Source organism: Homalodisca vitripennis, chromosome 2, assembly GCF_021130785.1.
Source record: "Homalodisca vitripennis isolate AUS2020 chromosome 2, UT_GWSS_2.1, whole genome shotgun sequence".
In the NCBI taxonomy this organism is placed as follows: Eukaryota; Metazoa; Arthropoda; class Insecta; order Hemiptera; family Cicadellidae; genus Homalodisca; species Homalodisca vitripennis.
In genome coordinates, this window is record NC_060208.1 from 223,807,953 (window position 1) to 223,880,041 (window position 72,089).

The window sequence follows — 72,089 nt, forward strand, 5'->3', positions numbered from 1 at the left end:
GTGTCTCTTATGTCGAAAAGGTGCGGGATGTTCGTTTTGGGCTCCTTCGCTCCTCGTCGCCATCTACTTTTGGATCCGTTCAGACTACCATGACTCCCGATTTCAGGACTCAAGTCCGCAATAGCATTACATTTCAGATGCTCCACGTAAGATGAGTCTAGAGCTAAACTCATCATTATTATTGAATCAGGAATTCCTTCCATAGCTGTGTTATGTAGGATCTTAAGTTTAAAAATATCATACACTGAACCAAGCGTAAACCACTTTGGCTTCGTAGATGGATTCTCCTTGTAAACGTACGACTCTTAGTCGCATGACGTGTTTAATATTTGTATCTTCATGTGTTATACGAAAGTACAGTAGGTTATATACTAATTAACCTTAGCCTTTAGTGCTGGAAATAATAATAATTTATTATAAAAATATGATGTTATGTACTAACACATTTACATAGGTGAAGTCCGGAGACTGAGTTATTTACTATATAAAACAATTTCCTAATACCTTAATACATTGAAAGAATAGTATTTAAATTATCGGTCGAATTATTAAAAATACAACAAAGATGGAGTGGTCTACTCGTTATTTAATAGAGAAAAGAGCTTATGCTCAAATAAAGATGGATTAAAAAAGGAATTAACAGAACATTATACGTAATGAACATCTTTAGCCATAATAATACATAAGTTTAAACGATCCAGCAGAACCATCAACCAGAGTCTTTAAAACTTTCGTTTAAGTCAATACCTTATGTCAATCGGCGAAAATTAGAAGAGGATGTAGAAAATACAACATTTAAACCCCATTTAAAATACACGCCTATTGAAATTTTTAGCAATTTTTATTGAAATTTCAATGGTACATTTTCAACTAAATCCGTCAATGCATAAGTGAGTACGACTACGTTAAAAGTACGCTTGGACAAGCTGAGAGAAGCAAACGTGTCAAACGTCTCATGTGTTTCATCTGACAAACTGTTCAGTTCAATTCCAATAGTACTTTTACAACAAAATCCGTCAAAGGAATAATCGAGCACGTCTAATTTAAAGGTACGCTTGCACGAGTCGGGAGAAACAAATGTTTTAAATATCAGCTGACCTGATACCTTCAACCGGCAAACTGTTCAGTACAATTCCCCTTTTCCTATCTATCTTATAAAACTGTGTTCTAGTTAATTACTGCTTTTAATGATTAAATAAATAACTCTTTTCCTGTTTATATTTTTTGGTATATCTATCAAGAAGGCTGGTTCGGAACTAGAAAATCTTTTATTAAAATTACTTGGATTCATAGGACCTACAAATATTCTGCACCGTTCATTTTTACAACAAAATTTTGAGTATATGGATTTTTTGATTTGTAATCTACTCTATATATATGTAGTAGACCTACAGGGTATATTACAAAAAATTGTGTTGTAATTTTACCTTGATGTCCAAAATATTGATATTGTTTATTTTAGCTTTTCAGTGATTTATAAATAGATCATTTTCAACTAATATAACTAAATAGCATGTTTAACTGTTAGTCAATCTCTCTGTTTGAAGATAAAATTAATTGTTGAAGGAAATTATTTCCGACTCAAAAACTTTACTTAAAGAAACATAATTATTAATCAGGGATAATACATTCCAATTGTGATTCATTATTGACAAAGAATAACTGGAAAGATGACAAACTGTGGGACATATTTCATAGCTAATGTTAATCAACATAATACAAAGTCTTGAGGAGTGTAATTTATCCTCCTCTTCAGGTCTCAGTAATGGAAGTATTTTTTACAGAATTTAAAATTATTATACATACGCTGTTATTTATCACGTATTATATATTTTTATATATTTTTGTGTGTGAACAAATCAAAGTTTCCGAATTTCCATGTTTTTGTCTTGAAAGGCTTCAAAATGTACGGAAGGTTTACGAATATATTAACACGCAAAACACTGAAAGTCTTTAGTGTTTTGCAAATTAAACATTCCTTAACTAATAACGCATTCTATATATTAAATGTTAAGATGATACTGTCATGTGAAATGTACTTTTCTTCCATCTAAGGCGGGATAATTATTTTCAAACTTACACTAATTGAAGCTTCTTACACAAAATTAGTTCACCAACCATTAAAATAATGCTCTCTCGACGACACACAATACTTGATATAGAGAGCCAAAATGATATGAAGACTTGGGCTTAATCTTTCCCTTAAGGTTATTTCACATCTGAAGAAGAATATTAATTCCAATCTTGAAAACGTATTTATTCGTTATATTTTATGGTTGTACCATCAACGAAGGATAATGTCCGAAAATATGATACCATTTTAATAATATATACATATGTTTATTACATTATTTGTTATAATTTAGTAATTAATTAATATAAAACATTTCCTTAATTTCTCACCCTAAACATATTTGTATATAACACTTGTTAACCATTTTATATTTACCTTAGAAATACAGCATTATTTACCATTGGTATTGTTTTAGTTTTTTTATTACAAATAGATTATGTTACATTTATTACAAATATAGAGTGTACAAATGGTATTGACAACTCTGTATATAGCTGCAATTTTAATTCAGGGAATCTAAAGTTAATTAATTAACATTGTGACACGTTGCCTAACCTATTTTGTATTACAACTATCCATAAATGTTTAATGTAGAAATAAGTAAACCTTGCGTGAATTAAGAACTGTAGTAATATATTATGATGCAATGTGAAGACAAAGTGCATTACTGAATATATTATGAAACACGTGTCCCGATTACTGTATAGCAGGAAGCCTATTCAATTTGTAGCACGAAACTTGGTACGACAACTTCCTGAACATAAACAATAGTGAAGGTGCACACGCATGTGTGTGTGTGTGTGTGTGTGTGTGTGTGTGTACGTGTTTTGTTATGTCTAATCCGGATAAATGGTTTTATTACTCATTCAGATAATAAATATATTGTCATGTAAGATATGAATGAGAGATGCAATAGAAAAATATTACTTTAAAGAATAAGGTGACAATATAATAATTTCAAAACTTACATCAATACATAAGTTAAAGTCAAACGTGGACACGATAGAGAATTCTTATTTTAAATTAAATCATATTTTGAAATTATAGAAAAATACTAAAAAATATGGTAGTTTTAGACTATATTAAGTACATAGTATTCTAGTATCCGGGAATTATAAGTTATAGAACTGCAAGAGTATTCAATAAAGCCAAAGAGTATAGACTTAAACAAACATTTTAGTGCAGCAAAAGTATTATTTATAATAAGCTGTCAAGTCCAAAAAAAAAAAAACAAAACAAAAAAAAAACTATGAATGTGATTACATAAGTTATTTGACATTGGTTTACCTGGTATTGTGGTCGTCTATGTTGGAAGTGACTGGAGGCCGTGCAAGAACAGAGGTGGAGGTATTCATTTTGTGTAGCTCAAAGATAAACTAATGGTGCTAATGGAATTGGACAGTATATGTTGAAGAGGGGGGAGGAAATGCAAGAACAGAGCTGGAGGTCTTCATCTTGTGTAGCTCAAAGATACACTAATGGCGCTAAAGGAATTGGACAGTATACGTTGAAAATGGTGGAGTGAATGCAAGAACAGAGCAGGAGGTCATCCTCTTGTGTAGCTCAAAGATAAACTAATGGCGCTAATGGACTTGTGGCAGTGTAAGTTAAAAAGGGTAAGTAAGTTGAGTGAATGCAAGAACAGAGCTGGAGGTCGTCAATATTTTTACCGCAGAGATAAACTAATGGCGCTAAAGGCATTGTACCAGACAAAACTGATTATTCTGAGACTTCAGTGTGATGTACCAACACTAGGGAAAAAGTTTCATGGCTTTAGCATGTTGCATAATAAATTATACACTAGAAAGAAAGTGGAATGTATTATATTTAATTTACTATGAGGGCAGTAAATGTGTGTTAAATGTTAAGAGATGCGGTACTAATCAGATGAAAATTAATATACTTGCTCGACTAACGAGCAAGGAAATAAAATAAGTCGAGTACGATTCTAGACTATACATTAATATATATTTAGAGATATATACGTTTGAGCAAACAATAGTGAAGAGCCAGGGTGATTCCTAAAACAGGTGAGTGAATATTTATGAAAGTTTATCATCACAGTATTTATAGGTGATAGTTTTTTTTTATTATGCTTTTTATAAAATCTTGTTTTATTATAGAAATAACTATAAAGTTTAGTTATATTTAATTTAAAAAAAATTGTTTATTTGTAAAGACTGCTGTATTATTTATAGACAAAATGCATTTATTCACGTTTTAAACACATTAACATAAAACCCCTGTTGGTAAAGTTTTCTATAGAATCCTTCCTCAGGGATAGAATCCACTGGGCTTTATGAAACATTTTAAGAATTATCTCACTTGTTCTTATCCAGCATAATACACCAGAATTCCATACCTACGTTTGGCCAAATCGCAAAATATTTCATATTAATTTTTCAATTTCACCCTAGATGGAACATCATTTTCGCCTTAAATAACTTTGAGGTTGGAAAACAGCTATCCTTGGTTAAATTCCGTTTCATAAAATACATCTCAGTTTGGTTAAGCTTAGCCGTTTTAAGACTCACCCACTCACCAGTTTATCTATAGGATAATTATTCTGTAATGGTTACGAATAACTCCTTTCCAACGCCTATTTAAGTATCAGTAATATTTATACATTATTCGATACGTTTCACTGATTATTAGGCCAAAGAATTTCTAGTTTACTATTTATCCATAGATCGCTAATAACAACTTTCGTTGCATCTAAATAAAAACTTTAGTCCGATTGGTTGCAAACAAACTTATAATTACCACTTATTATTAGAACGGCCATGCCGTCTCATCAATGTACATTATGGAATATGGCAGTAATCTTAAAGATGCGTAAATAGAGAATTCTTTACACGTTTCAACATGTAGGTGGGAAATCTATCTAACGTTTAACATCATCGAAATGTCAACATGAGGTGGTACTGTGCGCAATTTAATGATCTTAAAATATTTCATTTCAAATATGATACAATATACTTGAAATTGTATCAAAATAATAATGTCCAATTAAATATTTAAAATTGGATCACATAAGCTATTAAAAATGCAACATTTAAACAGTTTATTGAACTTACTCAGGCAGAGCTGTTCTTGACACGTTAAAAATTCCATTAGCATTCACAAAATCGGAATATAGTGTATTGAACTTAGATATATAACGCAAAGCTATTATTGAATTGGCAAAAATTTCATTAGCGTACACTAAAAATTTAAATAGCGCTTTATATAAATCCCTCCACGTAACATTCATATTCTTCTAATTCTTAAGCATTCATATTCTATAAAGTTCTAATCTTTATCAAAACTAAAGGAGACTTTTCTTACACTACCTCAATTTTGTCTTTAATAATTTAATCTAACTAATTCTTGATACTTCTGACATCATTGAATTCTAAACATTACTCTTACTAATTGTTTAGGCTTAACTAAAGCGCAATTCCTTAATATATCTTACTCTACTTGTCCATAACATAAAAAATTAAAATGTTAACTAAGTTATTTCGACAGAGTAACAGATAAAGATACCTTAATGTGATGGTGTAGATAAATAACTATTTACATGCACCTACTAACAACCCTGTCTTGATGGAAATAATCAAAGAAAATCTGTTGTCAGGAACATTACTTTAAGGAAGACACTTCCCCAATATGCTAGTAACTTCTAGTTTAACTAATACGAGAAAACAAGATTGAATCAAAATTTTATGACATTTAAAAACAGTTACTATTAGTATATTATAATATTTTAGTACACTTGCGTTATACAAATATTGAAGATTTCCGTCTATCGATGTATATGAATTATCAATCAACTTAAAAGTATAGATGTTCCTATCAATTTTATACATTATTAGGTTAGACTTTTATTGTATTGCATATATGGCATATAAGTACATATGTAAATATAAATTAGGCAAAAAAGAAGCGAATAAAATTTCAATTTTTTGGGTTGTTTAACGGTGTTTAAACGGGATGTAAAACTGTCCCCGATGCATACAATTAAACTAAACACAGTTGTTAAGGAAAACAAACGAAGACTTCCAAGCTAGCACGCTATCTGATATACTACACGCGAAATCTGAAACGTTCTTTTATTTTCTTTTATACTACCATGCAAGAAAAACATATTTACACAACTATTATAAGTTATATAGCCAGGCATCACAACAATTAAGAGAACATACAACAATATATGCAACCTACATTACTAACACATAATTGGTGATAAATAACAAATTCATTGTTAAAGGCGTATTACCGTGTGTCCCTTATACGTTGTTGATTTAAAACCGCTATTTCCGTCTTGAATTAGACGATCAATTACATTAGATAAAGGGATACAAGTTTCAGGTAGCATTATGAATTGCAGCTAACACTTTATGTTTACTATTCTCTACACTCTCCTCTCGAAAGCAATAGCATTGCTAAATATACAGAGTGAGTAGCTCTTGGTGTGACAAAGTTTTTGGGTTATAATGCAATGTAAATTTGATACAATGGCGGTTATAAAGAAGTCTAACTCCAAAAACTAGGTCTGAAATGAATTATTTTCAGTTTTTCTAAAAGAGACCCGTGTTTTTTTTACGTAAATCAGCCACGTATAGACATATGTGAGCTAACTTCATCATTTTTAGATTCTCCGTTAAATTTTAAATTTGAAAAAGTTATTGGTTCAAACGGTAAGAAAAGAAAATTAAGCTTGTTTCAGATTTAAGTACAAAAACACGGATTTTTTTGTAAAACTTAAAAATTCATTTCAGACCTAATTTTTGGAGTTGGACTTTTTTTATAACCGACATTGTATCACATTTACATTGCATTATAACCCAAAAACTTTTGTAACACCAAGAGCCACTCACCCTGTATATAAAATAGCCTAAATGTTTAATTATTTCCAGTATACTTTTGGTACGGCCGGGCAGAGCTTGGTCACAGTTTCTTTTAAATCATAATTTTCTCTACATAGGATAGTGATTTTTGCGAATTAATTTTATAACGGAATTAATCAACAACTTTCCTAAAACTTTCTAAACCCAAAGTTAGAATAAGTGTAGCAAATACTGTATGTCAAAATGTCTGCTTGCTTAAAAAAAATCGCTGAAATAGGAGAATTTGACCTCAATACCTAAAGTTGTTGCGTGTTGTTAAATTATTAAAAAATACGCGTTTATTAAAAAATAATTTATTGAAACATAAACCATGTAAACAATTCGTATGTAGCTATAATATATAGACTTACTTTTATTAAATAGCGGTAGTAGAGTATATTTCGTTATTGAATGAAAACTGCCGGAAGTTAGAATTATACTAAATATTGTTGTTAAATTATTTTCTTCCCACTTATCTAAAGAAATAACTTCATTCTCAAGTATCCTTTCCCCACTGTAACTTTCTAAACTGTTATGTATTTTTTTAAATTCCTAATTATCCCTCCTTCTTATTATTTTTCTCGCGAATATTTCTTGTACATAGTATTATCTCGTTTAACCTTATCGTTAACTCCTTTTCACATTTTTTGTATGCCTCAGTCAACCAGAGTTTGTCTGTATGTAGTATACCAGTTACTGTGGTTTATTTCTGACTGGAATTTTCTGAATGGGTTTGTAACTTTTAAAATAAGATCCCGTTTTTTTTTATTTCATTTGTGCCTCATATTTTATTTAAATTGTAAAAATATTGTAAACCTAAAAATAAAAATAGAAGAAACAAGTAAGGAGACGACGATTTATCATAATCATTCACTATAACAAATAAGTACATGAATAGGAACCAGAAACAGTTCCGACTACATTCTCGTTAGTGATAATGTACATTTTGTTCCGCTTTTATATGTTTAGTTCGTGTAGATAATGATTAATTTACCTATGTAATTATAAATTGTTTACCGACGGCAATAAGTCACTTATATTTCCATCGAAATCACAATGTTTTAGCTATAAACAAATTTTTAACGTAACAGACTTTAGCTGTTAGAACGACAGTTTCAAAATTATTTTCATAGCATTTCTCCAATCTTATCTTTAGTGTAGCCTAGCTGCCAGAATGTATCTAAATAGTACTTAATTGTTGTAATGTGTTACGTAAAAGAAATACATTTTTATACTGCAGAACAACCACCTCAGATATTTATATTATTTTAGCTATATCACGTCCGGCAGTACATTTTCTTAGATCTAGTAAGTTTGTCAATGTATTACTGATGGCGAGAGAAAAGAAGAGACCTGGCCCGTGCCGGCGCACAGCTGTGTACTAGTGTGTTGCCGCGCGGTAATTTCAGGCGCTTCGCCCCACAGCCAACCCTGCGAATTGTTTATCATAGCAATGGAACAGTGAAACAATAATGGAATTACGCAACAAGGCGCGGCAACATACTAGTAGTAGCGCCTGCAAATTTCAGATAGGCCAGAATCCAGGTCTCTTCTTTTCTCTCGCGATCAGTATATAAATGCTATACGTATTATAGTTTTAACATGATGTAAAGTACATTGTAGTATATTGAGTTTATAAAAATCATACCAGCCAGAACAGTGATTCGCTATCAAAGCCACTACGCTTTTATTAAGTATTGCTGTTTATTACGTGATGAATGAATTAAAACTACTTTACAAGTTATTAAAAATTTAGTACTGGACGTAACACGAAACTTCAAAATGGCCATGATGAGATACCACCTGCCCGACTATTATTTTTATATTAGTAATTTAAATAGTTGGATTATCTACTGCTGGAAAAACTAAGTATAAGTTGAGTTTTAAATTGTGTAAATGTCTTCATAGCATTCCTACACGACCAGTGACACGTACACGATCAGGTGCATACATAGGTCGGGTTCAGCTACCGAACTGTAGTGCTGACCTCGAATAGGACATTTTTAAATAACAGGTAGTGGTCTGAGTTGTACTTTTGGTTTAATCGGTAACTATTCAAATTGATAATCAACTGTATATTTTGAACGGAAATATGTATTTCTAGCATCAAAATGTGCCTGGAAATTTATTCAAGTAAATTACATTTATGGCAATCTTGTAAAGTTTTCCTGTGCCAGATAAAACTATCTTATACGTGACTTGGAATATTAATTCCTGGAAAAATTCCTAAACCTCGCAAAATATGTTTTAGGCTATTTTATGCCGAAAATCACCCACTATAGTTTTATCGAATACAAATTGGTAACATGGGAATAATTCATTATCACGTAAATATATAACATATCGTTTTGTATTGAGAAGTTATTAAACACATTTTCTAATTTTTAGAGTGGCAATCCACCAATTACGTTGTATATTAAGCATAGTAATATTCTAATACATCTGAATACCTTGCAACGTTTTGAAATACTGTCTGGTATTACCTATCAACAGCAACGGACAGCTGTGTTATACAGAGTGTTATAAAAGATCGCACAGGCTTTATAGTACCCGAACGATTAAAGGTAAAGGAATAAAGCTTAGTACATAATTACTGCACCTATAACTCTATTTTTAAGCAACTATTATTTAATGTAATTTAAGGGAACGGCCCGCAAGGAGTCAGAAGGAAATCATAAATAAAAGCATAGGTCGAGTAATACATCAAAGTAAAGGTTTGTTAGTGGAGTATTATGCTGTAAATCCGACATCAAAAGATCCACTCTTTAAAAAATTACGCTGGTTTAAAGTTTGAATCATTTACATCGCAGGTCCTGTGGTAGGTGGTTGAATATTCTTGTCTAGGCTCAAGTCGTGAAAGAAAAACATAGTAAATTAATGCAGAACTTAAGAAATGGTTTTTAAGGTAGTTAGTTACGCTTCACGTCAAATGGGAGATAGATTACAAGGAATACAGCAAAAAAAATTAAACGTAAGCAAAGCTCAAAACGTACATCATTATAAAATATTAGCTGAGATGAATAATAAAGGAAAACACCTGGTATTAGTTTTTATAATAGAAAGTTCTTATTTTAGACTTAGGATTTGGACTTTACTTCGTGTCATTTTAAATTACACTTTAAAGCGATGTCAATCTTGAGCTACGCTTACGTTAAACTATCTTCATAAATATGCGTAGCACAGTAAGTAGCAGCACATGCTGCAAACAACGGCGTACATCTTGCACTAGCGTTGTTCCATGTCAGTACTTTGTGTGGATGGAAAAGATTGAAATATCAGCAATAAGCGTCGGTAGCAATGCGAAACATTGTCAGGACCAGTACATGCTGCAAAAAATATTAAACATTATACCCTGTCACTGTTCCAGGCTTCCTTGACAGTACATACTTTGGACCGAAAAGACAGAAATATCAACAACACGTGTCAGTGACAATGCGGAACGTGGTGAGATGCAGCACATGTTGCAAATAACGCGTCACTTTATGCCCTGGCTCTGTTTCAAGAAGCTCTGCTGACAACACTGTCTGCGAAATGGAAAAATTGCTGGATCTGTAAAGATGAAATCAGTTTTACTGAATAAGTTGAGTAAAACTTAATTGCAGGTAAGAAATAACCACTATATTGTTAAATTTTTATTTATAAACGTGTAATAAAAAAAATAATAGGTTTCGTTTTTTTCCACTTTTTTCCACAATAATATTTTTATTAATTTACAGTATTATCGACATAAATAGTTTTTCTATCGCAGAATACACGATAAGTAGTTACACAAGATGTAAAAATTCATGAATAAGTGTAAGACATAATCTGGATTAATAAAATTAAAAAATGGGTCTTTGGTTTTAAAGTTGTTTTGACATCGCAGAAATTAGTACCGTGTTTAACACAAAACAAAAAAAATATGACGGAACAAAATCATAATGCGGAAATCATAACATTAATGTATTAGAGTCATGGTGTAATTATTTAATCTTACCCTAAATAGTTTGTGTGTGTTTCCAATTTTTACCAACATACGACAAATGCAAGATAATAATCATACGGCATCAGCAATACTCCGGACCACTAATATATAGAGCCACAGTTGCTGTTGCTGCTGACTGACAACGTTGTAACATTACCAATGCTCATTTATCCTAAGTAGTCTATCGGTGTCCTGAATATGGTTTTTGAACTCGTATTTCAAGTGGAATATTTTAATAATTGATTCCGAATCATTATAAAATGCTGTTCTTCCGGGTTGTTCCAGTTTCCGGTTAGACCTTCCTGGCTACTATATCTTCTCTTGATTTATAACGTTAAATTATGGTTAAATTAATCAATAATATTATTTGTTCTTTTTCAAAGCTTTGATATCCTTAACACACCGATAGGCATTATTTTTGTATTAATTCTTGGAATTAAGCTAGTAAAGGGTTTTATATATATATATATATATATATATATATATATATATATATATATATCCTAACCTCAAAAGTGGACTAAGAGACCAGTAACTGGAAAGGGACGAATAGTACCTGCCCACACTTGCTGCTTTTTCTCTAGCGCGACTCTTATACGTATCTACCGTCTCCATAGTGACATCGTGAAATCAACCTTCAGGGAGGATTTCTTCATAATAACATAATTTTTTTTGCCACCTGGTTTAAGTCTTCATGTATCGTGAACTCAATCTGTTATGCAGATAATTATATATTCATTTTGATTAATGGTGTTAAATAATTTATTAGCATTTTAATCCTTTAACTGTTATTGTGACTGAGCCGTTTTCACTGGAATTTTCAATTAATATATTATTCTAAATGTATAACTTAATTTATTTTTTTCCCATAAATAGAAACATAAATTATGTAATGGAATTAACTAAATATGGGAAATTCAATATTTTATATAGGTAACAATAGTAAGTACCGAGAAATTTACTCATTGAAAACGGTTGAGGTTTGGCGCTGCCTCGGTAGAAACTGTGAAGACGTGGTTGAACGAACATTACCGCAGTTAAGACCAAACACACGGGTTCCTATCCTGTTGCTATGAAGGCATTGTCATAATCAACCCTACTGAGACTGTTGTAGAGTAGATCCACGGCTGAGACTGCTGGGTCAGCACCGACACCGACTTCACCGTTGCCCGTCAGTAACCGACCTTTCCGTGGAAACTCATCGGACATACCAGCAACATATTCCAATGTTAGGGTCATCGCACCTCAACATCAAAGATGTATACTCCGTCCAATTTGTCAGAGGAGGAAAACCACAAACTGAAATTTGTTTATATGAAAGGTGAGACAGTTAAATTCAGTTAATAACACAGTAATAACAAGTATTACTCACTAGTGATTGTGTGTAGGTTTCATCATTAATACTACAATTACAATAGCATGCCATATATTTAAATTACGAAAAATTCTTAGTATTCGTTATATGTTTCACGAGGTTCGTCGAACACATACAATTACAGTAGTATGAACTTCTTTGTTACGTATTTGTAAATAGATCTAGAAATCTAACTTTTTACTATTAGTCAACACATATGTTAAGTAGTAACCTACCTTATACTGTTACGGACAGGGTACACTGTATGGCAGATTTTGTGTTACTTAGATTCTGGCTCTTAGTTTTACAATAAAAGTTTTTTAAGTAAGTATCAAAATATAATTTTTAAACTTTTATGAGAAATTTTAAAGCATTTTTTATAGTAGGTACCTTCACTGTCGTACATTCAAACTGTGTAAAGAACGCTTAAAATATCCTTGTTAATTCACCCTTTTATAGTATTTCCTCATATACTCCACGGTGTGAGCATTACAATGTGATATTTTTATTAAATATTAATATATATTTCAAAACATTTATTGAATTTATTTCATAGAAAAAAATGAAGCTGTGTAATTTTCATTATTTGAAATTTTAAAACACTTTACATAGAAATTATTGTAATTGGTAAGATTTCATCGTGTCATAGAAATATCATAATAGCAAATTAAATATCCATTTTCTCTGTTTCCAAATATATTCTTGAATCAACAAATTTAAATCCGTTAGATTTACGCCTAATAATTAATATTTATAATGAACAAATTTTGTTACTTCAACTAAAGCAATGTTGGAGTGAACTGGCATAAGACATATATAAGTTGAGATATAAAAAGGGATAATACTATAGAAACAGGAGAAAGTAACAAAGGAATTTGGAATAAAATACAGGTATAAAAATTGGAACCCATCTTCCCATCCAACGACAGTTCAGCTTCCTCTGTATCCGACATTCTGTCATCCTTTCGACCTTTCACTAAATCGCTGTCACAACAGAGGGATGTCCTTATACCGACTGCAGAGCTGTAATTTCCGTCCGTGTATGAACAAGTCCTGCTGTGTATTTTATTTTATGTAACCCGTAACGTAGCGGGCAAAATATATCACACAAATAAAATATAAATAAAAAAACACAATTGAACATCTACTGTGACCTATTTGTCACCGCTAACAATATTGATTCAATTATGAGTTTCTATGTATTGTTTGTTTTGCTTCCTAACCCATTTAAAAATAAAGGCGATGGGGCATTTGGACAAAATAAGTTATGATTTTTACCGTAACAGTACATTGTCGTATTTAAATAATTACTAATCTATTAGCTAAGCTATTAGATTATTTTTAGAAGTAACAAAATAGTGCTTATGTTTTTTATGTTGTAACGTCTTCGTAAGGTTTCTAAATATGCGAATTTATTACGTCACGTCCTATTGTAGTATTGTGCAAATTAAACGCTTAAACTATTTATGTAGGTTTAGTTTAACATTTTAAGATAACTGTCACATGTAAAATCTTAATTTGAAAACTTACGAAATATCATGAACCAACAAACATTCTACATTAGTATTTGTTCCGTATGCTGTTATCTTTTCTAAACCAAAAACTAACATTTAACTATATACGAGTATACATATAGCCAATATTATAGAAATATTGAATCAATTTCAATTCGAAAATGAGGACGACTGATAATTGACACGTCATCTCAGCATCAATCACAGTCTCGTGAAAACTTTAGTGACGGCGTCAAACAACTGGGCGGAAAGTCATTCATCAGCATGGAAATTATAATCAAGAGCATGGCTGCAGTAGGAGAATCTTGCTGGATGATAAAAATTGAAATATGTGTGAAATAAATCCATCTGATCTATATTACCAGATATTTATACGATTAGAAAACTTTATTTTTAACATGACTAAAACCAAAATAGTTAATTACAGACTACTACAGGTTTAATCTGAAGTAGCTGCCCTGCTGAAAATCATCTCCATTATGGATTCTTGGTCTCCATATGACTGCCTTATTTGTAACATGATTATATACTTGTATTTTGTGTTTGCATGATCTGTCTCTTTTTCTATTCTAGGCTCACAGTTGCAATTAAGTCTTTAACATTCACATAAACTGTCGCCAACATGCATTATTTAATCCATGGTGTAGTATTTTAGAACTTATTTAGAACAATTTACGCTTAAAATTAAAGTTTCTTGATGATGCATAATCCCCTTAGATTGTAAGAAATCGAATATTATGTAAGATCAACAGAATCAGTAACAGTTCTTAGGTAAAGTCAAGTACCACAGTTGATCTCCTAACTGTGCTCTAAGCACATCAACAAAGCACCCAGAATCACTTGTTTGACCACATGCATGTTTAAGCTGTCATTGAAAGCAAAGTTTGCGAGCTGTTAAGCACTACTGTCTCCATAATCTGTGGTTTGCCCCAGTTCTGACTTTAGCAGAGATTTTGGTGTTCAACGCTTTAAACCATCGCATTTTTAATAATTTTATTATATATGTTATACAATTTCCATTATATATATATATATATATATATATATATATATATAATATACAAATATAATAGCGTATATTTATACGCTATACGTATAAATATACAGGTTAAATACTTATTTCAAATTTAACTCAAAACACCTGGTATTAAAGACGTTTAAAGAACTATTACTATATTTTTTATTTCATTATACTGTGTATCTTTAGAATACTTTACTTCGATTAATCTTCATAATGGGTTTGTAATGCACGTTTCACTCTTTTTACTTCAAGTGCTGTTATACTACATAATTAACTGTTTTTATAATTTTACTAACTATTTGAAAGTTTTTGTGATTTACGTTTAAAATTGTACATTTTCAATAATAAGAAGAATTAAAAACAATTATAGAATGGGTTATTTAATAAGAAAGGGAAACTGCAAAATGATAAAAATGCAAAAATTATGTTATGAAGGAACAAGATGTATTTTACGGCAGATACAGAACAAACCAATATTGAAATAACGCGAGGAAACTTGGTGGCGAGGACGATTTGAAGCTTTCCTATCTACAATATTTCACCAGAAATAAAATATCTTCCGTCTTCCCAATCTAGCCCGAGACCTTTCAATCACCAGACAACTTATTTTACATGAATGTTACCCAACAACAACGGGTCTAAATGCAGCTGTACCTCCACAATGTTATCTTATTTGTACTTGCTGCTTTGATATTATTGTCATTACTTGTTATTCATTTTTAAAAACGACTTATATAAAAAGTACATTCTAATAAAAAAATATGTTAGTGGGACAAAATTGTATTATTTAGCAGACAATACACTAAAAAACGATCTCACTGATTTCAGATGGATAAAACTCTGATAAGTCATAAATTGTCCTTACTACCAGCCACTTATAAATAACCGTATTAAATTTATTTAATGTAAAACTCTGAGCACTCAAAATAAATTTATTGAAATGGCTCCAAATGAAGTTTGAATTTTAGAAAGTATTGTGAAACGTTTGCTGATCAGGTTAGCTCCCCGGGCATTGTGAATATAAACGTGCTTATTTAGTGTCAGGTTTTGAAAATTATTTTTGACATTGATCAAGCTGTAAAAAGTGTAAAGATTGGTGACCGTTCAAATGGCTTCTTTTTTAAAAAATCGGCTTACAATGCGCTTTGAAATTAGCTTCCACCTGAATTTTTATGGCTTTTTTCTGAGACCATAAAAGTTTATCAATACCAGATGCATTGCCCCACAAGATCAGACCATAACTAACCATGCTATGAAACAGTTGAAAGTAATTGCTTATCTTTGGAAACATAAAGTTTTTTTAGAAATTAATATACCACTCTGTTTACTTTTTTTATTCATATAATCAACAAAGCAGCGTAGGGTCTAGAAAAATTCCTAACAGTTTTATACTCTAAAATAAAAAAGTGTGTCTACAACGGACCCTAGGAATTAAAAAGGGAATTTTCAATACCAATTATTGTATAATACTTCAACTTTTTAACAAAATTCCTAGTTGACGCAGTCAAACGCCCCAGAAATATCTTATAATGTGGCTCCTGTAGGTAAACCTAGCTCAAACTTGGAAAGTATATTTGACATAAGTCCCTCGACCGCGTTCCACACATTCGTCATTCCACACCTAAATCAGAACTGAGTTTTCCTGAAAAGATTGTTAGTTTTTGAAAAAAAGAAATTTTTTAGTTTTTAAGATAGCTGTACTGTATCGAACTGTTTTTCTGTATTATACAACCGAGATTATGGCCGGTTTTTCCAAACCATAAAGGTTTAAGCATGTGCCCAATGGCTAATGTTACTGGTTATATAATCAACCGATAATGTTAGCGCAAAGCGACAATATATGTTTCATACAACAATATTGTATTTGTCAAAACGTTCAGTACTACAGATTTGAATTAAAATTACCTATTTCTTCCTACCTTCCTCTTCCATTCTTAAAATGTATATAACCTATTAATTTATGAAAATACGATTTAATTTCTTTATAACATTCATTTGGTAATAATTACAAGTAAATAAGGTTTTACTATCTATTTTAAGTAGGTTTAAGTATAAATTTTGCAATAGTAATAAAGGATATACTGAAATACTTGAAAGCATTCACAATTCCCAGACAGCCATTTCATTGAGGAGAAGGGAATTTCAACCTGTAATAAACAATAATTTGATGGTCCTTACGTTAGTGTATAACTTTCAGTTTTATAAGATAAATATCATAAGGGTTTCGTATTCATATTCTGTAAACATACTATGCGAGAAGCGTGAATAACGGTAAATATCTCGTGAGCGCAAATATTTATAGGTGTCGGAGTATCATTAAAAGTTTATTCATACATTTAACGAGATTTTGGCAGATTTTCGTACAGGTTTTTATACAGATTGAAATCTATTGCAAATAATCTGCGTTATTGACATCATGTTTTATCAAGTTAAACTGGTATTCAATATTAAAGTAATGTTATAGTACGTGTAAAAGTGTTCTGTGGGTGAACTAAAAAAATCCAACGTGCATTCAAACACAAGCCCAATACAAACTTCCTGGTTGGAAAACAAACAAGCCGATATAATTCTCCTTTATGTATCACAGCACACATCAAACAAAGCAATACTACTGTATACTCCTAGTATTTGTCAGAGCCAATAAATGAAACAAGCCATGTTGATCTGATAGGGCATTCCAAAATGAACCTTTTGGCTGATTGTAATACCGAACAGTATACATATATTTTGCGTGCACAATTTGGTTAAAATTTAAATCAGTAACCTATAAATAGGTAATTATTAGATTATACGTTGTTGAAATCAACTTGTCCACTTAGTACTATGGATGATACGTAATGAGGTAAAGATTTCAGTTACTATTACACACTTTTAAACTAGCTTATGGTTAATTTGTATCTAAAAAGGGAACACTAAAAATTATACTTCGAATAAATTTTAGCTACCGCTGAAACATTTTCTTGAATTGTCATTACAAACATTCTACAATTATATTTTTTATTATATGACATGTAGATATATTTTTACATTTATCGACTATTATATGGAAACAAATGCAATGTTTCATTTGTGCATCAATGTATTTGGTTTTTTTTATTAATATGATTACTCTAGTAATGTGTAGGCGAAGTAAAGTTCAGATCAACAGTATTTTATTTCATTTATTCGCAAAAAATAAAAAAAGACCTGGGATTTTTCTCTCCCATTCATACGATATACTACTACGTGTCTGTATCGTTCATTAAAAACAGCGAGCTAAGATAAACGCAGTTAAAAATGTTCCACGGATTTATAAGGATATTTATTCAGAGAATATTCGTTGGGGATATATTAATTCAGAAAGACGTGACAAACATTTTTCGTATCAGTTATAAATCTGTTCACATTCACGGTAATACCTTAACACTCAGTCAAACCTTTGCATACAAAGTTAAAATTGGAAAACTTTCCTTATTTGTGAAGGCCAATGACTGTGAATAGGTTGGAACATATTTTATATGCTGCAGCATAATCTCAGTTAGAATAAGTAATTTAATATTTTTGAAGCTTTCACCATTACTCTTTCACAATAGCATATTCATTTTTAGGCTGTTTCAAAGCCTATTTTAAACATTTAACGTACTATCACTAGTATAAACAAATTCAAAATTTTCCAATATAAAAATTATGTATTGGAAAAGCACAAAATAAAAATTATATATTGGAAAATGTTGCAAAAAAATAAAAATTATATATTGGAAAATAGCACAAAATAAAAATTACATATTGGAAAATGTTGAATTTGTTTATACTAGTGATAGTACGATAAACCTTTTTTCCAATGCTCCAAGATTCTACATTTAACGTACTATTTTAAGGTTCTGTATTATATCAAAGTGTTTGCATAAATAACTTTCTGCCGCTATTTCTTAGTTTATTAATCCGTATAATTTCATATTTTCAATATTTATTATTTCTCTTTGTCTTTCTCATCATTTACTCTCTCATCAATTAGCGAGTGACCAGTCATATCAGACCGATGTAGAAGTGATTAATACCCAAAGTTGTTCCAATAATGCTTTATGTCTTTTAGAAAGTCTCGCATAACTTGGATTGTAGTTTTGATATTATAAAAAGTTTGTTAAAAACTAGACATTCATGGCTATTATTGATATACCAAGTCTCATTACTTTATCTGTATTGGTAAAAAATATATTAAACCGTTCTGGGACTTTTTTACCATACTGTCTATAGGATAATGTTTTTCATCAGTTTGTAAAATAAATGTATACAATCTGTGGTGTTCTTTGACCATTACATTAATACAACAGTATATATACTTAACTAGCTTTACTCACCATATAAGTCAACGAGAATAATTGAAGGCCTGATAGGTTAAGAACTAGTCCAGATAACAAATTCTAGCCTAACAGAAATTTGCTTGGTTTCCCAAATATAAAATGTCTCCATTAAAACTGCTACTCTAGATTAATACTGCAATCACTATACTACAACGGTACAATAGTAATCGCTACAAAACTAAGACTTGTGCTATATAATAGCACTGTAATATTTGAAACACAGCCTCTTAAGCACGAATATTTCAACGAAACGAATGAGTAGAACACTTGAATGAGAAATGTTTATTTTAATAAAAAAATAAAATAAAAAAAAACAGTGATAATTTTAACATATTTTTCATTTTCACCAGACTTTATCAATATGACTTAAATTGAAAGAATTATGACTTCTATTACAATTAATGTAATAAATATCGCTCAAGCCAGAATACCGATACAATCCAATAATACAGAAGAGCATGGAATAATTCTGAGCTAGCTTTATTGGCGTATTACAATGGAATCTACGTCATTACTCTAAACATGAAATAGGACGGCCAGATTGCAAACAAATTATTATAGCATTTAAAACCAGCAACATTATGGCCTGATTCTCTGCACAAACATTCTGACAGGGTTATGTTACATGTCTGCTTGTGAAACACAACGAGGTTAATTCTTCGATTACAATAATTATGATAATATCATGTAAATTGGGTTTTCAGTGTTACAAGTGGACGATTTCTAATTCATTTCAAGAACTAGATATTATGCAATGAAAAAATGATGAACGAAGATATTTTATAATGCTGAATTAATAATATTGTTACATAAAATTTTAAAATGAAAAATTTATTTGTTCATGACGTCATTATTATTTTGCCAGAAAATTCCGTGAAAATCTATATGTAAGAATATATTATTTTAGTTGGTATTATGAAATAAAATGTTTAATCCTTCGCATGAAAACAATGTATTACTCGTAAGTTCACTTTATATTGATTGTTCTATTATTCATTTACGCCTTGAAACAAAATGATAAGCATTGAAATATTTTAATAACGCAATTAAAAATATAAATGAATATGACACCATTTACATTTAACTCAAACAAACATATTGATCATTGTACATACAGTTTTAATAATAAAATAATATGTATTAATACGAAAAAATTGAATATCATGAACATATAGTGACTAATATAATTTAGTATCATATAAATACAAAAACGTAATGTCAAACAATGTTATATTGTAATGTGATAAACGTGGGTACTAGAATAATGCAAGACATGTTACTTTGTGTATTGGAAATTCTCTGAACATAATTTACATCTCTTTATGAACCACAGAATTCTGTAGATATAACAATGAAGCTTCTGAACAATAAACTTGGAACAGTGTAGACGAATTTGCAGCATCTGTGTTTCAGTGTCTTGAGCAATGGCGTCATGTCGTGAATGATAAGTTCATTATGTGATTATTCTGTAGAGATAACAAGAAGCTTCTGAAAAATAAACTTGGAACAGTGTAGACGAATTTGCAGCATCTGTGTTTCAGTGTCTTGAGCAATGGCGTCATGTCGTGAATGATAAGTTCATTATGTGATTATTCTGTAGAGATAACAAGAAGCTTCTGAAAAATAAACTTGGAACAGTGTAGACGAATTTGCAGCATCTGTGTTTCAGTGTCTCGAGCAATATTGTCGTGTGTTGATCGATGAGTACATTATCTGATTATTCTGTAGATATATCAAGAAGCTTCTTCTCTTCTAAGTGGGTAATATTTGGCAGGGATCACAATGAAGCTTCTAAATAAATAACTTGGAACAGTGTAGATCAAATGTTTCGGTGTCTCGGTGCAGTATCGTCTCGGAGTGATCAGTTGGTGCTGTTGTACAGTAAGAGTAGTTCACTAGTGATTCCAAAGTTACAAAAAAATTCAGGGTTTTACATGCGTATCAAACTGTCAAACATGAATTCAATATAGGATATAGTCTTTTATTACTTTTTTATTTTTATCAATTATTTGGTCCCGCCTACTGTCACATAAGTAGCGATAATTGAGTTTCAGGACATATTTATGACTATTAATTTTTAACACTGTTTTTAATGTAGAAGTTATTTCAAAATTATAAATGAAGCAGGCAATTCCTCAAATTAACTTCAGATCTAGCAACTAAAGGGGCAACCTAAGTGTAGAAGCAAGTGATCGAGTTGATTTATTCGGCAATTAGTCCTTTCCAGATATTTTCAGGAGAGAATTGCTTCTCCAGAGCTGTCTTAATGGTACCATTTCTATGTAATAGGGGTTTCCAGAGCAACTTGGTATTCCTTGATAAAGTGCCTTAGACTGTTTAAGTTGAAGGGCTATAAATTCTTTATTCAAAACCGCGTATCAATTATAGATATTCCTGTAAAAATACATGAATTATAGCAATTATTTAGAAAAACTCATATTTATAATTTTTAATAGTGGTTTTTTTCTATATAGTTTATGACAAATAAAAAAAAGTTGTAATACTATACATACTATATGGTAAATGTTCAGAGTTTAAGTACTTTAGTTGGTATTATAATATATATATTACAAAATAAGAAAATCTTACAGGAAAAAGGGGTCGAAATAGAAATAATTATCAATGGAATTCAAGACATACGCTATACCACAGGTTTGGTTTTTCTTTAATTTACTCCTGTTCTTTTTTAAAAAAAGCTTTACTAATTTCTTTTTTCTTTCTTTACTAGTTTGTTTATAATTTTCTTTTGCCCAATGAGCTCCGTTTAAAAGATTATCATTTAAAAACGATTTTATAGTGGCATAATAAGTGATTTTAGTTTATTTCATTGAGAATTTTTTTTTAATAAATTTAGTACATTTTTGTGACTTAACTATGGTTGGCCCCTGGTAGAAACATCAACTGTTATCTTCTGTAAATATGTTTCTGCCACATATGTAACGTAGTTTTAATACCTTCTCTAAAGGCTCTAACATATTGCACATGTATTCAAGTAAAACGTGTACTGTAAGAAAATAATACGTTTTACAATATGTAATAGTCTAAATAATATAAGCATTATTATTATTTACCCTACTGGCTACAGAGCGAACCAGCGTGACGTACTGTGATGCGAAACGAAAGATTTTCCATGTATAAAATACACACCCAGAGCCCGAAAAATACTGTCACTTCAATAGGCTATTTAACAGTTACTAAGGTTTTTCAATGAAACTTTTGTTGTTTCAGTTTCTTCATTATAATAATCTCATTTTGGAATAGATTTATTTATCATTTTAATTGAGAGTTCGTGACATATATTTTGTATTAAACTCTTGTATCTCTAATGCCTCGATATGGAAAATATACTATTTTGTTTACGTACAAATCACTTTACTCTAAATAAGATATAATACTTTTAACCTTAATGTTTGCAACTGGATGTGTATTAATCACTAGTTTACGTTATATATCGGTACCGCAGCTAGACGTAGTATATATACATACAAACACATTAATAAAACAATTATATTCCGTATACAATATACGGGAAGTAGTAAACTGTTACCTAGTAACCTCATTCGGTTAATAACCCCTTTTGTTGTGCTCTTATACCCTAATAATACTGTGTTATCCCGATTTACAAAGCACTTTACGTTCTTTTCAAAACACAAATTTCACAACCTAATCTGAAATAATACCATTAGAAAAAATTTCCCGGCAGTTGTGTTCTCAAAGTAGCAATAATTAAGTTGATAAATTGATGCTCTTAATGTATGAGTGTAGATACAAAGAGGAATAAATGTAGTTTAAACTCCTTTTGGATGCCCCGTAATTGAAACCTTACAACAATTATAGGCTAAAACGTACATTTTCGTACGTCATACTGCATTAAAACCGCTTAAGAGCTCTAGTATAAAAATATCATCATTGGAGGGCAAAACCGCAATACATACATCGGCATTGGCTTCGTCTAAAATATTATTCAGCTACATAACTCATAACACAAACGCGCCACAAACGATCAAAGCCATGTAGGCCCCCTAAGTGTGTCATAAATTTGAGGACTAGTAATTAAAATTTTAAAAAGTAAATAACAATTTTCTCAACTGTCGTTGAGAAAAATTAAGTAACGTTATTTGATGTTTCTGTCTTGCGTTTCTCAAGGAGGAATTTTCCTGAAAACGAGATAATGGTTCATATAAATCCGAAAGTAAATATATCTCACATTAGAGATAAGGTCTGTAAATATATCACTACACTACAGGTGCATACATTCTTTTAGGTACAAATAATTTTAATTAGCAAGACTACAGTGCGACTTTTATACAATACTTATTAATATACAATGCTTGCTGGCAGTAGTTAGGTCAAGTGCTGTAACCTACCAGTATGCCGTATAGGATACGTCCATCATCTCGGAAAACAGGTGAGGGAGAATCATGGACAACACAAAAGCTTCTTAGCAAGACTACAGTGCAACTTTTGTAACCTACCAGTATGCCGTTGGGATTCTTCAAAAGTTTTAAAAATAGATTTCACTGCTTGATATTGGTACAGGTAACTTTTAGAGGCAATGTATAATCCTTTTAAAAATCATATTATCTACACCAATAAGCACTGAATTACTCTGGAATGCAGAGATGGCGTTCCTTTTATTGTCTCTCACTAAGTATGCTGAATAATATTTGTGGCCCCACTTGAAGAATAAATCTATTTTAATTTAAGAGCAGGATCAGATATAATGCATAACGAGTTTTCCTCCAATATCTATCTGTTATGTTATGCGTGATCTAAACAGTTACTCTGTTTAATATTTAAAGTGTTATGATATGTGTTGTGCTGTTATCAAAATATATTTTAATCATAAAACTTCAATCAACTTTAATCATAAAGCACATAAATTCACAAAAACGAAATACCAGTTATCATGTTGCAAAATAAACACGAGTGGTAATGTGGTGATACTTTTACTATAAAATGCAGCAATTATGACTTGTAGCAATTTACTTTATCCTGGATATTATTTAATTAAAAGTTGTTATAAAATTTACAAAACTGTGAATGTATCCTGTAAGAACGATTGTACACACTTAAATGGAAGAAAACTAGAGGAGGAACCGGACACTAATAGGAACCCGATATATTTTCACTGTGGAAAGATTTGAGGAACAAGCGGGCTCGTTGTACCATGGACGTAAGGGGGCCAGTACACCAGACAACGTGAAATGTTCAAAGTAAGCCTTTCTTCATGAAATAAGAGCTAACCACAGTTGCGCTTTACCTCTGGCCATATTGAACATTGAACACTGAAATAATATGTAACTTACATATGAGGTATGACCAGTTCCTTTTTTAAAATTATTTGACGGATACAGTATAAAACGTTAATAGTACTTTCTCTGAGAAGGGTAAGGGGTTCAACATTACTAATCCTATTCCAACGAGTGGTATAAAACAGTTGAAATCTTACCAAAATATTTGAAGATATTAAAAACAAATACCAAGGAATGATACAGAAAAAATTGTTTTGTTATTATAGCAGAGAAAATGCATATTTTTTATTTATCTATGTAATAGGTAGTCTCAAAACTACTCCAATCTTGAAAACCCGTATTTCCAAAGTAAATCAGGCGATTGGGATATATTTTAGTGATAATCATTGATCCCAGGTGTCTGTCATATAAAAAGGATATGACCATGAAGCCCCTGTTATTCAGTATAAAACTGCAAGAGAAGCCGAATGTATACCTCTTATATATATCCTACTTCGTATTCATTCTCAAAGGTTCATGAAGATATATCAAAATTTTATTTTTGACAAACTCTCTCAATAAAGTACACAGAAAGTGAATTGGTTTGAAAAAGTTTGGTTCAATACATTTTTATTCGTTACATGACAGCACGTCTTTTATATCTGACTGACAATTTCTTAGTTTATTACCCTTAAAAATATTAAATTTTCTAAGAAATGCATAATTTCAATTCTGAAATGAAATCTTATGTTATAGGGTAGATTGATTTTAGCAGTGCATTCAGGTGCTGCTGAAATAATGTACGGCTTGATTTAATTTGATTTATAAAAGTAATGGTGTTTCCAGGAAAGTTGGCAGTACAATAAAATCATGTTTAATATGATATGATTTGAATTGTGGAATTCAATAGTTTTCAGAGCAAACAACTGAGCTTCAATCCATGTGCATATTGTTCTCTTCGTAATAATTGACTTTCAGTCCGTGTATTGTTTTGTCCTAGTAATTATTAAATTATAACTATAATCATTGTTGGAGAGTACAGACAACGTTACCCTTATCACGCAACTCCAAATACTAGAACAATTAGAGCTATATTTCTGACATTACGGGAAAGAGAATCACATACTAGGGGAAAGTTCCAGTATGACTGCTTTGCCAACATGGTGTTATTTTAGAGAAAACATTGTTGCTGCTGTTGAACATAGTCCAGGTATTAGTAAGACATATTTCTCAACGGTTAAGTGTTACTCAAAGACAAGTAAGGAGAACACTCAATAATAGAAAACTCATTGTACATAATGGTGTACATTCCCCTGTAATTTGGACTTTGTGTGTATGTGTCAGGGTATGTAAGGCAGTTAGCTATATTATACCCTGTCAACGTGTTAGTATTATATATCACAGTATTATAATAAAGGATGTATTAGGAAGACTAAGATGTATTTCTCAGTGTAAACCCAACTGTATTTTGGTATATTATCATAATGTAATTTGACCTTACTTGTACTAACGAAGTACATTAACGTACGCCAACCAAATAAAGTATATGTTGTAACAGGTTGTTTCTAGAAGCTTTTACAAGTGGGAGATCCCTAAAAAGTTAATCTCATCTTTATAATCTTTGCTCATAAATCTGTTGAAGTGATTTAGTACCCTCGAGTCAAAGTTTAATGCACGAAGTTCCCTAAGCCATACTGTCAGTGTAGTCTTTCCCCTACATTTAATATCTGACTTACCATAGTGGTTCTCCCACTACTATTACCACACAATGTTTATTTAATTTAAATATTTATACTGTTTGGGGAATATTTAAGTCATATACATTATTTAATACAATTACACCTAGTTTCGGATAAAGAAAAAATATATGAATAAACTTTGAACCTTTTTTTTTTGGTCTGTAATATACTAGATTGCCAAATATAAAACACAACTGTTATATTTTATTCGATGTTTGCTGTGGCAATCCAGTTTTTTAGTTCCCAAGCCAGTTGAGGACCTCCTTATGTGATAGTAAAGTACTACCGTAGGGGTGGTCGAGTGCTGTATACGCTTCTCTTGTAATACGCTATTGGTCTCAACAGTTTCATTATAGCAATTCGGTTTAGCTGTTCTCACTAAAATATTCATTCAAATGTAGGTAGTCTTACTCAGTGAAAAGTACTTAAAACTACTTATGCCGCTTTACGATTAAAATAGCAAAATAAATAAGTGATCGATACACTTCAATCATCTTCCATAAATTTTGTAAATTGTAAAAATTGTAAAAAAGGTTGTTAATAATTTTTGTAATATTTTTCATAAATAGAGCCATAGCTAGAAATGGTTTAGGGGTGTTTATTGTTTGCCCCGGGATATAAAATTGTCGGGGCGGGAAATATATAGAAGATTGAGTGGTTTCATCACAGCTGTTTACGCGTAGTTTATATCGCTTTACTCGAAGATCAAACCGTACATATACCTGGGACTGAACTTCAACCAAAGCTTAAATAGTAGAGCAACAGTAACTTAAGTAAACTGAAAGTTACGTTATTTATTTTTGGGTTTAGCCATATGAAGCAAATTTAAACCAAACTTCCATCATGAAAGTTTATAACTCGGGAACTGAAGATACATTTAAGACCAAATCAGTGTTTGTACAAGATATGCGCAAGTGTGCCGTTTGTAAATACAACATTTTAGAATTACTGTATATGGAAAGTTATTAAATTACCATCCGAACATTTATTCTTGATCGAGGGTTTAAAAATAGTCTGCGTACGTAACATTGAAATCAGATCTTAAAGCCATTATCTAGTCGTTTTTTTATTTTGTAAAACGCTATTTGTAACAATAAGTTTATGACACTATTTTTATTTAGCAAGCGTTTTTTAAACTTACGTTTACAACTTTACAGTAAAAGATTAAACATTAAAATTAATATAAGTTTAATTCTTTATTTTTCTTCAAATGTTTAATCTTAACTATATTAATAAGTCCAAAATATTGTTAGTTTGAAAAACTATTAACATTGTTTTGTTTGTTTTATATGTTCTTTTACGACCAACATTGAGAAACTTATCCTATTGCAATTAGTCCTAAAAGGATCTTTACGCTTGCTTCCAGGACGCTTGTGACAAGATATTCAGGATAAGTACAGTGGGGATGGGGACTGCGTCATGTCGGGAGACACAAGGAGGGACAGAGGGCACTGTATGTCAGTCATGTCACATTGAAATAAGGGGAGGCCAGCTCTTCACCATCCCCTCCAGTTAAAGCGAGCAGGGGTAGCACGTCCTTATGTTAAAGCTAGGCTGCTTTTAACACTAGGACTGGACGCACATTTGAGGAGCAAACTGTCGGAAGGAATTGTTGTGAGTTAATTTGCTCCTACAATGTTATGGATCATCTTCGTCTTCGTGCATTCGAATTGCTCGCCCTTGAACGAAGGGAGTGCCTCTCTCAGGAAGTCGTCAGCACGTAAAAAAGCGTCGGACGCCTAACTCAAATTTTATGTTTTACGCAACTGTTGAAAGCAAAAGGTCTATCTATGCGTCGTGTTCGTTTACGATGACAGTTGAACACGCAAGTAGTTCTTGTATGACATTTCGATTCAAAATGTCTTTATCAAAACGCTTTCACACACTGGAGGAAAAAACTGTCAAAAACTTCCGAGAAAACTAACCATGGCACTTCCGGCCTCTTCCGACTTGACGGTTTGCTCTTCCGGTGTGCATCTAGCCTGAGAGAGCTACATCCACCTTCTATTTGCCGTGACTACGTCTCCCTTGGACTTTTTTTGGCTACGCTATTTTTCTAAAATAAACTAAATCGATTTAAAGAGCTTAAAAGTCAGAGCAAATACTCTAGCTGACAGTTATCTAGAAGATTTCAACAAAGAGGAATTGGTTTAAAAAAATAGAAAACTATAATTGGCATAGCATTAAAATGGATAGCAATTGAAGAAATTATACTCATCCATTGACTTGATTATTTATAAACAACATTTAGACGAAGGTTACCAGAAAATCGCAACCTAACTCAAAATGTTAGTACTTTTACACAAATATACGGGTTTGACCATGAATATTAATGGTGTAGAAATATTTCATTAAATAATAATATACAGAATGAACTAAAGTACTTTAATGGTCATTTTTCAGTACACTATAACAGTTGTTATATGTCCTACGAATAGAACATTCTGTACTCAATCAGTGTGAATATCAAATTAAAATTTCCAAAAATCTTTAAAATTGGAAAATTCTGCTCAGATTGATTTATTCAGACGTTTTGAGGTTTCATAAACTTGGGGAGGGCACTCAGTTTTAGTATTCCAACAAGAACTGTTTCTGAAAAATAAAAATAAACAGGCACACAATCATAGTATTATGAACTATTTGAGTTTGGTGTCTAAAATGTGTGAATTATTAAGTCTGCCGAAGAAATAAATGTAGATACTACTAGCAGTGACATCCCTATGGCCAGAGCAACCAGAGTCTCCAGAGGCTGACAGTTCATCAAGTTGTTATCTCTCAGATGAGGCTAGAAACTTTCTGAGGTCGGCAGCTGCCAAGTAAATATGTAATGATAATTATTTATATCCTGGAGGCTTTCCGAATGAACATTCTTTATGGGCTCAATACCCTATCTGGTAAGTGCATTTTACAAACATTTCCACGTCTTTAGTACAATTCGACAGCAGTTAGCACCTTTAAACTGTTTTCTCTAATTCAATTACGTTAAACGGACATGTGGTCGTTAAATATTGCTGTATACCTAATCGTCTATTTTATATCTTATAGCTACTTTATAGCAAATAATAACAAAGTTATCGTCAATCTGGTTTGTAGGAAAAATTTCTCGCAAAACCATAATCTAGTAATGACTGTATTTTGTATACGTGTAAAAATAATACATTCATTAATATATATATATATATATATATATATATAACGCTGTACACGACTTCATTTTCATTTGAGGTCCGTCATTTTCGTTGTAATTAAAAATCTCATTCTCAATTTTGTTTGATCTTGGAGGTTTCTCAGAACAAAACCTCTCACTAATTTTAGCCACCTGTCGCCTCATGCGAAAGTTCCTTTGACAGATAAAAGTAAACATCGGTTTATATTACTTGTGTTCCTACATCGGCCTGTATTGTTATACCTTTCCCTGCGGAGTTAGCTTTAATATTACAAGGAGGTCAAATTTGTCCTGGTAGTTTAAAAGGTCTCATACAGACACTACCATTATCAGCGTTTAAATATAATAATATACGAGTATAGCTAATAATAACAATTAAAATTAAAATCAAAATTTTAAATAAAAAATTTAACCTTAAATTATAAAATGTTTGGTAAAAACATTTTTTATAAGATCTTGCGTACATATAATTTGACTCGAGTTTAAAATGTGGTGCCTTTAACACTTTCAAATTACAGAGAAGGTAATTTTAAAATGTTTCTGTGAAATAGGAGAACTTTTTCGAGATATTTCTACCTTCACTCTAGGAAAATGAAATTAATGGTCCCGTTTGTGTGTTGAAAAGCGACCTCTCCCCTGAGTATCAGTTTCCCCACCAGATTCCGTGGTTTTTCCAGGGTCAACTCACGGTGAACCAGGCAGCAGTTTACATCGTGCACACGGCTTCCATTAGCATCCAGTTGGCAGCATGCAGGCTGATACATGTTTTGGCTTCACATATCGTATACAAAGTGCACGGAAGTGTTTTGCAACAATGTTTTGCCTCCCATTCGAGGCACTGTTGTCGTATGCAAGAAATCAATAATAAATAACATAAAAACTAAAAGTTTACAAAAGCTGAAATCTTTCTTGAGTTGGTTGAATAATTCCCAAAGCTTTTGGACAAACGTACGTGGCGTGGTCAATAATTGTGAGATTACTGTATAACCAAGAGTCTGAAAACACTGCTAGATTTAAATGCTGTGTCTTCAAGCATGACGACCACATTCTCCATCTACAATCGTTGCATGAGAGACGTGGATGCCATTTTAATAACTGAGCACTTTTTTGGATTTAACTTGAGACCATGTCTTATAACCAGGCTTATAGGTTAGTTGAAGCACTCATAATGTGTTTGTGATCGTCATGGATTTCCAACTGCAGTGCGAATCTGCAGAGTTATAATGATTCTGCTCAATATTTATTTACCGTATTCTACACAGATTTTCTCCTCAAAAATTCTGATATTAAGATTTGCACTGTATTTATGTTTATTATTACTATAATATATCTGGTAAAAAACAGTGCAAATCCATTCTATTTGTGAGTACTGTATCCATGTGACTGTCCATCTAACATGCAATAAACGTAAAGGACCTCTATTGATAAAAGTGTTTACTCTTATTTGTAATAGTTGATAACTCGGCATGATTATCGATTTTAGTTTATTAACCCCTTTCATTAACATACATTTCCGCTATTATATCTCCTATCTCACCACAAAATATAATTTCCAGTTGAAGTGTGTACTTTTATTGTATGTTTGATATTTAGGGGAATGACACGTTAGCACTATTATAATTTTTGTCTATTCTAACTGAAAAGAAGAATAGAACACTATATTAGTCTCATAATATAAGCGTTAAATATACATGAAGTATGTAACTTGAAAATATTTTGAATACCAATAACAATTACGTTAAAAGTGATCCTCTTTCAAGTATTTTTAAACTGAAAACATGCAGCTTGTCTTCCACTTGGTAATAACCGAAGAACTGTGAAGTAAGCATTTAACTCGATTTGATTATCCCAATTACATTTGCATAGTAACGGACCACTAGCGTCTCAGTCACGGGCTTTATTTACTTAAATGGTTTGTGTTGTTCTTCCACCTGAAACTTATGTTTGTCTTTTAGTGCAACATTCAAAGTTTAGAATGTGGAAATGTTTGTCTACAAATAAACACAGTATGAACTACCAATTATTATTCTTATAAATGAAAAAGTTTTGTTGTAACATAAGAAATAGTATGAGTACATGTTTTCTTTCAATTAAAACTTTAGTTTTTTTTTTATTCGTATTCAAGTTGGTAGTGCTGAGAACATGGACAATGAGGTGATGATCACGAACAAATGTTCCACAAACACCCTGGTGACACAAGGGTGATTCCCCAGCAATATACGGTCTTGTCTTTGTCTCTGATGTGTCAGCTACCTAATACTTACTTACAGTTCTAAAATATTCATGGCAGGTAAAATTTGGTGGTTGTTTTGCGTGAACCCAAAATAAATTTCAAAGGTGTTTCCTATAAAAAAACCTAACAGCACATACCATTTGCATACAACATATAAACATACAGTGTGTTGATCGATTATATGTTAGTCGAAGAATATATCAAATTTCATCGACAATTAAATACTGTTTCATAATTCCTATAGAGAATTAGAGGGTTACTAGTTCTTTATGCCACTTGACAGGCTTTAAAATTTAAACGAACAATTCAACTGCTTTCTGTCACCATTTCTTATATTAGGAAAACTCAATGGCAAAGACGTTTACTTGTAAACAGAAAGGTTTTGTAGTCTGCAAATTCTGAAAATTAATTACAGAATCATATACGTAATATTTGTATAAGCTATATAGCGATTGAGTCACATTCAGTGATGAATAAACTTTTATCTTAAGGGGACATATGGACAGATTGTACTTTTATCTTAAGGGACTTACAACGTTTGTACTTATCTGAGAGTCTGAAATTCCCCAGGAAGTGGTGCGTTGGTAACTAAGTACCAAAATTATATGTTTTGTTGTATATACCGATTGTTTTTGGCCATTATTTTTTGGTGAATACAATATTACTGTTTCTCATCTTTTTATGGAGGCATTTGACTCTTTCCTCAATTTGACGAAGATGCTCATTGATTTTCATTAGGGAGTAAGTACATACTCACTCCCAAATACAAATGTTACATTCGAAACTATTATACGCAACCGCTGGATTTGGCCAACGAGAGCCGGATAACACGGCTCGTTTGGTACCTTGGCTGCCATGTTCACTCTGACTTAAGCCATACGATTTTAACTATGGGAACTAAACAAAGAGTGGTGTGTAAATTCCTCAATCACTTTCAGACCCACTTAACTTGAGAAGTGGTTTGAGGCTCTTGTAACGACCAATAGTCGTCCAAAAAACTAATAATTAATCACGATGAAGGAATAATTTACCTATCGGCTGGATTTTTGTAATACGTAATATAAATATTAAGAACTTGATAACGTATTGCTAATTTTTTAACCATGTGTATAAAATATCTTGCGATATAATGTATTCAATACATTGGTTTTTTACCAGTGTCGCTACGTTACAAAGTATTAATCTATATAATATATATTTTTCCTATTTATAATCAATAAAAATAGCAGGAATTAAATATTGAATACGGTAAAGACAAAAAATAAGGGAATAAATATACTAAACCATATTTTAAGTTTGCCTTATACAAGAAATACAATGTATATGAATGTAACAAAACACAACCATCAAGTTGCAAGACTTATATAGGTCAAGTGCACTCGATCTATAAGAACGTTTGCCGCGATTAAACCAATTTAATAAATCTGTACAACTTGTTTTGTTCGAGGGGACGCAAAACGTTTAAGAACCCTTTGTCTCTTATATTAGTTACTGTACCGCTATGTTGGTTAAACTGATGATATTTTTTATCAAAGAAGGTTACGTAACAGAGACAAACCTTTTACCTCTTGAAAATTAACAGGTGTGTGCCACTTGTTGATTTAATGTTTTGGTCAAATATAAAACGTACAAGGAAATATTACACCACATATTTTTATTGAGAAATGTACTGTTGTCTCTTAAAACGCATTCATATATTTAAAATGTGTTTTTAACAAGTGTAACTGGCTGAGCGTCTAGTGTAATCGCATACGAAAGCAGATGTTTTGATGTGTTCTTCATCTCTACTTAAGATATCTTTCGAACATGTAAAAATTAGAAACCTTAGCGGATAAAATGGTGAGGAAAACTCCTCCTCTACTACTTCTAGTTCGAAACTGAAAATGTTATGTATCGGCCTACTTAGAGTCTCCTGGCGCCGTTGTTCGCTGAGGGGCGAAGCTTCGAATACTGACGCGAAATATGTATTTATAAACTTTATAAATTTCAGACTAAAATATTATTGAGATCATTCATCTAAAAATATAAATTAATTAGTAGAATTTAACGCATGGCTTTAATATAATTATTCCCTTTACAAATATAACCCGGATCGCTACGTAAATTGTATAGCCTTAATCATGATACATACATTACTAATTCTATAATTTCCAAAATATATATATATAGTTTATTAAAACTATCGTTATTTCTCACATAAATTAATCACCTTTAAGTATTAGTTCCTCCAAAAATATGTTTTCATCACTCTGTATGTTAATAAGCCACTTTCCAAGACAGTTGAGATCTGCGAACGTCATCTTTTACACTCGTAGCTAAGTCAGCTGATTTTCCCTCTACCAAACGTTAGTTTGTGTTTGTAAATTCTTACCGTAAGTAGACAACAATTACACTAAATGAAAAAAATCAATAAATACATTTCAAAATGTAAAAGAATTGTGTGTATATATTTAATTTATTTACTTTATATATAATTAATATATTTAACTTACTAATATAAAAACGAAAGATGATAAGCTTCTATATTTTGTGGGATTCTATAACCCACATCATTAATGGCACAGAAGGGAATTTTTAAAAGTTACGTGGTCAGTAAAAGTGATATTATTGAGTATTTAAATTTTTGAATTCCCTGGTAGGCTTGTTCAAGGTATTTTAATTTTAACCCATTTAAAAATGTTTTTTTCAGGACAAAGGAAGACCTAATTAACTCCTTTAATGTCATAATACTCGCCAATCAATATTGTCTTTTTTGTGCTAAGCAACATATTCGGGTAATGGCTTCTCCTTGCCTTTATTAAAAATCTCAAATGTGTGCCTTGTTATTCTTACCCCACGGTGATTAGATGTTTTCCCTATTTATTTATGTTACAAAATTAATGTTAAATTCTAAATTACATTATTAGAGCCACAGTTTACTTTTCGAAAGATGGGATATGTTAAACCAGTTACAATGCTTTTACTTTCCTTAGATTTTCTCATAATTTTGCAATAACCACAACGTGGATTGTATATGAGTACACATATACTCATATGTATATACACACATGTATATTTATGTATTGATTTTACCAACAGCCTTCTTTTACTGAAAATATTTTATTATACATTTTGGTCATATATACAATAAAACAATTAATCACATAAATATATTTTAATTTCATTTATAAGTGACAAAAATAATGAAAACTGTACCTGGAATATGAGACAGTGGCCATAACACGTGATAACACAAATTCGTGAATGCTTGCTGTATGTGAAGAGTAGTGGTACTCACAACGGTCTGGCCCCGTATAATACATTAACACACTGTCACAGTCAGAGTGCTGACCCAACAGCTGTCAAGAGTAAACATTACAAGTGATAACAACAAATTCGTGAATGCTTGCTGTATGTGAAGAGTAGCGGTACTCACAACGGTCTGGCCCCGTATAATACATTAACACACTGTCACAGTCAGAGGGCTGACCCAACAGCTGTCAAGAGTAAACATTACAAGTGATAACAACAAATTCGTGAATGCTTGCTGTATGTGAAGAGTAGCGGTACTCACAACGGTCTGGCCCCGTATAATACATTAACACACTGTCACAGTCAGAGGGCTGACCCAACAGCTGTCAAGAGTAAACATTACAAGTGATAACAACAAATTCGTGAATGCTTGCTGTATGTGAAGAGTAGCGGTACTCACAACGGTCTGGCCCCGTATAATACATTAACACACTGTCACAGTCAGAGGGCTGACCCAACAGCTGTCAAGAGTGAACATTACCAAGTTGTCTGGCTGCAAACTGTTATGTGTTTTGTATCTCTGTTTAAACCATCAGGAATATTTTTGTGAAATACTTTAGATATGAGTTACTTTAAATTCAGTAATATTAGGACTCCTCTAATCAACCGCATTGTCAGTAAAAAAATGTCTCTATTAATACGTAAACTATATCAAATAAAATAGTTGTCGTATCAAAGATAACTCACTTTATATACTATATAATGCTAATGTAATTTTTCTTTATCTACAATTCAACAAGGTGGAAGAATGCAACTGTAAGTGTCGTTACAAGACTTATTGTACGTGTCGGTAAGGTTGCATTGAAAATTAAAAATCATTTAATTCTCTAGATGTCCTGTGGACAAAAGCATTGCCACAAATAAATCTTACCACACAAAATAGAGGTTGACAAAAAATGACACATCATGAAATCATTCTTTAAAAATTATTTTAATGCAAAATTTGCATCTCGACATATCTTGCTGTGACGTGAAGAATTAAGATGTTTTTAAGATGGTAAAAAATTAGTACACACTAATTCACTGTAAAATGGTGTGTACTTGTTTGGATGGTTGTTGGGGATGGTATATCATCCGATTGAATATCTTATGGGTAAGATTGACTTTGGTTGAAAATTAATACTGTAGTTTTTAAAACTATTTTCCGTTCTTTTGCGTTTCACTAAGTATATTTTTCTACGATTAAATTTTAGTTTACAAAATGATAAAAGGGGTTTCAGTTTACGATAAAATATAAATTTTCATTATAAGATCGCCACCAAAAATAGATTTTTGTGGTGTTAATAATAAAATTAGACAATGCGTTGCTAGGTAGCCAAACTGCTATTTTATAAATATTATTTTAGTCCAACATTAAAATAAATTTGACAGTACGATTATTAACAAATGTTTAAATTTATTAGTGATAGTTATTTTTATACTTGAACATTCTAGTAAAGGCAAAAATCACACTACTTGATTTTATAATATTATTTATTTAATTCAGAAGAAATATTATTTTCGATTAAAGTACTATTAAGTTTATAATATAATTTATTTTATTTTATTATTGTATTTTTTGATGAATTTCAATTTTAATATTTAAAGAAGATTGCAAACATCCAATAAAATGAATTTTTATTTATTTTCAGGAGAAGTTTCTTAAATTTTAGTACATTTTTGAATTGAGGATGATATTATGTTGTTTTTTCCTTTCTAGAAGAACTTTATTATTTAAGATTATTTTTCAAATATTTGTGTCCATAATAAATGAAAATAAGTTAAATATTTTCATTTTAGATTTTTAAATAGAGCTATACAAATTATTGAAACACAATAGGGTTTTATATTACACTTTTGCACTATTCTGAACTTAAAAGTAAAGCTATACATATATGTGTAGGTATATATATTCTTCCAACCAAACATTACCAATATATGTTTCATACAAGAAGTCTGAAAAATTGCCAAAATCGCCTTTTTGTTGTTTATTATTTTATTAACTCATACATTGTTACCTAAATTTTATACTTAAAAATATATTTTAAATTGCAAAAATGGTGCTAAGTTACATTTGCTTAATAAACTAAAATATTTAAAAAGATGTAACATTAACAAATTGCAGCTTTCACCAAGAAAAGGCTATGTATTTTAACCGCAGCCTTCAGGTAATTCTACGGTTAGTGAATAACACAAACAGTCTTCCTCAACTAATTAAGCAAAATATAAATTATATTTATAAATAAAAAAGTTAGCAATGGACTCTACCGGTTTAAAGTTTAATCACACTATACCACAACAAAGATTAATAAATTTGTATAATTATAGGCATTACATTTTCTGTTCTTGTTTTGGAAAGAATTCAATGGTTGTACGAACAAATCTTTGTCAACTGCAATAATTTAAACAGACATAATTTCTCTGAATACATGAAAATCAGGTAAGTTTTAAATTTTATTATTAACAAAAATAGACATAATATTGGTTATAGTTTAGTTCTAAATATTGTTTTCTAAAATGTGAGATCATATATTATAAAATACGTGTAAGCATTTCATTTTCTAAGCTAATACAGTTGCAATAGATACTGGTTAGCATCTTCTGTAAGCTTGGAAACTTAAATTTCACAACTACATCACTTTGATATGGAACTTAGATAAAATATGAATATTCTAGAAGGTCTAATCAGTACAGGCTGATGCAGTTCCATGACATAACTATGTCTGATTCACTTCTGTTTGATGTGGAACTTAGGTTACAGATGAATATTCCAGAATACATAATCAGTAAAGGGCTGGAGGCAGTTACATGACATATGTCTGATTCACTTCTGTTTGATGTGGAACTTAGGTTACAGATGAATATTCAAGAAGATCTAATCAGTACAGGCTGGGCAGCTCCATGATTCATGTCTGATTCACTTATAAACCCAGTCCGACCGGCCAGACTACTTGACTACCTGACCTTTACAATGTCAATAAGAAATTAAATTGACTTTTCTCTACGTAAAATGGAAATTTACTCCTTAAAATAGAAACGTAAATGAAAAAAGACTACTGAATGAAATAGTGTACAAAATTATACAAGAGGCTTATAGTTCTATGGGAGTGAATAGTTTAAACCAAAACTAAATTGAAGGTATCCAAGTTCATAGTTATTAGTTTCCAGTTTCACTAGTACGTGTGTAGCGTGTTGTGTATTTCGTAACTTCTGTGCAGTGGCAATGATTGGGTTATTTTCTCTAGTCTGAACTTCAAACTGTAGTGTACAAATTTTTTTATTGATTTTAGGTAGCAGTCTATAGCTACGATTTTTATTTTTAGGCGCAGTTTTTTTTGTATTAGTTTTTTTCACCTGTTGAAGAGGGTTTATTTTAATCCCCGACACGTAGTATTATATTTTTAGTGACATATAAAGATGGCAAACGTACAAATTTATTTTGCACTTTTAAACATTCAAGTATCAAACAGTAAACCAAAAATTGTACATACTATTTTAATAAAAAATAAGAGAAATAGTAAATGTGTAAATAGTTAGTAGGCTAGTGAGAAAATGAAATTGTGTACGGTCTCTCCCAAGGATCGATTTCCCAAGTACTACTTTCTACTAGATGACATTTATTTTTCGCATATACTAATATATATATAACTGTTACTTATATAAAGTAATTAAAATTCTAGTTTCATTTAGAAAATATATACTTCATATAATGCTCCACTGTGAATTTAACAACACGAAACATTTTAAATAAAAACCAAATGTATATGTTTTCAACTGTTATACACACGAATATGTATTTGTTAGATTATTACTTCCAGTCGCAAACAATTAATTACTATAATCCTTGAGAGGATTGCTTGATTTATATACAGAATAAAGTTCTATTTATAATTTTGTTTCCATTCTTTTATTCTTCCTCTCTGAGGAATGCTACTAGTTATACTTGCGTACGCAGGTAAAAATATTTTATGTCTACGGTCGATAGAATTAAAGGTGTAAGCTATGTCTGGGCTCATAATCAATATAAATAAACCACAAAAAAGGTTTTAACGATGTAAAATGTGAGGGTTCTGTACGAAGTGTAGGCTCTCGACGAGACCAACACAGTATATTACCGCAATGACGTCACAGTGTTTGGGCGGAGTGCTGCTCTTGTTTTTTATTCGGAGTCGAGTGCTAGCCCAGGCTACAGTTTGGCAACAATTTCTCGCCGCTAAGCCGTTTATGACATAGAGTGTAACGTTTTTTACACATCGTTGTAATTATAGTATTTAAATTACCCGAACTATTACAGGTAAAACAATAATACTTGGTACATCATTACTGCACCTGTAAATATACTTTTTTGAAGTAACTACCATTCTTTATTATGTCAGGGCGATGACTCGCAAGGAGTCAGAAGGAAATCTTTAATTAGAGGATAAGTGAAGTAGTGTAGTACATCAAATTAAAGGCCTCTGTTAGTACAGTATAATGCCGCAAATTCGACCTCAAAAGGTAGGTTGTAATGAAGGTCCTGTTGTAGGTGGCTTAATATTCTTGTCTTAGCTCAATTTGTGAAGGTTCAACATAGTAAATAGCTTTCAAGGTACTTATTGAATCTTTAAATAAAATGGAGGATGGTCTAACAAATTAAAAATAATGCACATCTTGTACTATGCTTACCTTATATTCCCCCTCAGCTCCTTGTAGGCCATCCTCCATTGGAAGTGAAGAGTCATTAACTAACTTTAAAAGAATTTATTTAGTCCAGTATTCATTCATTTACTAACATTAACTTTTAAAACTTCAGCGAAGACAAGAATATTAAACCATCTAGAACAGGACATAAATTGGAAATGTTTCGAACTTTAAACCAACGTAATTTTTTTAAGAGTGAACCCTTTGAAATCGGATTTGCGGCATTGCACTCTACCTTTTACTAAAACCTTTACTCACATTAAAAAAAAATGATAACCGTTATATATCTTAAGCAGTGAGTCTAGATATTATGGTATAGTAAAATGTAGGTGGAACTATGTATTTGTATGTCTACTCGTATATGTAAATTGTATTATTGTATTTGTTGATATATTTTATTTATAAGTGTTGATTATGATTTTAGTGTAATTAATTAACGTGAGCGTGTGTCGAGTGGGATTGAGCGTTGTTTTTAAGTTAACTATGCAGGACAGTAAAATAAACTAAATTCGCGACAGGCGGAAAAATATGGAAGATAGAGCTGTGCTTTTGAGAGTAAGGGTCGAGAGATATAGCATGTCTCTGTTATGTTAGCTTTACTGACAACAACGAGAAACTAGAGCCAAGAGAATGGCCAAAAGCACGTATAGATGGAATGAAGCGAAAGCGGAGTGAGTAATGGATGGTAGATCTTGAACAGTGCTTGTCATAGTGAAGTTCGAGTAATATATTTCGTCGCTGCTAAGGTAGCTTAGCAAAACACTCCGAGAAACTAGATTCGGGAGAAAAGACAAAACCACTTTATAGAAAGGATGAAGCGAAAGGCAGACTGATTAATTTATAGACCTTTGAACTGTGCTTGTCAAAGTTTGAGTTAAGAGATGTAGTTAATTGATGCTGAGTAACTTTGCAGAATAGGACTATAAACTATTCATGATCATTGTAGAAGCCTCTTAATGAAGGGATGGACCGAAAGGCAGAGTAATAAATGGATGGTAGATCTTAAGCTTTGCTTGCCAGAGTGAAGATTGAGATATATAGTACGTCGCTGCTAATGTGGCTTTGCAGAATACAACGAGAAACTAGAGTAGTGAGAAGAGGATAAGCGACTTATAGAAGGGATGAAGCGAAAGGCAGAGTGATTAATGGATGTTATATGTGCTTTTCACTGCTCGAACACTGAGTAGTTTCTCATCACTCAGAAAAAATCTGCTAACTCAAAATAAATGGGTTTTTATTAGTACTTATATAATTATTCACGATCTTCTGCATGTAAAATTTTAGAAAATCTTTGTCCTTGAAATTGTAATATGTTTGACCTGATATTGCTAGCGAAGTTATTATTTAACGGCATTCATGAATTAAACCAAATAACTAAATTGTATTGCACATTAATAATTTTATAATAAGCAAACTATGAAATTAAATTAAATGATAAATCTAGTCCTAAGATATCCTAATTATGATCAGAGGATGTAAGTTTAGAAATATAGATTACTCCAGAAAAATCAGTTTCAAAATGTATCTAGTGAATACATTATTCTAATAACACTCGTATCTAATTGAAAGAAGCTCTATCGTAGAATCTTAAAAAAATACAAAAGTATATACTTCTTTAAAACAGATGCAAGACAAAATTTAAAAACCCTGAAATAGCTGAAATTTTTAAATATGATGAATCAGCTAATGTTAGCTGGAAACAATTTTTAGATCTTGTGATACAGCGCCTGATGAATGACTTGGTGTATTATGAAGAAGTTTTTTATATGTATATTTACTTTTAGTTTTGAAGGTCACCCAAGTACTGTAAGTGGAAAGCTATTATAGAGCCTGTGGAGAAAGCGGCCACGGAGATGTCTCAGCTGTGACTGATGGCTTTCAGTTTATTGCGAAACACTTTCCGGCCCTAAAGTTACGAGTAATCTGTCTCCCTGATGTCTCGAGCTATTAGTATAGCATACAATTCACAACTGTCGATTCATATCATCTTCCGCGTTTATAATTAGGAACCGCCTGTAATAATTATATCATTACAAGGCCTACCTGTAGATACTGCTAACATCCGAACCGAATTTGTGGATGTATACTCTATGGAAAGTGTACACTAAACGTGAATACCTGTTGGCATAAACAAATATTAAATTTCAGAGTTACCGAGAGAGAGGTAATGGTATGTGTGAATACGAGTGTTTATGAACGCTCCGGTAATATGTTAGGAATTTGTACTTCGTGTCAAGGCAAACACAATATGTAATACAAATATGGGCCAGAAATGTTTAGTTTACTGTCCGTCTGTATGTATGTGTTTTATAGTTTTTGGATATTTTGTATTAAAAAAAATGTGTACAGTTATTTTCGTACTAACCCCTCTGGGTTTTAGCGTTTCTCTAAACGCTCATGTTATATTATCATTGTACGTTTCAATATAGCGAAAGGTATGAAACTTTTAAAGATTAATAGCAGTATGAAACTTATTAAAAATATTATATGGATAAGATTTTATTTAATAGAGATAGAAATATTAATTTGTACAGTTATTTTTGTGCTAACCAATGGAAACATTAATGTTAAATTTTGTTTTTACGTTTCAAGATGGCGGATGGTATGATACTTTTAAAGATTAATAGGACTATTAAACCTTTTAAAAATATAATATGTTTCTAAATATAATTAAAAAATATTTACAACTACGTCTTACAAATCTCTTAGTCAATAATTTAAATCTAAGCTTTTAACTGTTATAATGACGACTTAAACCTGTAAACAGAATCCTTTATTTCGTATAAAAAATGTGTCCACTAGATTTTTTGTAAATACGTTCAAACATAAAACATCCAAATATTGCAACATCATTCTGTTACCAACTTTAATATTATTTACCGAATTATTAGGATTAAAACTGTCACCTTCTACAACAAATCACAGGTTTGAAATTCTATTGTACATAGTGTAAAATCTGACTATAAAATAATTCCAAATGTTAAATTTACTACCCTGACAGTGATTGATGAACCAGTTTATCTATACAATCATCTCAGTAATAAGTAAAAAACACAAGAAAGTAATAAATAAAAACATATGCAACTATATGTTTGTTTAAAATTCAGAATTAACTAACGGCTAAAAATCTTTTAATACTATTATAACAAATATTAAACTATGTCGGACTATTTAGAATTTTCCTATTTAACTTTTCAGATATTATTTATCACATACTTGTCAAATTTCTACAGTAAATGATAAAATTATATAATGACATTCTTGATTAATAGAACGAAAAAGATTGGAAATTGTTCTGGAAACACCAAATTCAAATGCAAATTATTAAAATTAACTGAAAAGTTTGAAGTAAAATAAATAAATAATTCTGTCAAAATTCTGAATGATTATAAACCAACCCAAATACTAATATCTTAACACAAAAATATTTTTTAAACGAATAAAATTTCTTCTAAAAATTTGATTATATTTAGGAGCTTTAGGATATCTAATGCCTATTCAATAATATTTACCCATCTCTTAAATGCCTTCATGCAAAAAGCCAATATATTGTCAGTTTCAAAACCTATATTCTAAAATGGAGGCTATATAATTATAGCCTGATTTCTATGAAATAAGATCAACACACAGACGTGTATATGTAAGTGGGTAAAGACAAAACAATGATAAAATTGCTTCGTTACCAGGCACATGAAAATATTTATGTTATTATATGTGCAATATTACATATATTCTTATAAGGGAACATGGCCACAGTGAGTACAGATAGTATCACACTGATAAATCCAAAGCAATGATTAATCAATCGTTTCACGAATTCACATACATCACACATACAGAGTGTAAATTGCGTCCTGATACGTCTGGATACATCCCAAATGCATCGAGATATAGCTGTGAAGTTTTCACCATTCCTATTAAAATACTATTTTGATCTTTGTGGATGATATATATATATATGAAGAACACATCAGTTCTATATATATATATATATATAAAATAGATATATATACGTAAATACATACATATATATATATATATATATATATATATATGAACACATCAGTTCTAATTATACAATATAAACCTATTAGATTTTGTACTTTATTATATTTAACGACAGTCATTCATTACTTAAAGTACTGTCGTGGAAACTACTTACAAAACGATCTCTCGAGACTTGTCAGTTTAGAGACGTACTTTGAAGATTAACTAGAGGAAAGAGTCAATAAGCCCACCAAAGACAACAGTTCGCAAGCTATCAAAGGTCTCTTTAGGATCGTCGTCATTCTTTGTTATTGTAACATCTAAGGAACCACCTCTAAAAAATGCTTAAATTTACATATTTTAAAACTTGTTTCTTTGTATTTTTTCTATATAGACATATTGACAGGATGTCAATATAGACAGGATTTTCCACACTGCTAAAACGAGTACTTCTGAAGGTTGGTAGCTACCGGTAGTCAGAATATTCCACAGGCTGAGCTCTCTCCGAGTTTTAAATTTCCTAAAGATGAGAAATTATTGTGACCGAGAGCCTTCAGAAGGCTAGTTTTTTAGTGCGTAGAAATAGTTTTTTATAATACTTTCGCATAGGGAATAGAGAAATTGAAATGTTTTAATAAACCTAAAGGTATGATTCGACCGTGGACAGATAGGAGATTGAAACTTCTGGACTAAGTTACTTCGTCACTGCCGCTATTGTTATCTTCGATATCTGCTGGTCAATGGTCAATTCATTGAAATCGTTCTTTCTTTCTTTTGCATAATAGAATTAAATATCTAGCGCTACTTGGTGTGTAGCTTATAAAACTTATTGGTAATTTCAATAATTACTTTTTTAACTCTTTCACTCCTTTCTTTAATTATGTGTTAGTGTGCTTTTTACGATTTTTTTAATGAATGAGTACAAATATTACAGTACTGGCCAACTACTACATAGATAATATTTGCTAACATGTACAGGTAATATGTTTTCGAAAACTTTCAATTATCTTATCTGGATATTTTGTTTACTATGTCCTCAAAAGTGTTTGCAAAAAAGGTATAACTATAAATTGTTATCATCAAGAAGCTTATTCTATGCTTTCATAATATTTATACAAAAAATTTAAAATAGTGGTTAAACTAATTAGACGGTTAGTCGTGCTGCTATAAAACAATATTTAATCAGAACTGTTAATGTTATATAAATATACAATATTAAACATTTTAACACTTTTTAACATATATCAGATGATGAATTCGCTGAGTTCGAAATGCTCCTTGTAAATTGTAGAACAATTAAAAAAATTCTATTACTGTATATTTATATTTATATCAAACAATTTTCGAGACCAAATGTCTAATATAGTTAATTAAATTTTAAAGGCACTTTCAATATTAATATGTTTTTGCTGTTATGCAACTTTTAAGACCAACATGAGATTTTTACACTTTTGGGGCGTACTCCAGAGGGAGTTTTGAAATAAGAATAGACTTATGTTAATTATAGATCCTTATAACGTCCATATGTATTCACAAAATGTCCTGCTGTGTTACGTTATTGTGTAACGCACACATAAACAATATTAGAATTTATATAACATTATGGATAATTATATTTGTAAAGAACAGTAAACGCTAATGTTAAGTTTGTAACAGTTTTATCCACTTGTCTCTTACGTACTCTGACTAGACAAACACTGTTCTCGTACATCGTAATAAACGAGTTTACCCGCGAATCTCAAAGGAAATCCTGAAGCCGCTCTAATTTTCCTATTGCTCTAGACGAGTTCTCATTTCCGGTAAGTTAATTCTTTTGAGACCTCCTTTGAGGGGGAAGTCCTTTTGGTCCCACAATTACATACGAGTTGTGTTGACATATACTGTCTGCTGAAAATTATACTTTTAACATTACACAATTTTAAAGTTATACAAACACCACGTTCTAGGAATAATATTCAGAAAGTTAATTCACAAAATAATGTGGGTATGCTACTTGTTTATTACAGAAGTAAGCAGGCTTCATCTTACGTTTTAGATAGGTTGGCTAAATTTATATCTGATTTGTTAGAGATAAAAGTTTAAAAAGTTACGTGTAGATTTTCAGACTGCTTTTGAGTGACCATAATGAATTATTTTGTCCTTGTTTTGGTGATATGTGATTTAAAGGGAAATCTAGATTACGAGAATTAATTGCAAATTTTATTTACAGTAATAAAACGTGATTCAAAAACTATAGAAGAATGAAGTGAAGATTGAGAGAGTGTGTCAGATCAAGTTGAAATGTTCAAATGACAATATAGAGCAGTACAATGCATCGATATCTACAATATTACAATTACTGTGTTTGTATAGTAAAACTCATTATGTATATTCGGTAAAAATACAACGCTCAAGATTTTGAAGTATTCCACAGACGAATTACAGACAAACGATTAAAAGTTTCAGTTATTGCTATTAAAGTGTAATGTTATGATGGTAAAGACAGTGAGTAGCGTAGTCATTGCAAAATCTGATATTTTATGTGACTGTAAAGATGTATTGGATCAAAGTTGTGGTTATATTGGGCGTATGATTAAACCCACTTTAAGAACCAAATAAAAACTTCAGCAACAAAACAAAATATTTACAGCTGCGATAAACTTAAATCTCATTATTCAGTTTTAAAATTTGTAAGGTCCAGTATTGATTCCTGAAATAACAATGATCGAATGCTGTAAATTTATATTAGGTTTAGCAAACCACCCAATGTTACATTGTGTTAGCAATAATGAACTTTCCTCCAGAACCAGCAAATTTGTTGAAAATCTTTCTCTGTCCTCCGTTCGTATATTTGTTTGTATGATAACTAGTAAAAATAGGTACCACTGATTTTAAACGTGCTACATAAATCTTGGTCGAACTCTTTTGATTTAGGAGTAAAAAGGTCAGGTGGATGTCCGTTTGTCTATCTGACCGTTCATGTAATCAGTCTTTAGTCTGTAGGATTTCTCGGAACTTCATTGTATTGCTTTATTTATGCAATATTCCTTAATTTATACATTTTATTCAACCGAAGTAATACGTTTTTGACGGAAATAAAGGTATATTCCTATTTTGTGCTATGGAAATCAAAGAATATAAACGGTTCTTACTGCTCAGTTCAGACAAATATTGTGAACATTTTCAACTATTTAGGTACTTGTATAAATGATCAAATTATCAGGTTTCGGCTGTTGCTCTGATACTTTATCTAATCTTTTTAATTGTGTAATAAGAAAGTCAAATATACTGTGTACTGTGTTGATTGTTAACAATTTGACATTACAAGGCTACAACTTTCAAGCTTTTTATAACACTAACCGATTCATCAAAGTAACTGTATCACATGAGTTGATTACCCACAAGACCAATATGACTTCGAGTCACTTCCAGACACACAGAGAGCGAGAATTCTAATAAGCCTATGACGAGGTAGAGGTAGTAAAGTTAAAGTATGACGTAAGGTTTTGGCCAACAAGGACGGATGACTTTAACAGATTTCGTGCATATAGACGGACTGAATTTTAATTTCGTTGTCTAACTGTAACAGGTCATAGAGAATATAAAAAGTAAACGTAATCCTTTATTCCTGTACTGCAGTATGATTAAAGTCAATACTCATCTTGATTTGTTCAATATAATTTTCCTCTAGTGTCTGTATAAGAATTTATTAATAGAACCACTGATTATATTTCATTACATATATTTGTTTAAGACTCTGTATTGTTCAAACAAAAAACAAGCAATTTCCTGTAGGTATTTCTTTTCATAACTGAAAAAGATACGATTCATTTGACCTCAAACTCAATTGCACTTAACTATTGGCTTTATGCAGTATGTTATTTCAAATGTAACCAATTTCTATAGCGAAATTCCCGGTTTTACCACGACGGTAATCTAGAGTTACGTCACCTGGCTTACGGAATGTTGGGTCTTATCACACTCAGAACACTCACACAATGGCGAGATCTTAGGCTTTGTCACGTGAGACAATGCTGTTGTCACTAAGCTCACTATCAAATACAAATCTGGTTGGTAGAATTATATTTATAGTTTATAAATAGAAATAACCGTATTTTCCGGGATATGCAAAAGTTTATATATATATATATATATATATATATATATATATATTAAATATGGGTGTATATTATGTCTGTAAACACCCAAATATATCCTTTAATAATTTAAATATAAATTTGAAAACCTTCTACAATCGTGATAGAGATTGGGCATCTACTTTTTGGAACAATGTTTTGTTATGTCACACCAAGGGGGACGTCCTGCCGAGGGTATCGTGAATATATTCTTAATGGAAGCCTATACCTTGTGATACATAATTTTAAAGGTAATAGCTTACTGAATTGAATGCCACAAACCGCATCTCAAAGGAATTATTCTATCAGAAAATAGAGCATTTTTAGTATTGAAAATTTACTGATGTTCAAACAATGTAATTTTAACATGGTTCTTGCCACAAAATGTGTTACACTCATTTTTTAGCATTTTTTTAAATGTTCAATTAAATAAAACAAAAATTTCATTTTAAGCTGGTTCTATTAGCACAAATTTTGCCAGTTTTTATTTACAGTACAATTATGGAAATACTTATGTTATTGATTTCTTATTACAAATAAAAAATAATGTATGCTGTTAGAAAAGTCTTACAACAAACGTTTTACCTGCATTTGGTGTCAAAGCAATTGTTCGAACTGTGTTCCTTCTACGGTTTGACAATGAGCCAATCTTGTGTAAAATGATTCGACAGAGTTGCCTAACATTTCTTCAGTTATCAAAGCAATCTCCTCTATTAATCCTGTTTCTTAGGTCTTCCAAATTATGAGGCTTTCTTCTATAAACATTGGATTTTAAATGACCCAACGATTGAAACATGTTCAATTAAAATAAAATAAACAATTTATTTTTAAGCTGGTTTCATTAGTACAAATTTACCAGTTTTTATTTACAATGAATAAAACTTATGAGTCACTTTCTCTGATTACTTATGAATCTGTACTTGGTGTTTTTCCAGTCAGCAGTAAGGTTTAAAGAGACAAAGGTTCACTAGCCTATGAGAAACATTATTGTGTTATTAATCATCTGGTCTACAGGTTTCAGTTTGTTGAGCATGGAGCTTTCACTAGACAGGTCTAAGCTTGGGAATTACAAATGGACAAAGGTCATATCATTCCTGTCGAGTTAATCAGTGTCTCTGAAGCATTGCTGTCAACAAGTTATCTAATTTCAGTAGTTCAGTTTTTATTTGGCATTTTAATGGAATTGTCTGAAAGAGAACGAATTACTCTGTTGATGATGCGAGGATATGGCGATCGTCAAAGATCTTATCGGGAAGTTTGTAATTTGTTTAATGACACTTTCCCAGAAAGGAATCCCATAAGATACAATCTGCAACAGATGATGAATAACATGCACTAGATGTTTTGCAAACATTTATTGAAGACCCACATACATCGCTCAGAAAAGCTGCACAGCAACATGATATGCACCCTATGTCTGTGAGTAAGATTTTGAAAATTAATAAATACAAACCATTTAAAGTTCATTTAGTCCAACAGTTAAGTGAGGATGATTACGACAGAAGAGTTGAGTTTTGTGAATTTGTGATGCGCAAATGTGATGACAATAGAGATTTTCTGACCAACATACTATTTTTCTGATGAGGCAACTTTTTTTCCTAAAATGGCAATGTTAACAGGCACAAATTGCCGTTACTGGGCTAGTGAAAAACCCACATTGGATTACTGAGTCCCATTCACAGCAACCACAAAAACTGAACGTATGGTGTGGAATTTTAGGTAACAAAATTGTTTGGACCCTTTTTCATCAATGGAAATTTAAATGCCGAACTTTACTACAATATGCTCTCCAAAATGAAATAATCCCAGCTATTCAAATTGCATCAGGAGAATACTTTGATAATGTATGGTTTCAGCAGGATGGTGCTCCACCCCATTATGGGAGACAGGTAAGAGAGTATTTGGATTTAAGGTTTCCTCATAAATGGATTGGCCGAAGAGGAGAAATCGAATGGCCTCCAAGATCTCCGGATTTGTCACCAATCGATTATTTCCTATGGGGGTCATTTAAAATCAATGTTTATAGAAGAAAGCCTCATAATTTGGAAGACCTTAAGAAAACAGGATTATAGAGGAGATTGCTTTGATAACTGAAGAAATGTTAGGCAACTCTGTCGAATCATTTTACACAAGATTGGCTCATTGTCAAACCGTAGAAGGAACACAGTTCGAACAATTGCTTTGGACACCAAAATGCAGGTAAAACGTTTGTTGTAAGACTTTTCTAACAGCATACATTATTTTTTTATTTGTAATAAGAAATCAATAACATAAGTATTTCCATAAATTGTACTGTAATAAAAACTGGCAAATTTGTGCTAATAGAACCAGCTTAAAATGAAATTTTTGTTTTATTTAATTGAACATTTAAAAAAATGCTAAAAAAAAATGAGTGTAAACACATTTTGTGGCAAGAACCATGTTAAAAATTACATTGTTGAACATCAGTAAATTTTCAATACTAAAAATGCTCTATTTTCTGATAGAATAATTCCCTTGAGATGCGGTTTGTGGCATTCAATTCAGTAAGCTATTACCTTTAAAATTATGTATCACAAGGTATAGGCTTCCATTAAGAATATTCACGATACCCTCGGCAGGACGTCCCCCGTTGGTGTGACATAAACAAAACATTGTTCCAAAAAGTAGATGCCCATATATATATATATATATATATATATATATATATATACGCAATCCAACAACTTATAGTGGAAGAAAAAAGTGAGGTAACGTTTCACCTGTGTTAATATTTTCTCTACGAGTATCATTCCATAGTATATTTTCTCAAATAACATCGATGATCTGTGTTTTCATTGCCACCACAGTTTAAGCGGTTAGGGATGAAGTATCCTTAAAATAATAAAATGTTATATAATTAGGAATGAATTTTAAGAATATGGTTTGTTTATTAAATTTTGCGTTTTAAAATATATGGTTTGTTATTTTGAATGTTAATCGCTTGGGTCTGATTAACCGTTGCTATTTTATATGTTTTGTTTTTACTAATTATTTATAGAACTGTGAAAACTTTATAAAATTGTACTAAAGCCGAGGCAGAGAAAACAGAAATGGTGCCATCCTTCTGATTGATAGGCTTCAGTGACGCTCAGACATTAATTGGACATGCACTATCAAACAGCTCATACTTTTTTTGTATAATTTAAGTTGTATGCAAAATTTAAAGATAAAGGTAAAATCTTTCTCGTGAAATTTTTCCACTTCATACATTCACATTTTTCATCAGGTTAGGTTCATAAAAGAGTGTTACACAACGGAGTTACGGTGAGCTAATATGGGTAATATGACCCAAGCAATCAAAATTTTTAATATCTCATCGAGTGAAATGCTTCATCATCATCGCTCTCAGCATTGGTTATGTAGTAATGAAGCTTCAAGTGCAATTTCAAATCTATTAATTTCGTTTTTGCTGAAGGTAGACATACACAAAGAAATTACACTTGTCCAGCCTTGTTCATAGGTTCGATAACTATCAAGCAATTAGATGTTTACTAATATTGGATGTCTTGGAAATATATTTATAATTAGTTTTTATATTATCTAGTTCGGGCTATGAAGGACTATTTTATTTGTTTTCTGAAGGATGCTAAACAATAACTGTGTTGAGCCAGTGATGTATCTCGTATCATCTATTTCGGTAAAACTCTGCGCTTGTGATTCCAGGATGAATTTTGAATTGACACTTCCTGGGTTTCTCCAAATTACGATCCTGCCATTATTACACTAAGCCACAATCAGTGGAACTACATCTCTCCATACAACTGTACCTGAGTTCTCCACATAATTCTTGATCCTGGGCATTACTGTGCTAACCCAACACACTGTAGAAACAATTATCTTTGTATGTAACTGTATCTGAGTTCTCCACATCACTATAGATCCCGGCATTTCTTTGCTAACCCATAATCTGTGGAAACAATTATCACTGAATGCAACTGTATCTGAGTTCTCCACATCATTATAGATCGGGATCTACAGTGATCAGTTGCATTTCTGGGCTAACCAATAATCTGTGGAAACATTAATCACTGTATGCAACTATATCTGAGTTCTCCACATCACTATAGATCGGGATATATAGTGATCAGTTGCATTTCTGTGCTAACCCATTATCTTTGGAAACATTAATCACTGTATGCAACTGTATCTGAGTTCTCCACATCACTATAGATCCCGGCATTTCTGTGCTAACCCATAATCTGTGGAAACAATAAATTATCACTGTATGCAACTGTATTGTGTTATCCACATCACTTTCGATCCTGGGCATTAATATGCTAACCCATAATCTGTGGAAACATTAATCACTGTATGCAACTGTATCTGGGTTCTCCACATCACTATAAATCCCGGCATTTGTGTGCTAACCCATAATCTGTGGAAACAATTATCTTTGTATGCAACTGTACTGTGTTATCCACATCACTTTCGATCCTGGGCATTAATATGCTAACCCATAATCTGTGGAAACATTAATCACTGTATGCAAATGTATCTGAGTTATCCACATCACTATAGATCGGGATATATAGTGATCAGTTGCATTTCTGTGCTAACCCATTATCTTTGGAAACATTAATCACTGTATGCAACTGTATCTGAGTTCTCCACATCACTATAGATCCCGGAATTTCTGTGCTAACCCATAATCTGTGGAAACAATTATCACTGTATGCAACTGTATTGTGTTATCCACATCACTTTCGATCCTGGGCATTAATATGCTAACCCATAATCTGTGGAAACATTAATCACTGTATGCAACTGTATCTGAGTTCTCCACATCACTATAGATCCCGGCATTTCTGTGCTAACCCATAATCTGTGGAAACAATTATCTTTGTATGCAACTGTATCTGAGTTCTCCACATCACTTTCGATCCTGGGCATTAATATGCTAACCCATAATCTGTGGAAACATTAATCACTGTATGCAACTGTATCTGAGTTATCCACATCACTATAGATCCCGGCATTTCTGTGCTAACCCATAATCTGTGGAAACAATTATCACTGTATGCAACTGTACTGTGTTTGTGTTATCCACATCACTATCGATCCTGGGCATTAATATTCTAACCCATAATATGTAAAAACAATTATCTTTGTTTGCAACTGTATCTGAGTTCTCCACATTACTATAGATCCCGGCATTTCTGTGCTAACCCATAATCTGTGGAAACAATTATTCAACTGTATTGTGTTATCTACATCACTTTCGATCCTGGGCATTAATATGCTAACCCATAATCTGTGGAAACATTAATCACTGTATGCAACTGTATCTGTGTTATCTACATCACTTTCGATCCTGGGCATTAATATTCTAACCCATAATATGTAAAAACAATTAATCTTTGTTTGCAACTGTATCTGAGTTCTCCACATTACTATAGATCCCGGCATTTCTGTGCTAACCCATCATCTGTGGAAACAATTATCTCTGTTTGCGACTGTATCTGGTTTCTCTACGTCACTATTTATGCTATTATTATTGTGCTAAACCATAATCTGCGAAAAAAGTGTCATCCCTGCATTTAACTGTACCTGGGGTTTTCACTTACCTATGCATACATGTGTACTTGGGTTATGTGTCAATTAATATAACTTTTAGTGTTATAATATTATTAAAATTTATTTATTAAGTTAACGTTCACTACTCAAGCTACAGGACGTGATGCTGCTCTGTGCTGAATATTGTTTTATTTTTGGTGTTATTTTAAATTTATTAATATCAAGTACATTTACGTGACCCACACAAATTTAACCTACTTCTGTTAAGGCCACAGCAGTCTGTAATAGATGTTTTTATTCATCATTACTTTAACATCCTAATAATATTATTCATGTGAAAGTGCCTTTGTTTGTTAGTTTTTCTTTTACACGTAAGCAACTCAACTGACTGTACTGAAATTTTACATGCACATTCTTATGGTCCCTGGGATGAATATATACACCTATTCTAATTTCGAAAATCCCTCCGATCACTAAAGCAGTTAAAAATTTGATCTTGATCTCTAAAGTATTAAAATATTAATATTGCATTAACCTGTAAATTTTGATCAAATATTCAATGTAAACATTATCTTATAATAGCACAGCAATGTTTTCAATTTCAACCACTATTTCAAATTGGTTTACATTTATACAGTGAAATAATAAACAACAGTAACAAACTTCTTATTTCAACATCGTAGCAACAAGGCAAGCTTAATGCAGATTTTACTTTATAAACTAAATTGTAAATGTGTATATGTAAGGTATTGAATTTGGTTTCCTTAGATATTGTAGGACGGCATATATTATAGTAGGGGACGCATCCATTTATCACTGATGAGGTATGGTACAGCTACAAAGAAAACTACAAAGTATATAAAAAAAAATGAATACTGTTTTAATAAAAAAATTAAAGAAATTGGTAAATGGGAAAATGAACTGGTGTAATCCTAGAAAAGAGTTTCGGACAATACTTAATTATCCATTCCAAGGATCGATGCAACCCTTATTTCCACCTTATTAATAAGATTGGGTTTTATTTGAGGATTAATACTTTCTACTAAGTTAACTTCGATTTTTTTAAAAGGTTAAGTTATAATAATAACTTTGTACTAAGATTAATTAAAATTCCAGTTTCATTTAAAAATATATACTTATTACAATACTTTATTATGAATTTAACAGCACGACAAGTTTTAAATCCTAACTAAATTTGTATGTTTTCATCTGTATTATACAAAAATCTCTAATTGTTAAGTTATACTTCCAGTTGCAAAACAATTAATGTAATGTATGGGAAGATTATTTCATTTACAGACCAAATGAAGTTACATTTATATTTTTGTTTCCATTCCATTGTTATTCTGCCTCTCCCAGAGATTACTCAGCAAGTTATACCTGCGTATGCAGGTCAAAAAAATGGTATGTCTACTGTTGACAGAACTAAAGGTGTAAGCTAAGTACTGGCTCAAAACAAAAATAAATAAACCAAAAAGATTTTAACGATGTAAAATTTGAGTGTTCTGTACGAAGTGTAGGAGGCTCTCGACAATACCAACACAGTATATTACCGCAATGACGTCAGAGTGTTTGGGCGAAGTGCTGCTCTTGTTTTGGTATTCGGAGTCGAGTGCTAGCCCAGACTACAGTTTGGCAACAATTTCTCTCGGTTAAGCCATTTATTACATGGAATGTAACGTTTTTTACCCGTCGTTGTAAATATAATATTTTAATTACCATTTTTAAAGACAATCCTGTAAAAATGTTATATAACCTTGGGTTTATAATTATTAATATAATTTTCTAATGAAATTGTTACTAGTTTCATTTTATTTGATTTAAACAATAATTTTACAAGATTTGACCTCACCAGGTTTGACAAAACTGGTCGGTGAGGACCGTTTGTAACATATTAAGTAACATTACATAAGTTAATTTTCTTATACAGGGTGTAAAAAATCCCGCACGATAATTCCCGTAAGATTACAGGCAATGCAATAAGACTTGGTACTTCACTACTGCATCTATAAATCTACTTTTTGAACTAACTACCATTTTGTATCATGTCAGGGGGAAATGACCCGCAAGGAGTCAAAAGGAAATCTTCAATTCGAGTAGTGACGTCGAGTAGTAAATCAAAGTAAAGGCCTCTACAAGTACAGGACATGCCGATATCAAAAGGTTTACTGTTTAAAAATTACGCTGGTTTTAAGTTTGAAAAATTTACAAAGTAGTTCCTGTTATAAGTGGTTTATAATTCTGGTTTAGGCTCACGTTGTGAAAGGAAAAATTAGTAAATAAATAATTTACATAAGATAGTTTTTAAGGTGGTTATTGACTCTTCAAATACAATGGAGGATGGTCTAACAATTTTGAAATAACGTACAGCTTGAGCTTTGCTTACGTTAAAGTCCCCCCCCCTACTCCTTGCGGACCATTCTTTATTTGATGTGAAGAGTCATTAACTACCTTAAAATCTATTTCCTTTGTCCAGTATTGATTTACTAAAATTAAGTTACACAACTTCGGCCAAGACAAGAATATTAAACCATCTAGAACAGGACTTACATTGTAAAAGTTTCAAACTTTCAACTAACGTAATTTTACTTAAACAATAAACACTTTGAGATCGGATTTACGGTATTGTACTCTACTAATATAAAGCTTTAATTTTTCAATGATAACTATTATATCTCTTAATCAATAAGTTTAAATGTTATGGTGTGATGAGATTTAGCGTTTAAAACCTAGCATGATTAATTAATATTCAAAATTTAATCTTTTATTTGCCTGTCAGTTTTATTAACATATTCATCTCGATTCCATACTAATTGACGATAAATCGTCCAATAAAACAGCAAGTGCAATATGGCGTGTGACGGAGTAACTACAGTTTAGCTATAATACATGGGGAAGAAAACAAAATTTTACAATTTGTGACAGATGAAATAATTATGTTTTATAACTATTAATTAAAATATTACCATATAATGCCACAAAATGCTAAGTTCTATTCATTTCACAGGTAATTATAATGTCATCTTATACACATTGGTTAGTGGGAATAGACTATGTAAGTCTTTTCATTAATAAAAGTTAAACTGTGTAACAAATGAAGTTTATATATTATTTTAAAAATAAATCTTTACTAAAAGAAGAGCATATGACAACTAATCTCCTCTCCAATTCAAAATTTATTTCAAGGTTCTTAAATTAGACAATTAGTCTTATTATGTTCTAATTATTCATCATTACTGATTAGAGCTACGTAATTAATAAACTATGTATGTAAAAGTAAAGATGTATTATTTTATCAGGCGAAGTTAGAGCCCTCACTAACACAAATTGGAGACGAGCGGCTTAAAGGTGACTTCCGAACCACTGCCAAACTTTGAGTAGGCGGGTTGCGTCCAAAGATGGATCACTCAGCGGTCGCACATTCAAACGGCAACCACGCTCGACGTTGCTTGATGTGGCTATTTTGCGATAACAGTAATACATTGCGCCATTAGTATATAGTTGATTATAATTATTGTTTTAAATGCCACACTTAGTATTGACGCGTTTTTGACATATTGTATTTATACGTTTTGATTTAAATGTATTTGTTGTTTGAATGTATGTATTTTATTCCCATGCTCAAGCACTAAATTAATAATTGCTAAACCTGCTATGAGTATGTATATAGTAAATGCCACATACTACTAATACTTATTATCTTTGCAAGTAAGAAATTTAGTATGATTTTAGTGTAATTAATAATTAATAATTAATAGCATGAGCATGTGTCGAGTAGTATTAAATATTATTATCAAGTTAACTATGCAGGACAATAAAATAAACTAAGTTCGTGACAGGCAGAAAAAATATGGAAGGTATATCTAGAGCTGTGCTTGTCAGAGTAAGGGTCGAGAGGTATAGTGTGTCTCTGTTATGTTGGCTTTACAGAAAAAAACGAGAAACTAGAGTCGTGAGAAGGGCCAAAGCCACTTATAGAAGGAGTGAAACGAAAGCGGAGTGAGTAATAGTACATCTTGAGCAATGCTTATCAGAGCGAAGGTAGAGGAATATATTTCGTCGCTGCTAAGGCAGCTTAGCAAAACACGGCGAGAAACTAGATTCGGGGGGGGAAGACAAAACCACTTTATAGAAAGGATGAAGCGAAAGGCAGACTGATTAATTTATAGACCTTTGAACTGTGTTTATCAAAGATTGAGTTAAAAGATGTAGTTAATTGATGCTGAGTAACTTTGCAGAACAGGACTATAAACTATTCATAAGAATTGTAGAAGCCTCTTAATGAAGGGATGGACCGAAATACGAGTAATAAATGGATGGTAGATCTTGAGCTGTGCTTGCTAGAGTGAAGATAGAGATATATAGTAGGTCGCTGCTAACGTGGCTTTGCAGAATACAACCAGAAACTGGAGTAGTGAGAAGAGCATAAGCCACTTATAGAAGGGATGAAGCGAAAGGCAGAGTGATTAATGGATGTTATATGTGCTTGTCACTGCTCGAACACTGAGTAGTTTCTCATCAGTCAGAAAAGATATGCTAACTAAAAACAATTGGGTTATTATTGTTATTTATATATTTATTCACGCTCCTCCCTATCTAAAGATTTAGAAAATCTTTGTCCTTAATATTATAATATATGTTTGAGCTGATACTGCTGATAAAGTTATTATTTCAACTCATTTATGAATTAAACCAAATAGTTACATTTTATTGCACATTACTAATTTTTAATAAGCTAACTATGAACTTACATTAAATGATGACTCTAGTCCTAAGATATCCTAATTATGATCGGAGGATGTAAGTTTAGAAATGTAGATTACTCCCAAAAAAAATCTGTTTCAAAATGTATCTTGTGATTATGTTATTCTAACAGTCATATCTAATTGATAGAACCTCTATCGTAGAATCTTAAAAAATACAAAAGTATGTACTACTTTAAAGCAGATGCATGGACAAAATTTAAAAAAACCCTAAAATACCTGAAATTTTAAAATATGATGGTTCAGCTAATGTTTGCTTGAAACAATTTTTCGATCTTGCGATACAGCACCTGATGAATGACTTGGTGTATTATGAAGAATTTTTCTACATGTATTTACCTTTCGTTTCGAAGGCAAGTCAAGTACTGTAAGTGGAAAGCTATTATAGAGCCTGTGGAGAAAGCGGCCACGGAGATGTCTCAGCTGTGACTGATGGCTTTCAGTTTATTGCGAAACACTTTCCGGCCCCAAAGTTACGAGTAATCTGTCTCCCTGATGTCTCGAGCTATTAGTATAGCATACAATTCACAACTGTCGATTCATATCATCTTCCGCGTTTATCATTAGGATCTGCCAGTAATAATTATATAATTACAAGGCCTACCTGTAGATACTACTAACATTGTGGATTTACACTCTATAGAAAGTGTACACTACACGTGAATAACTGTTGGCATAAACAAATATTAAATTTCAGAGTTACCGAGAGAGAGGTAATGGTATGTGTGAATACGAGTGTTTATGAACGCTCCGGTAATATGTTAGGAATTCGTACTTCGTGTCAAGGCAAACACAATATGTAATACAAATGTGGGCCAGAAATGTTTAGTTTACTGTCCGTCTGTATGTATGTGTTTTATAGTTTTTAAATTTTATTTGTAATTTTTTTAATTTGTACAGTTATTTTCTTAGTGCTACTAAGATAAACTTAATGTTATTATTATTAAGATTAATACCACTAAGGAACCATTTAAAAATATAATATATTCTGATAAAAGGTCTATATAATTATAGCCTGATTTATATGAAATAAGAATAACTCCAAGACGTGTATATCTAAGTGGGTAATTACAAAGCAATGATAAAGTTCCATAGTTAACTGGTACATGGAATAATTTTAGTTATTACATGTACTATAGTACATATGTTTTATAAGAGAACATGGCCACAGTGAGTACAGATTGTATCATACTGATAAATCAAAAGCAGTGATTAAACAATAGTTTAACGAATTCACATACATAACACACACAAAGTGTAAATTACGTCCTGATACGCCTGTATGTATTCCAAACGCATCGAGATATCCATGTGCTACCTTCAGCATAATTATTGAATTACATTTTTTATTTTTTTAGGGTAAAACTGAGTTTTTCAAAAGGGGGTTGAAAGGGGTAACTTCAAGTTGTTGAATTACAACCCTTATCCTGTGACATGTCATTTTAAAGGTCTATACAATATAAACACAGTGACGCTAAGAAAACACCTTTGCACCGTTTTAACAAAATGTATAGCTAAATAACGCAAAATATAATGATCTGTCGTGACAATGCCAATGCCTTGCGCATATCAACACAACGCATGCGTGATATCTTTTAGTAAGACTTTGAGGGGCGAAGCTTATCCCTTTACGTGATATTTAATATTTATGGTGAGCTAAGTTTTGGCAAGAGGTGTCTTATTCTAATGATATTAAAATGTAATAGATTATTTGGCCATAAAATTTGCTATATCGTCGTAGAGATGTTTTGTTCGTGCCATCGTGCTTCTTTTGAATGTACTTTTATTATTTTGACATGTCACAATATTATTTTGTCCATCAAAAAGTCCAAAAAAGTATTTTTAATAGGTATTGTGAAGATTTTACATCGATATTTTAATCCGTTTGGAGTACATCCAGGGGTATTACGGACCTAATTTACACCCTGTATATAGAAATTTAAATTGGAAGGTTCTTCGAATCAGCAATTCGTTTACTAATTGCAGGGTCTATTATCAAACTAAGTTACATGTGTAACTCTCGAATTGGATTTTCCTATCCAGATCGGCTTTGTTCCGTCGAATTTAACATAACATAAAAAAAACAGAATAGAATATTTAAAGGGGAGATTATAAATAACAAATCACGGAATTTGGATTCGTATATGTGAAAAAAAACTATTAATAACCTACAGCATAATACTCCTACTTGCTGTTATTCTTCATATATAAATATATATATATATATATATATATGTATATATATATATATATATATATATATAAAGGGGAGATTATAAATAACAAATCACGGAATTTGGATTCGTACTCTTCAAAATACGAATATATACACATATATACACACACAACTATTAATAACTACACACTCCTACTTGCTGTTATTCTTCATATAATATATATATATATATATATATATATATATATATATATATATATATATATATATATATATATGTATATATATATATATATATAAATGTATATTCGTATTTTGAAGAGTATATATATATATATATTTATATATGAAGAATAACAGCAAGTAGGAGTATTATGCTGTGGTTATTAATAGTTATTTTTCACCAATCAATTCTTATTATAATCAATAAACTACTAACATTAGTAAGTTATTACAGTATATCTAACAACAGACGTTACCTACTTGAAGCTCTGTCGTGGAAACTGCTAACACAACGATCTCTCGTGACTTGTCAGTTTAGAGAAGTACTTTGAAGATCAACCACCGGAAAGAGCCAATAAGCCCACCAAAGACAACAGTTCGCAAGTTATCAAAGGTCTCTTTAGGATCATCGGCATTCTTTGGTACTGTAACATCTAGGGAACCACCTCTTACAAATTCTTAAATGTACATGTTTTTCAACATGTTATATTTTACATTTTTCTATATAGACATATGAAATTAAACGAAGTTTTGAATAGGTAATTCTGTAAATAACTTTTGTTTAATATGTTTTGCATATATTAATTACTCGTAGTTAATGATGGAGGCTGCAAATGGTACAATCAATTCTCAGTAATATTTAAGTAGGAAAATTCCAACCAAACTCAACTTTACTTACGATTTGAAATAGCTCTTCCTTATCCTTTGCATAAACTGTTTGTAATTTAAATATGGCTATTTCACAATGTTGAGATAATTTTGAACGTATTATAAAAACTTAAATAGACTTAAAACGATTGCTATTGTTTTTAAATGCTTATCTTAGTCTTATTGTCGTTAATATGCTCTAAATATGTATCAACGCGATTATAGTCACAATTAGGAATAATTGACGAAACTTGGTAGGGACTTTTTAAGGAATGAATGGCAAGGTTAAGTTTGTTGTTGGGGCCATTCGGACAAAAAGTTAAAGGGGCCCTAGTGTCAAAACCTTTTTTTATGTAATTACTTTGACCCTTTCCGGTTGGATATATTTCAACCAAAATTGGGATAAACATACTATGGGGTAAATATTTACACTGACAGTGCTTCAGAGTACTTTTGAGGCGAAGAATGGGGAGTCCGGGTTAAAACTATTTTGTTATCAATTAGGCTAGATGTGTTGTATTTGGATGGATTTTAGACTAAATGTACATTAATGTTTTATTGAACAAATAATACCCAATTGTAGTTCATAATCGGCCCAATAACCAAGGAGGTGGAGCCATCAGGCGAAACCTATTTAATACACATCTACTGTATCACTGAACCATAGTATCAAATCTATTTCATGTAATTACTCTGAACGCCTGAGAAAGGGCGGTTTTAGTCAAATTAAACCTAAATGTTCTATAAAACCCTAGTAACAATAGAAATTTGCTTATAACCGTCTCTTAAACCAAGCCTTAGAGCCTTCTATATATCTATGTGATCCATAATTGACATGAATATATACGAACCAAAAAGATTTCACCTTCTCTTATGATTATCTGTGATGCGATCCATATTACACAGTTTTTCTGTAAACTCTTTGTGATCGCATTGGTTTAGGCACAAATGATATGAACGTTTCGTAGAGTGCAATATAACAAACTATTGTTAATTATTGAAAAATAAATGACCATAGGCTAGGCACTAACAGATAACAGCACCTATCTGAGGATGAGAACTGGCATAGACAAGGCCCTGACAGACGACTTCTCGAAGGTTAAAAGTTCGAGAGCTGCCAGTTGTAGGGGGTTGCTGAAGTCCAGAGCCTCCAGAGGATATGAGCTGTCACAGATAATGCTTTCCAAGAACCAGGGCTATAGGTAGCAGGTCTTTAAATTTAACCAGAGGTTGGATACTGCCGCATACCAGCACCTCCAAATGCTAGGAGCTGTCCTAGAGTACGAGAGTTGCTAGAAGGGAGGATGCACTATAAACCAGGACCTGATTGTGACCAGGGCCTTTCAGAGCCCAGAACCTTTTTTGAGACCGCGGTTTGATGACAACCGGACTTAACATAGGCCAGTAGTCCCTGGAGGCTAAGAGCTCTCTGGTTTTAGGAATCAAAGACAAGAAGCTCATAGAGGCCAAAATCTTCCGGAGTCTGAGGAATCCTAACGTTTGAGAGCTATGAGAGGAAGGGATCTTTCATACCTCGAATACGAATACTTCAGGTAGCTACCAGTGGCCAGTAGTCAGGATATTCCAGAGGCTGAGCTTTTACCGAATCTGGAAGCTCCTGGGAACTTATAGTGGCCGGGAAACAAGAAAATATAATAAGTAGTTTTTCTGCAATTTAATATAAATTATTTGAACCAGAAATGCGTCTAAACTCGCAAAACATAATGTAAGGGATAGCCCCAAAACTTTTAACCCTTAAGAGGTTCAGCTTAACCATGGACAGTGAAATAATATGTGTTTTTTATCGTATATATGTTTTATACATACGTTTTTTTCACTACAAAGGGTAAATACTTAGATTTTTAAAATTGTATGTAAAGCCGTTGGGAAACTGCTAGTTCTAAATTAAAGCAAGTATTACATGACTTTGCTTAGTTTTACAATAACAAATTTTAATCATTTTATTTCACTTATAAATTGTACAATTGTAGATATCTAAGTATTTTGTGAAATAGTATCCTTTGGGTCAGTCACAATATAGAATGTTCAATAAAGTAACTAATATGTGTTCTATGTTCATTATAAACTTTGAAAATAATAATTTCCTTTCGTACTACTCATTTAAAAAACAAATACTATAGTGTATCATTCACAACAAAACAATCTATGTAAATATGAAATATAATATTTGTGTTTAACATTTTAATAAATTCTCAAATACAACTATATTTGATAAATCTATTGGAGTAATATAATTGTAAGTCAGCAATTAATAAACGGAACAAAGAAAACACACGAACATTCTCATAGGCAATAGAAAAATGTTTTATGAAACCTAAAGGTATGATTCGGCCGTTGACAGAGAGGAGATTAAAACTTCTGGACTAAGTTACTTTGGCACTGTCGCTATTGTTATCCTCGATATCTGCTGGTCAAGTGTCAATTGATTGAAATCCTTCTTTCTTCCTTTTATAGCATTAAATATAGAATGTTACTTGGTGTGTGGCCTATTGCACTTATTGCTAATTTTAAGAATTACTGTTTGACCTGTTTCAATCCTTATCTGTAATTATGTGTCCGTGTGCGTTTTGTGTTTGATTTTGTTACTAAAATCAACGCCAGTGTGGAAAACTTTTTGATTGTTTCCACTGTTTTGATCGAATTGAAGCGTGTCAGAAATCGTTTTTGGCAGCCAAGTAAAGATTCCACCAAGATTTTTCCCTTACAACTTAGACAGCTTTATTCTGTTTCAAGTACATATAAACACAGCTGTGGTGAAAATGGTTGATTCAATATGAATGGTGAATGTAGTAAGCTTCCTCTTAGTGCAGCGTCTGGAATTTTACATTGTCACAGACTTGACTCCTGGAATTTGGTACCTTTCAAGAGATCCAAAAACATTCGGTGATGAAGTTCAAAGCAAGGCACTTAGGCTGAAAAATATATTGTACTCTTGGTGATCTTGATTATCCTATAAAGGAAATGTAGATACCTCCACATGTCTGAGAATTCTACATCGATCATATTTTTCGGCCATTTTAATTTACGTCTAGTCAAGATATTTCTGGTACTACAATTAAATATGCTTTGTTGCCCTGATTAAGAATGCAATGAATGGGTTCTAATATTTCAGTACGGACCAACTACTGAATAGCTAACACTTGCTAAATCGTACAGTTCATTGTATTTTTCGATAGATTTTAATTATATTTTCCTATAATTCAACTTTAGAGACTAAGATGCGATTTTCCACAACTTTTTACATTTTTGGGGCGCACTCCGGAGGGATTTTTGAAATAAGAATAGGCTTATGTTAATCATAGACCATAACAATGTCCATATTTATTCACAAAATGTCCTGCAGTGTTATTTTATTGTGTAACGCACACATAAACATTATTATAATTTGTATAACATTATGGATAATCATAATTCTAAAGAACAGTAAACGCTAATGTTAAGTCTGTAACAATTTTATCCACTTGTCTCTTACGTACTCTGACTAGACAAACACTGTTCTCGTACATCGTAATAAACGAGTTTACCCACGAATCTCAAAGGAAATCCTGAAGCCGCTGTAATTTTCCTATTGCTCTAGACGATTTCTCATTTCTGGTAAATTAATTCTTTTGAAGCAACCCTTTGAGAGTTCTTTTAGTCTCACAATTACATGCGAATTGTGTTGAAATATACTGTCTCCTGAAAATTATACTTTTATCATCAGACCATTTTATAGTTATACAAACACCTTGTTCTTCAATTCACAATTACATGCGAATTGTGTTGACATATACTGTCTCCTGAAAATTATACTTTTAACATCACACCATTTTATATTCATACAAACACCATGTTCTAGGAATTATATTCGGAAGTTAATTAACAAAATAATGTGATATGATATGTATACACTTATTTTTTAGAGACTTTCCTATTGAAAGCGATGCATTAATCTAATTAAACTTGTAACTAGAATAAAGTTTCTTTTAAAATTTTAGACAGGATGACTTATATTATATTTTTTCTGTTAGATATTAAACAAGTTCCTTCCGAAATTTAAAGAGGATAATTTAGTAAGAGTTTGAAAAGTAACGTATTTGATAATTTCCATGCAGGTTTTGATTGATCATAATGAACTATTTTGTCCTTGGTTTTAATAATATATGATTTATAGGGATATATAGAGAATTACAAATTTGATTTAAAGTAATAAAACGTGATTAAAAAAATATAGAAGAATGAAGTGAAGATTGAGAGTTTATGTCGGATCAGTGACCGTGACTCGTGCCGTCATGTCGGTCAAGGGTCGGGTCCCCTGTACGTGATAGTGATCATTATCTCTGCCTCTGATATGCCTGATTGTAATAATTACTAGCTGATACGGTGATGATATACAGAGACTCGTATGTACGAGAACATTGTTCCTACTAGCCAATATCAAGTTCAAATGACAATATAGATCAGAACAAGACGATATTAAAATCACTGACTTTGTATAGTCAAACTTATTATGTTATTTGGTGAAAAATATGACCCTAAACATTTTGAAAAATTCCACAAACTATAAAAAATTCAGTGAATGTTATTAATATGTACTTTATTGGGGGTAAAGACAGTCAGTCGCATAATCATTGCGAAATGTGATATTACGTGACTGTAAATATGTAATTGATCCAAGTTGCGGTTATATTGATTGCTTGATTAAGCCAACTTTAAGAACTAAAATGAAACTTCGGCAACAAAATAAAATGTTTTACAGCCAGGATAAACTTAAATCTCATTGTTCAGTTTAAAAGTTTGGTAAGGTCCCAATATTACTTCGCAAAATAACTATGACTGAATGTTATAAATTTATATTAGGTTTAGAAAATCACCCCATGGTACACTGTATTAGCAATAATATACTTTACCTTAGACCCATAAAGTTTTTTCAGGATATACCAGGTTTTACATAAAATCATTTCTTTCTCTATCCTGTATGTACTTTTTGTTTTAAAATCTTAAAAATATGTACTTAGATTTCAAACGTGCTACATACATCTTGGTCCAAAGAAGAACTCTATTGATTTAGGAGAAAAATAGGTCAAATGGATGTTCCTTCGTCTATCTGTCCGTTCATGTAATCAATCTTGAGTCAAATTCTGTCGGGCCTCTCGGAACTCTATTGTATTTCTTTATTCGTGCAATATGTATTAAATATAATACATGTATACACATATATGTTATGTGGCAATAAATCCAGAGAAAAATCGTCTTTTGACTTTTAATTGAGAATTAAACTTCTGTGTACATAGTAATGAATGTATTCTGTAAAGGTTTATGTCAAACCATAGTGTTTACTGAGCGTAATTTGTGTAATTTTCTTATCTCTATGATTGTATGCCTTTCTTTCTGCCCGCCCGCATGAGATTTGGAGATTAAAATGTGTCACAGACCAGCAATTTTGCATGGATTCTCAGCGATGTCTGTTAGTAGCCATGTGTGTAGCGTACTCCTACTATGTTTAAATTAGGTGCTAATAACACATATAAACTCAAGCAACACTTCTGACCTAAATGCGCCAGGTACCACACCAAGTTATAAAATAACCCTCTACTTTCAAAATTTATATAAAAAATACAATTGATTCTCACAAGAAACATCGACTCCCTAAGCTGGCTTATTCGTAATTTATCATGTATTCAGACGGACACATAGACCTACAATCCTATAACTTGTAGGAGATATCCTACTAAACGCTTAGCCAATCTAATTTCGTAGTGGTTAATTTTAAATATATAGACACGTTATATTTTTATAACCCCAAACCGTTTTATCACTTAGTTTATTATAAAATTTCAGTTATCGTCCCATAAACGCATATACGAGTCAATCGATATTGTGTGCTCAGTCTTACTAAAGTTAGTTACAAAATTAATAAGCTGTTTTAAATTATGTAATACGTACATAAAATATACAGTGAACTGTTTAGATTGTTAACAATTTGACATTACAAGGCTAAAACTTTCAAGGGTTGTGTGAAACTAACCAATTCATCAAAGTAACTGTATTACATGAGTGTATCACGTTACCCACAAGACCAATATAACTTTGAGTCACTTCCAGACACACAGAGAGTGAGACTACTAATAATTCTAAGTTTGCCATTTTCAGTTCCAAGGTAGAGGTAGTAAAGATTGAGTATGACATGAGGTTATTACCAACAAGACCAATATAACTTTGAGTCACTTCCAGACACACAGAGAGTGAGACTCCTAATAATTCTAAGTTTTGCCATTATCAGTTCCGAAGTAGAGGTAGTAAAGATTAGGTATGACATGAGTTTATTACCGACAAGACCAATATAACTTTGAGTCACTTCCACACACACATAGAGCGAGACACCTGATATACCTATGTTTACCATTTTCAGCGCCGAGGTAGAGGTAGTAAAGATTGAGTATGACATGAGTTAATTACCCACAAGGCCAATATAACTTTGAGTCACTTCCAGACACATAGAGAGTGAGACTCCTAATAATTCTAAGTTTGCCATTTTCAGTGCCGAGATAGAGGTAGTAAAGGTAGAGTATGACATAAGGTTATTGCCAACAAGGCTGGATGACTTCGATCAACAGATTTCGTGCATATGGACGTACAGAATTTGAATTTCGTCGTCTAACTGTAACAGGTGGTACAGTATATCAGCAGTAAACCGAAACCTTTATTCCTGTACTGGAGTATAACTTAAGGCAACACTCAGCTCAATTTGTTCAATATACTTTTCCTTTAGTGCCTGTATGAGAATTTACTAATCTATCTACCGAGTATATTTTATTACATAAAATTATTGTGTTACACTGTGTATTGTTTTAACACAAAACGACCCATTTCCTGTAGGTATTTCGTTTCATACCTGAAAAAGGATGCGATGAATTTGATCTCAAAAGCGATTACGCTTAACATATGACTGCATGCAGTATATTATTTCATATAGGAACCAATTTATATAGCAAAATCCCCGGCTTTTGCAACAACAGTAATCTAGAGTTATGTAACCTGGCTTACGGAATGTTTGGTCTTATCACACTCAGAACACTCACACAACGGCGAGATCTTAGGCTTTGTCATGTGAGACAATGCTGTTGTCACTAGGTTCACTATCAAATACAAATCTGATGGGTAAAATTTTATATATATATATATATATATATATATATATATAAACTATAAAATACAAAAACTTAATATAGTTTGGAATAGAAATAACCGTATTTACCGGCAAAAGCAAAGGTAATTTACATACATACAAAATTAAGTAACATATAGGTGTTAGTAAAAGCGAGGAAACGTTTTATCTTTCTTAGCTGTTGCTCTTCTAAAGGAATCCAAATAGTATTTTCTTTACGAGTATAATTGCAAAGTATATTTTCTCCAATAACATCGATGATCTGTTGTGTTCATTTCCATCACAGTTTAAGTGGTTAAGGATGAAGTATCTTTGACATATAAGAATTTGTAGAATTAAGAATAAATCTCAAGAAAATGACGTCTTTATTACAGTTTTTTTTTTTTTTTTTTTTTTTTTTTAGTTTTAATGTTAATGACTTGGTTGTGATTAATCGTACAGTTTTTAAATGTTGGGTTTTTACTAATTACTTAATAAACAGTGCAAACCTAATAAAATGGTACTACTTTAAGTTGTTATGAGAACAAATTTGGTCCCTCCTTCAGTTAAGCAGAAATAAATTATGTGCATAGTAATTGCTATAAGTTATTGAATGAATTATACAATTTAATAAAGAATGTTTATCATAAACAAATAGCAAGGTAAGAGTACCACCACACCACGTGTTGAGTAAGGGGCATAGCTGAGCTTCTTTGCAAAATTTTAAGTCAATCTAATTTCAAGAATACGACAGTTGTAAAAAGAATTACAATCTTCAGTATCACTGAACAGGCTCGGGAACAGCGTACAGACAATTGTATTTAAAAAAATAACTGTCACAATTATAATGTTTTTTAAAGTATAGTAGATGTGTTATATATTTTTAATTAATACAAAAGCATATTTAAAGGTAAGGAATAAAATGATCGTTATATAATAGAAAACGTATGTATACTTTAATGTTATTTTAGGCTCTTCTATAATTTTTAATTTACCTCAAGGAATGTTTTATACAATATTGCATTAGTAATGGACTGTGACATTGTCAAGCCTGAGATATCGTTACTCATTTCTTAATATTATAAAAAAATTACTCCTGATATAGATTTAAATAGATCTAGATTTGATCTAGATCTAGATTAACCTGATATAGATTCATTTTTTTCACAAAATTTATAAGAAAATAGTTAAAACTTTCATACACGAATTCATTAATTTTGAGGCCGTGTGTTTATGAAAACGTCACACGTGAAATACTGCCTGACACATGAAGCCAGACCGTGCGTCACGGCGCATGAGTGACCACTGGCTGGAGTGACGTTGACTAATGTTTGGCACTTATTACGTCTGAGGACGTGTGTTTATGATAACGTTACGTGTGAAATACTGCCTGACACATGAAGCCAGACCGTGCTTCACGGCGCATGAGTGACCACTGGCTGGAGTGACGTTGACTAATGTTTGGCACTTATTATGAAACGCTTTCGCCGCGAAAAGTAATTCTATTTGAAGGAAATTATATATTTGTCGTTAAAGTCTCCTTACTCTGTAATATTTTATATGCCTCTTATCTTCGTAATAAGTATTTGATTTTAGAATAGGTACCAAATCAATAAGTCTAGTTTATAATAATAAGTCATGGTAAAATATTGGAACATTCAATTCATACGGTTATTATGCTTGTAAATTTTGTTGTTAGTCACATTTCTCAATGAATAACGCTAATAAACATTGATAACAAGAAAATACTTTTAGTATTTTTATGATAAACACTATCTGGACTGAAAGAAAGAAGAGTTGTGCTTTAATTTGTGACATAACAATTATACATTTTAACATTGATATACGTTGACACAATGAATTCAAGTTATTATAATAAGCACAATCTATCTCGGTCAGAAATAATTGATTGTCTGACTGTACGGTCTCTGATATTATACAGTTCAATTTCATACGGTTCATTAGTACACACACAGAACAGTTCATTACAGTTTGTTTTTCTAAAGAAGATCCCTGAACAAGCCGGGTCCCGGCGACCTCTCACACACTATACATATAACTTCTATTACATCATTAATATGTACGTTTATGTAACAACGAAAACATTGTTTTAATAATTAGTTAGTACTTACCCGTGTGAAAGAAAAATATGTTTTTTTTGTTTTTGCTTACTATAGGTACATGCAATGTGTTTCTTTATAACATCAGAAACAAGCCTCCCAAGAATTATTCCAAGGTATAACAAAACTATATTAATGGGATAATTTTTTGTCTTTTTTAAACCTTGAAAGTGTTTTATTAGTTTTTATATAGTCTGGTAGAGCATTAAAATATTTTTTCCTAAGATATTTCGTTTTTTTGTGTTGTTACTTGCCCCTAATTTAATAGGGGGAGATTGGGACTATTAGGACACATTGTATACACAGTTTCAGACACACAACACACTCACAATAACACGGTTATCGTGTTAGTGGTAATAACATTCCAGCTTTTGCCTATTTACGCACACAGTTTCGGGCGTATAAAACACAACACGGTTATCGTGAAAGTGACCATAACTCACAAGTCTTTGCCAATTTATAGGCACTGTACGGGCATACAATACACTATGAATCATTTTAGATGGTGAAAACACGCCTCAACCAACCTTAAAGTACATAGAAAGTCAATTTCTAACATAAAAATCGTCAATTAAAAACAAGGTCGTCATTTTACTAAAGTTTAGTATTGTTTTAATCACATGAACTGGGATTAAATTACTATAGCACAATTTTATTGTTATTTTAACTTCAAAACTATTTTCTAATATTAGTCTGTTACTTCATTAATAATCCATACGATTCTTTTGTTTCCTAAATATTTTTTTACTAATGAGATTTTACCATCAAGGGTAATGTAAAAAACTTATCATCTCCATCATTGTGAGTTACGGCGATAGATATTATTCTGAGGGACCCGTGACACATTATAGATTCGTTTACATGTTTTAGGATAGAGCTATTATTATTATAGAGAATACTAAAGTAAATTTAATGACAAAAACAAGGCGAAAAATCTGAGTATAAAGAGCTGCTAGCAGCGAGGGGACTTGGACAAGGAATATGAGGTGTCACTAGAGAGGACGTCAGAGTGGATGGTTTAGTCTACTCCTCCATTGATTATATATGCTCCAGAGTAATTCAGCATTTGGACAAAACGTTTACTGGAATAACTAGAACTAGCATTTCTGAACACTGTATAATTACTGCTAACATAAAATTTGCTAAAATAGTTCGTCTATGGACGTATCGAGCAGTTCTCTAAACTGAATTAATATATTGTTAAAGAAAATTTTAAACTAGAAAACTGGAATTGTTTCGACTGAGTAGTAGCGTAAAGAGGGGATTTTTAAATTATTGTGAGTAAATTTCTTAAATTGCATGGAGATAATACAGTTGCTTGTGACATGTGTTACCTAAAAGAGCGAATCAGAAAAGACTAGTATTAAGGAGCGTATTTGGGATGGACTGGATGACTCAAGAGTTGTTATATTAAACAGAAAGTCAGAAATTTAAAATATGGAATTGATATCCTACAAAATAACGGTTTTTATGTATATTTGTAACGTTGAGCAATAGAATGACTAATGCAACAGAAAAGTAATTATTATAGGAGAGTTATTGAAAATAACACAGATTACACGAAAAATTATTTGGAACACATGAGCAATCTAGATGTTTTCAGTAGTGATATAAAAACTAATAGTGTAGCTAAAACGTTAATCACAACGCTTGGAGAGGTAATGAGCATATATGAGATATGTAATGGGTTTGCCAATTACTATGTTAACAGAGTGGAAAACATCAAATATAAATGAAGATAACTAAACATACCTAATAACAGTACTTCATAAACCCTAGTAGATCAAATAGAGCCCTTGAGTACTTTTCATACAACCGAATCAACTTAGACAAAAACTTTGATTACAACATAGACATCTATGTTCAGTCAAATTATCGGCATTCTTCTAACCCGTTCTTTGTGAATTTCGACTCTG